This window comes from Schistocerca gregaria, chromosome 7 (assembly GCF_023897955.1).
Source record: "Schistocerca gregaria isolate iqSchGreg1 chromosome 7, iqSchGreg1.2, whole genome shotgun sequence".
Lineage (NCBI taxonomy): Eukaryota > Metazoa > Arthropoda > Insecta > Orthoptera > Acrididae > Schistocerca > Schistocerca gregaria.
The window spans coordinates 515,385,716-515,457,804 of NC_064926.1; the positions used below are offsets into that span (position 1 = coordinate 515,385,716).

General features: G+C 40.7%; 1 protein-coding gene across 1 annotated transcript; it reads left to right on the forward strand.

Annotated features, from left to right (window-relative positions):
• The first annotated feature begins 3,527 nt into the window (after window positions 1-3,527).
• LOC126282456 (uncharacterized) lies at window positions 3,528-29,459 on the forward strand. The gene is made up of 5 exons (XM_049982113.1): window positions 3,528-3,635; window positions 11,671-11,807; window positions 25,098-25,162; window positions 25,351-25,434; window positions 29,026-29,459. The coding sequence occupies exons 1-5, from the start codon at window positions 3,528-3,530 to the stop codon at window positions 29,145-29,147; spliced, it is 516 nt and encodes a 171-aa protein (XP_049838070.1). The 3' UTR covers window positions 29,148-29,459.
• Window positions 29,460-72,089: the final 42,630 nt, after the last annotated feature.

The window sequence follows — 72,089 nt, forward strand, 5'->3', positions numbered from 1 at the left end:
CGTTTGATTGGTGTTCAGTGCTTTTCAAATATCCAGAGTGCGGCCGTAGTTCCTTCATGTACTCCAAAGGCGGAGTTAACAAGTCTCGTGTAAACACTGCGACTACAGCTGCACCTGACTCCACAGTGCATAGGTGTGATTTGCAAGTGTTTACTTAATTGTCTTTACGACACGTCGGATCGTCGGCCTGCGCTATATAAAGTGAGGCACTGTCGGGGAAAGGCACATTTACTTATCCGACAGCCGTAAGTATCTCAATATCTCAATGTGCACGCGACCATTAACCAATTACCTCTGCAGCAAATCATTATGGGCTGAGTTGTGTACACACTGCTGTGCACCTACTTCTTTAAGTCTCATGTAACTTAAACCCTCGTAATAACTATCTGATGAAAAGCTTCCGGACACCTGTCAGTGGTCATCAATGTAGGGTGTGTCCGCCATCCGCGTTGACGGCTTAACTCTCCTGGGGGCTCTTTCAATGACATATCCGAGTGAAACTTCCTCGCAGGTTTAAACGGTGCGCCAGTCTTGGACTCTGACTTGCGACCTTTGCCTTTCCCTCATACTGACCAATCCAAACAGTACTCAGGACTCGTCCTCACAGTTCCAATTTTGCAAGTATCTCGCCTCCTACGTCCCGAACTTGACAGATGTTCTCCTATGTCCTTACGAGACCAGTACTAGTGCCAGAAAGGATCTTGCAGAGACACGGTTTACTCGCAACCTCGGTGATTGTTTCTAGATTGAATGTAAGAAAGTAGGAGATGAAGTACTGGGGGACGAGGAGCTGTGATGACAAATTATGAATCGTGCTTGTATAGCTCAGTCTGTAAAGCACATTCCAGCGGAAGGCAAGCGTGCAAGTGCTAGTCCCTGTCAGGTATATAGATTTCATCTGCCAGGGAGTTTCAAATCAGCACGCACTCAGCTGCAGAGTGAAAGCTGATTCACGTGGCTGAACGTCTGTGAAGCAACGCCACCACATTGATCCTCGACAGCCGAACTAGGGAAGGTAGTGATGGTGTATGCTGGACTTTGGAGGGATGTCGACGCGCTGAAACTCATCCCAAAGGTGTTCCTTTGGTTTGACCTTGGGAAACTGGGGAAGTCAGTTAATTTCAGGAATGATATTGTACACAAACCGTGGCCTCCCACTGTTTGTTTTATGACAGGTTGTGTTCCCTCTACTGTATGCAGTAGAAGAAGACTGTTGTTTGTTAATCGCAATGACTGGATCACACACTAAGCGCGGAAAACACCCCTATACCGTAACACAACATACTCCGTAACTCACTGTTGGCAGTACACCTGACGGCAGGTACCGTGGTACCATTCTTCAAGCATTCGCTAAACTGAAACACATCCATCGGCTGTCCACAGGGTATATCGTGATTCAGCGCACCAAACCACATCTTGTTTCCAGTCATCCACTGTTCAGTGCATCAGCCTTCACACCATCACAGGTGTCGCTTAGAACTGACTACAGATATATGCCGCTTCATTGAAGCTGTTTGGCTGTTATGCCCTATTCTTTTTAGCTCCATTCGCACAGAGATCTTGCTGGCTGGGCTGCAGGCAGCATTCTTCAACTCAGAATTCCTTCACATTCACCTTCTGTAATGCTTAGGGTTCCTGTCCATCTATAAGTGAAGTCTGCCTTTTCGTGCTTTAACTGTGGTTGTTCATCTTGAACAGCTTTACAAGGGCTGAAACGCTCTTGATGGATTTGTTATTCGGGTGATATTCAAAGACTGGTACACTCTGAAAGCCACTGAGCCCTCTCGACCGACCCATTCTGCTGTTGTTGTCTCTATACTGAGAAAGCAGTACTCCCCGCCTACTTTCACACTCGCGATTCCTTCTCTCATGACAACTAGTGGTAAATTCCGCATTACATAATGGCTTCCAGATACTATTGATCAGATAGTGTACATTCGGCTCTCGTAGCGGAACAACCTTTGAAATACACTACTGGCCATTAAAATTGCTACACCAGGAAGAAATGCAGATGATAAACGGGTATTTATTGGACAAATATATTATACTGGAACTGACATGTGATTATATTTTCACGCAATTTGGGTGCATAGATCCTACGAAATCAGTACTCAGAACAAACATATCAGCTTAAAATTTCAGTTATACTCAAAGCTAGAGAGGAAAAGGCCAATAAACACGCACAGTTACAAGTTAGTACCACTTAAGGAGTTCATATTGCCGCTTGTTCCAAATGTCGAAAATATTGCCCATGAGGAGGACACGGTAGGTGCCATAACCAGATTTCCCAGAAACTTCGCCCTGTGGAAGACGGGTCAGAATGAGTGAATACGTTTCTCGGCTAATCCGTAGATATTCGACTATTTCTGGGAACGCTACGGCCAAAGTTTTCGAGTTAACGTACGCGCGTTTTAGGGGGAAAATAGTCCACCCAGCGTGGTAGCCCATTGACTAGGGTCGCGACATCACACTTCTCGCTCCGATTTTGGAACCCTATTATTATTTTCATTTTTATGTTTGTTATTTTGTTACCTAACAATGACTGTGGAATAATACTATATGAATATTTTCCAAAGTATACTGAAATAAGGATTGCCTTGGTTGTCTTTTTCCTGTATGTCTGGTTAATGAATTCTAAATTGCATGAATAGCTTTTGATGGTAGTTTTTTGAGAATCGGTCTAGTATCTATAGATAGGTAGAGACCGTGTTCGCTTATTTTGGCCCCTCTTCCACTTAGGGAAGTATCTGGGAAACCGGGCTGTGGCGCTTCCGTGTGTTCCTCGTCAGCGTAGAAAGTCGTTACAACTAACGGATCACGTATTTCCTATTACGACAGAAGCTGAAGAAATGAATTAAAATTTGTGAAAGGGCTTGGACATGAACCAATGGACGCTGGTACTAGCCCGATTTGCTAATCATAAGACTACCATGGCAATGTTCCTAATACAACTGAATGTACTACCCTAAAGGAATGCCCTTCACAAACTTCAGTCCATGCCTTCCATCCGTTTTCCCCTTCTTAAAACATTTGTATTGTCAACGATCTCTGGTGTTGGAATGGTACCCCAGTCTTATACCTGTTAGGGAGCATATTGGGGTAGGATAATCCATTCAGTTGTTTTAGCCCTACTGGTACGTTGGTGTAATGGATAGCAAATCTGCGTAGTAACCAGGATCCCTGAGGTCAAGTCCTGCAATCGCACAAATTTTAATTCAGTTCTTCAGTAAGCAGGATCCCTGGGTTCAAGTCTTCGCCATAACACAAATTTTAAATCAGCTCTTCAGCTTCTATCATTGTCGAAGATGAGACTCACACTTATCAAGGTAAATTTAATTCCATCAGCTCACTCGACGAAGCACTGTTATCATAAATACGAGAATTAAGTTTTAGGGCTCCGTCCTACAAAATCGAGTACCAATAATCTCATCTGATAGGTCCAGGGACGAACTTGATACACAAGCCATTGATGTTTAAATGTGATTTGGCTATGAAGATCCTCAGCAGGTGGGACTCTCTCCTTGCAGATGCTGCTGTGGTCGCTTCTCGTCGTGCTGCCAGCGTTCTCGGAGGCCTCACCCGTATTTGGATGTTCCCTGCCGCCTCCCTCCACACAACAATTCAACGCGACAACAGTAAGTTGATGGGACGTGCATGCCTTTAGTGACACACAGAAATTACGTCTACATCTCGGAGCAACCAGTCACGTACGAAGTATCACATTCTCTTTATTAATTATCAAACAATCTGGATCTCGTCTTCAGGTGAGGCCTACTGAAGCTAGCATGGTGATTCTTAGAGCAGCACCTGGACGCAAGAGGTGTCAACATAGGCACCATCGGTGTCATAAGACCACTGACAGTTTCCGTTTCGTAAACCTCGAATTTCAATGAGTAATAAATCGCCTTTTTCTGTCACAGTTGGGAATTGTGTGAAATGCATGTCGCACAGTATCACTGCATCTGAAAATGCATAAAATAAATTTAAAAAATCCGTGAATCGTAAAGGAAATTTCACCTGACGATTCTTGGTAGAAACACTTGCTGTATTCAACAACTGAACTGCTCGGATCTTGTGCTTACCGTAAAATAAAAATTCATCATCGATGTAAAAGCCATGTCAGTTCCACAAATTTCATCCGACGTTATCTACATATATACACCGGGAAATGAAGTTATAAAGTCACTCATCTGAAACTGCGTCATTTTTCACCATTGTGAGACAGAAGTTTAATATTTAGACCAAAAATGCCAAGAATATTCTTCTGCAATCGAGTAAACTTGTGGCGCCCTGTAGTACCACTCTCGCTTTCATTGCGTTTCAAATAGGAAAACGCCAGAATATACGAAAAAAGGACACAGCTCAGAAATTAATGTGAGGTGCAAGATGGATTAATGGTGTCACATTGACACCAAATTTTACTTTATGCCCAATGCGACAGTGTGCGTGTCACACGACGGAAAGTTCCTCACACCTCCTGTTGTGTCTTCTCACCCCTCTGCGATGAAGGCCAGAACCGCGATGACTAGTGTTGAATTCACGCGATTTTCTAATTTGTGACCGAGGAAAACATTTCAGACATACCGCCACATTGTTTCGACCGTGAACAATAGTGGCCTAAAGGGAGTTAAAGACCTGCCACACCCCCCCCCCCCCCCTCCCATCTACTTAGGTCGTTGATGTACACATATTTTGTGTCCTAGAATGGCAATTTGCTGTGCGATGTGCAAAAGGGGACATTGTTTACAACCTGTGACACTGTTCACACAATCCAAACGAGTCAACGATTCTCTAAGCATATCGTGGGACTACAGCCTCATTTAGCGTAATCTTAATCCTTAGGATCGTGGTGCTACCACAATCTTTTCTCTGCTGTACAGCTGGAACCACTAAGGAAAATTCAGAATCAATCGGTGAAAATTAAATTTGCTCCTAAACAGCAAAGGGTATTTAGCCTTCCTCATCCTCTTGTTTTGTAGCCTCCTGTGCCGTGAACACATGTGGCTCACATTGAAGCGTGTGTGAATACGGCAAAGGGTGCCGCTAACGCCCCGAAGTTCGACAACACCCTCAGTGCGACTTCTGCACCTTTGTAGAATGCTTCGAGAAAGTACCACCCAGAGACATCAATTAACCGATACCGAGGCGCTTGCACCTAAGCCAACCTTCGATACCACTCAGATTCCGTATACCTGCAAGCAGGTGCTAGAGTGGCAGGATCGTCTCACTCAGCCGAAGAGTGTCGAGGGGTTGCGAGTCTCCGGGACTTAGTTGGTCAAGGGGTGTCCGCGTACAGGAATATTTTTAAATTGCTCAATAAAGGTTGAAAGGAGTACACTGGGACACACTTGTATGTGGCCTCAGAATAAGATAAGAATATTAATAAATTAAAATTAAACTAGTATACTATAAACCATGAATGTCTCTGATAGACTCGATAATGCGGATCGCTGACTGCGCGACCGCAGAGCCAAAGAAATTACTTTCTTCGAATCAGAGAGCGCTGAGCGCACATTTGTAGGTAGCTGTCTGTCAGCGGAAGACGATGGAGTAGGCAGTCTTCAGGGTGTGCTGTGTGAAGCCGCCAATTTTTTCTTTGTTGAGTTTCGATTCCCCCAGAAGGGGGCAGGCTAGTAGCAGCTTAGTACGCCGCTCTTCAGACCTACAGAATCTGTTTTAAAAAGATGAATATAATAAATAATAAAAGCAGGCCATAAAATCGGTGACATATATGGTAAAATGGCGGAAAACCATGGAACTTAAAACATAAAACAAAGCGTTGTTGATGCTAATAAAATGTAGATGAAGCAGACAGGTAAAATGATAGACAGTTAAAAAAAAAAAAAACATGGTGACGGTCTGGTTTCTGTTAGCAAGAGATATAAAATTCATGCCCAGCGACAGCATGGTTTCTGTTCGCAACACTTTTGAAAGAGGAATACGACTGAACATTCACTAGAACACTGCACGAAAAAATTCGCACAAATATGACATACGACAGCCGAGGGCGGACGGGGTGGGGGAGCAGAGGGGGGAGGGGGGAAAAGAGCCGGTGGAGGACGATGACCAACAAGAGGGGTGGGGGGGCGTGTGCTGGGTAGACGCGACAGGGAGTGGGGAAATGCAGAGGAGGGATATACAAAACGACCCAGGAGGGGGGGGGAGAGGGGAGGCAGAGAGAGGTTAGGTGGGGTTACTCAATAATTACAGATTACGAGACAGATCATATGCAGGGAGGACCATTGATATGAGCAGGCCAAATATCTCACGAAATAAGCGTAACAAAAAAAAAAAAAAATACAAAGAACGAAACTTGTCTAGCTTGTAGGGGTAAACCAAATGGCGCTATGGTTGGCCCGCTAGATGGCGCTGCCATGGATCAAACGGATATCAACTGCGTGTTTTTAAATAGGAACCGCCATTTTTATTACATATTCGTGTAGTACGTAAAGAAATATGAATGTTTTAGTTGGACCACTTTTTTCGATTTGTGATAGATGGCACTGAACTAGTCACAAACATATGGCTCACAATTTTAGACGAACAGTTGGTAACAGGTAGGTTTTTTAAATTAAAATACAGAACCTAGGTAGGTTTGAACATTTTATTTCGGTTGTTCCAATGTGATACATGTACCTTTCTGAACTTATCATCTCTGAAAACGCATGCTGTTACTGTGTGATTACCTGTAAATACCACATTAATGGAATAAATGCTCAAAATGATGTCCTTCAACCTCAATTCATTTGACAATACGTGTAACGACATTCCTCTCAACAACGAGTAGCTTTCCTTATGTAATGTTCGCACATGAATTGACAATGCGCTGATGCATGTTGTCAGGCGTTGCCGGTGGATCACGATAGCAAATATCCTTCTGCTTTCCCCACAGAAAGAAATCCGGGGACGTCAGATCCGGTGAACGTGCGGGCCATGGTATGGTGCTTCGACGACCAATCCACTTGTCATGAAATATGCTGTTCAATACCGTTTCAACCGCACGCGAGCTATGTGCCGGTCACCCATGATGTTGGAAGTACATCGCCATTCTGAAATGCCGTGAAATTTTGTACTAACATAGGTAGAACATTACGTAGGAAATGAGCAAACACTGAATCATTTAGGGTGCCATCGATAAAATGGGGACCATTTATCCTTCCTCCCATAATGCCGCACAATACATTAACCCGCCAAGGTCGCTGATGTTGCACTTGTGGCAGCCATCGTGGATTTTCCGTTGACCATTAGTGCATATTATGCCGGTTTACGTTACCGCTGTTGGTTCAAAATCAAAATGTTCAAATGTGTGTGAAATCTTGTGGGACTTAAGTGATAAGGTCATCATTCCCTACGCTTACACACTACTTAACCTAAATTATCCTAAGGACAAACACACACACGCATGCCCGAGGGAGGACTCGAACCTCCGCCGGGACCAGCCGCACAGTCCATGACTGCAGCGCCAAAGAGAGCTCGGCTAATCACGCGCGTCCCGCTATTGGTGAATGACGCTTCGTCGCTAAATATAACGCGTGCAAAAAATCTGTCATTGTTCCGTGATTTCTCTTGTTCCCGGTGCCGAACTGTGTACGACGTTCAAAGTCGCCGCCATGCAGATCCTGGTGCACAGAAATATGGTACGGGTGCAATCGATGTTGATGTAGCATTCTCAACACCGACGGTTTTGAGATTCCCTATTCTCGCGCAATTGATGTGCGGATCAGCCGCGACAGCAGCTAAAACACCTACTTTGGCATCATCATTTGTTGCAAGTCATGGCTGTCGTTCCACATGTTCCTGTTTCCTTAAATAACGTAAATATTCGGCGAACGGTGAGGACACTTGGATTATGTCGTCCAGGATACCGAGCAGCATACATATACACACCCTTTGGACATTTTGATCGCAATAGTCTTACATCAACACGTTATCGACCTGTTTCGCAGCTGGCAAACGGTTCATTTTAACACGGGTAATGTATCACGAAGCAACTGCCGTCCGCACTGGCGCAATGTTACGCGACACCACGTAGTTATACATTTGTGACTATTACAGCGCCATCTGTCACAAAGCGAAAAAAGTGGTCCAACTAAATCATTCATATTTCTTTACGTACTACACGAATATGTAAAAAAATGGTGGTTCCTGTTTAAAAACATGCATTTGATATCCGTTTGACCTATGGCAGCGCCATCTAGCGGGACAACCATAGCGCCATCTGGTTTCTCCCTTCAAGCTAGACGAGTTTCGTTTGACGCTTATTTCGTGAGATATTTGGCACGGTCAGTATCAATGGACCACCCTGTAAATGAGCTGCCTGATAATTTGTAGTTATTGAGTAACCCCAGAATGTAAGTGAACCGTTTTGATACAAAATCTAGTTAGATATTTCCTGTTTTTGATGTTTCTAAAATTTGTTAACAGAGCTATATTTAATTTAATGATTTGCATCTATGTTGTATTAATGAAATTAGAACATACTTGCTATTTAAATAACATTGTTTGTGAATCAATTGTGAGTAATGTAACTTCAATTGTTAGATGTTTTTGAAATGACAAACTTAAACTGCAATATAATTTTGAAAAAATCTCAGTGCTATTAATTCACCACAGTCAGTACCGCCTCCCTCTACAAGTCACATACTTTTCAAAAAATTTGGATTTGCATTTAGCAGCCAAAACAATTTCATCTTCATTTCAAAGCATTAGAGCCAGAATTGTATATCGCTGAGCCTGTAGCTAGCATATCTATATTTTCTGAGAGAGACCAGAATATAATGCGTTACTTCCTTGCTGCTTTAGAGGTAAAGCAATTTATTTGTTATGTGGACCGGGACCCAAGTTATCAGTTTTGAACAGGTCCAGATGATTCAGTTCCTAATGTTCAAATGTTAATTGTAGTGACTGTATTTCTTTATTGGTATTGGGAGTTGCATTGCCCAATCAATTCGTGTAAAGCTTTTCTAACAATAACGCAAAGTAGGTACACCACTTGCACTTCCAACACGCAACATGACAATTCGAGTTCAGTACTCATTTCACAGATCATACACTCATTCAACGTAATCGTCACTTTTTTAAAGACAGTTACAAGGTACATAGGTAGCACTGAGGAGGAAGTTATTGGAAAGTTTTGCAGTGACCCTTTTCGGTTTTAATTTATGCTCATTCAATGTGCCCTTACCCTCCCATGATCAAGCTGAAGGAGGACACGAGGCCGGATTAACGAAAGTTCATACAACTCCCTCGGTGTTTCACTTCACACTAAATCATCTTAGAATGGTTCTAAACAATCCCTACTGGTTCCACACTGTATACCAGAGCAAAAACTGCTGTAACGCTTCATTTACTGGGGTTTCAGCACCACGGTGTCTGTAGAGTAGGCCCAAGTAGTCCAGTGGGTGGTATCAGATTGTCAAGTATGTCCTTCCGTTGTTCATCGCAGTGTAAACTGTCGCTTTTTACTGTGGAATGTATGTAAATGAACGACCCAAGGAAAGAGGTGGTTACATTAACGCCCTTTGCGCTAGCTTTTGAGGCATTTCCTATACATTCTGAAGGGAGGTGTGTCTGAAATGTTTTCCTCAGCCACCGTTAGGAAAACCCTGAAATTTCAAGACTGGAAAGCGTGGCTCTTACCTCCACTGCAGCGGCATCATGAAAAGGTGTTACATATACGAGGACTATTCGGAAAGTGAAGATCGATCGGAAGCGAAAAGGAAACAACTGCGAAAATCCGACGAGGCTTTTCACAGACGTTTTGGGCAGTGTCTCTGGTATTCCCATTGATCGCATCAAGACACTCTTTTCAATCGCGAGCGCACTGCCAGCGAGTAAAGGTGCCTAGAACAACAATGTCTCCCACCAAGTAGGAGTGTTTTCTGAGAGCCTTCGCCTTTATGAATGCAGCCCACCTACCACGACTGCCACGCACTTTCTTCTTCATGGCAATCTCAGCCGCACTCTGCAGGGGCAGTGAAGACGCTCCTGCAGCCTATCCAATGGGAAGTGTTGGATCACCCACAACACAGCCCTAATTGGCTCGTCCTGAGTATCATCTCAGTACACATGAAACGCTGGATACGAAGACAACACTTGTGTGCTGGCTACGCTCTACAGACCAGCGGAGCGAATTATCGGAAAGCACAGGCGCCTATCTGCCTTCTATGACGATGGTGTTGGAAACTTGGTATAAGGCTCCGACAAATGTCTAAGTCATAGCAGCGACTGTGTAGAGGCGTACCTGGAAGGTGTAGCTAAACGTGCAGAGAAAACAGTTTTGATTTTCACTGTGGTTTCCATTTCGCGACCGATCGTTCCTTACTTTCCTAACAACGCTCGTATTTCTAAGGAGAGTCTGACGACCTTTACGTCGCGTGACAGATCCGCGGTGGAAATGGGGAGAAATGTGGTCAAACGTGTTCCAAATGTGACCTTACACCTCACATACAGTTATGAGCTCTAACTTTTTTCCGTGTTTCAAAACCTTTCTGTTTGAAGTTTCGCCGAGCGTGAGGTTTGATCGATAGAAGGGACAGAAAAAATGTTGTAGGCACCTTTGAGCCAAATTTCTGAGTTCTGCGTCGCTTTGGGGGTTTAATTATGAGGTTTAAAAAAAGTGACCCTTTAAAGCTTTTGCGCAGTATATTTATGTACATGGACCACCTATAGATTGGTAGTCAGCTTGTCTGATCGCCATGCAGATGACCTGCCTTCTTCTCCCACAAATGCCAGTGACCTCTCCTCATTGGCAGGTCTATAATTGGGTACACTCATCTTAGTGGTACTGATTAACTACGTGAGTGAGAAGCAGTCTCCCCAAAATCCCAGAAGAAAAGATACCTTAGGCTCAGAAAACCTCTAGCTCTGCTAGGGAGAGGTTAGTGTGGAGAGGGAGAAGAAATTTAGGGCGGAAATAGTACATACAATGCAGACCTCATGTGAACGACAAAGATGTGGCCCTTAAATGTGGGGTTTGTGCCTGAAGACTGCGACTAAAAAACTGAATGTACTGATGTCGTATACAGAACTTTCGGTATCGATAGACTGACTGGTGGCGTTAAACGCAGAGGTGTGAGAGATGGTTAGCAAAGGGTGACGTTTAAAGCGGGGGGCAATTGCAGCGTTTTCAGCCAAACTTGGCACAAGTATGAAAAAACGAACAGTCGCGCACTGATCAGCACTTCGTGACATACCATGAGACCTAATGTGCAAACCTCCCATGTTGCTGCAACAAAGTACGATTGTAAATGTCATTTTATCGCATCGAGCTCACTAGAGAAACTGTAGGTGTACTTACTTGGATTAACCGTAAAGATGCCGAGTCTTTAGTGACAGATTGTTACAAAAATGAGTAAAGTAAGTAACACCATTGTAACACCTGGGTACTCACCTGTGAGTTGTGCCTTTACTTTGGCAATCGTACCTCGGCACCAGTCGACAAAGTTAGACATCCACGCTGTCTACACACCATCCCGGAATACCGTCTGCTTTCCTGCTCCGTGCAACTTCTCAGTGAATTGAAAATGCTACTGTACCAATGACGTCCACGTAATAATTTATTGCAGTGTATCTGTAGTGAGAACATTTGAACAGTTTTGCTAATTTATTTTTTCCCAGTTACACAATTTTTAAAAGCGTTTACAACCAGCATCTTATTTGTTTGCGCAGGCAGAGAAATCTTGGTACCAGCAATACCAGTACCAGGTTCCTATCCTATCATGGATCGGCTGCGTTACGTACGAGCAGTCGCCTGGTGACAGCGACACCGAGATGTACCTGAATGGAAACTTCAGCAAGTTACCTCTGTAAGTCTACCCGGCTAACCGCTCTGCACCTACCTCCTTGATTAGAACTATCTGCCAGGGCTGCTCATAGAATAAAAAATTACACTATTTAAGGTAACAATCTTCAACTGTTCTGTGGGAAACTTCGTAAGATACTGATACAGGGAAAACCGTAAGAAAATAAAAACTGAAAAATAACAAAAAATAAATTAAATTTAAACTGCTGACGATTGAGAGACGAGGTAGGAATACACGCTAATAACATACAATGTGCTAGAAGTCAAGGTATAAACCAACAAAATACAACACAGGAAATAAAACTCGAGATATCATTCGAAAAGACACAGATGAAGCTGGCAGACCCACTGGTAATAAACCATATAAAAGTGAAGAACAAGAAATTTAAATTAATTTAATGATACGTGTATCTATGAGAAATTACAACATGCACAAATGTAGGAAATTCGTGCACAAAAAAAGGACTTTTTGTTTCAAGATATTATTCGCTAAACATAAAGATCCCAATGATACTCCTGGTAACCCACGTAACTTCTATTTTATGCACTGATTAATACGTATATCTCGTCTGTGTAATGAAACCTAAAATAATCGAAACCTCAAGATACGGATTGGGATAAGAAAAGTCCCATACGGAGGGGCGGGTCCACAATTCTTACATCATTTGTCATTTGAATGATCGAATTCACAGTGCACAGTGCACAGTACGAAATAAAATACTGGGTGATCAAAAAGTCAGTATAAATTTGAAAACTTAATAAACCACGGAATAACGTAGATAGAGAGGTAAAAATTGACACACGTGCTTGGAATGACATGGGGTTTTATTAGAACCACCCCATGTTGCTAGACGCGTGAAAGATCTCTTGCGCACGTCGTTTGGTGAGGATCGTGTGCTCAGTCGCCACTTTCGTCAAACTTGGCCTCCCAGGTCCCCAGACCTCAGTCTGTGCGATTATTGGCTTTAGGGTTACCTGAAGTCACAAGTGTATCATGATCGACCGTCATCTCTAAGGATGCTGAAAGACAACTTCCGACGCCAATACCTCACCATAGCTCCGGACATGCTTTACAGTGCTGTTCACAACATTATTCCTCGACTACAGCTATTGTTGAGGAATGATGGTGGACATATTGAGCATTTCCTGTAAAGAACATCATCTTTGCTTTGTCTTACATTGTTATGCTAATTATTGCTATTCTAATCAGATGAAGCGCCAGCTGTCGGACACTTTTTGAACTTTTGTATTTCTTGGTTCTAATAAAACCCTATGTCATTCCAAGCATGTGTGTCAATTTGTACCCCTCTATCTACATTATTCCGTGATTTATTCAGTTTTCAAATTTATACTGACTTTTTGATCACCCGTTACTATAAGCACCAAATATCTCTGAACATAAGAAGCTGTTAAATGAAAATAAGCCATTTTAAATTTTAACCATAGATCGACAAAATCAAACTTTCAATTCTTGCAACCCCCAGGAATCAGTGCCAACAAGAAATAAAAAAATAAATCGTAAAAAACCTCTCTCAAACAATAAACACGTAAACGGTAGCTCTTGTACAGTCTTTTTAAACAGTCACCGTCACTAATTTAAGAAATGGTAATTTAGAATAAACATCTTTCCATGGAAGATCTGACAAATTTTCTTGCCTCCATACAACGGATACACTAGCAATTTAAGCTCAACCAAAGAACAGGGTGCTATAATTAAAAATAGGAATCTAAGGAGATGGCAATTAGAACTGAAATTATATTAAAGCTTTACTCAGCACACCAAATAAATACCCGAATTCATGGACAGGCAAAGGAACTAACTCAAAATTTAATTGCAACATCGCTTACATATAGGCCTTTTGGCAGAATATTTATAAGTTAAAGGAAGTACATCAGATCCTTAAGAATTGAAAAGTGAAGCTTAACTTAAAGGAAGCAAGAGGCCAAGGTGAACAGATCCAGTGTAGAGATAGCGGACACGTGTCAAACACAGCGGGAAGGCACGTGCAGAAGCACTACAGCAACAGAACCTCGTGGCAGGCACCCGCAGAAATGTCGGGTTCATGCTTCACAAGGCTAAGAAGCACTTCTAACAAACAACACAAAGGTGGGATACAGGCTACAGAAATACGAAGTACATGAACAACATTCGCTACCTTCTTAAGCGATCACGACTATAAGCTCAAAAAAATCCATCATAAAATATGGTAGTAAATATCGCTACCAAAAAACTACCTAAAGCGAACGGGCCTTAAGTCAGTGGTAAGGGACTATAAAAATATGATAACTAACGTCTCTGCAAACAATTTACGTAAACTTAAGAGCAAAATTACACGCCCAGGCGCCTACTTGAATCACGCAAATAAATGATCAAGCTTACCCCTCCAAGGAAATACTTAATGTCTAAGCATTCCAAATAGCATTTCTTTGAATCGGTCCTCAGGCCTGACAACCATCTAGAACATAGTTTCAAAACACAAGTACCAGCTCTATAACTTTGCTTCTGCGGTTTTTTCTAGAAGTTCGGGGCTTTATTGTGAAACACTAATTAAGAAATTATTCGTAGTATTGCCCATCGCTGGCCACTACGTTCTCCCATCTTTCGGATAGCATACGAATCGCGTGGCGGAAGAACTGGGCGTCTTTTGTGGGGATCCATGAATCGATTCAATTTTGCACTTGTTCATATGATCCGAAGTGCTGGTTAGCCAGACTGTATGCCACTGATCGAAAAATGTGGTAGTCAGAGAAGGCAACGTATGGAGAATACAGTGGGAGGGATAGGACCTCTCATTTCAACGTTTCCATTTCTATTTTGACAGGTTTTGCGACATGGGGTCGAGAACTGACCTGGTGCAAAATTACATTTACGTGTCTATGGCTGTTTGTGGCCGTTTGTGTTTCAGTGCTGGGCTCAGACCCATCAATTGCTTTCGAGTATGATGTCCTGTGACTGACTTCATCTGTTTCAGTAGCTACGAAAACGTTCTGCCCTCCACCGCCATGCCGGTCTTCGACATCAAACTCATCGTTCTTAGGGCGTTAAAAACATTTTCACCACTTCTTCCACTAATAGTTCCCTTACGATTGGTCTTACCCAGCACTTTTAAGAGCCACAGTCGCAGATATCTTCAAATTAAAGCAGAAAATTAAAACTTCCTGCTAATGGCGTGAAATGGATACTCGCGCGTAAGTCGACGTACTTAATCGAGAATAACCTTATGATGCGATCAGAAATCGACTAACATTTTTATGGCATTATGTCTACAGATGCATAAGCTTATTGTATAACACCAATCACCAACCACCCGCACCCCGCTTGCAACTACTGGCGCCTATTGCAAAACGGCGGAAGAAAAGTTATAGATCTAATATAAAAAGAGGAAGTTCCCCTGCCTCAAATTCAGTGAACAGGAATAAAACCACAACGTTCAGCACCAAGTTAATAAAACTGAGTAAATAACTTCATTAAACACTACCAGCAAACTGTCATACACACGAGACGAAAGTTAAGTTTCACTAGTAAACCACTGAATTTGAATGTGCCACACCGCTTACAGCAAGTAATGGTCTCAGTGGTACCATATACGACCAGGGCAGGGACAGCCAAGAATTTTCACCTAAAATTTCCACCAACAAAGGAAACTAAAATGTACAAGACGGTTGAAAGTCTCTTTGGGTTAGCTGACGGATCCTAAAATCAATTTGACTCGATATTTCTGCGATCCAACTGGTCGCCATTTTCAAGAGAATGCTGCTTCTGCTGATGAGTCCCGCTGAGCACTACACAACCCTCTGCCGGCCTATTCCAAACTATGTGAGGCAGCATTCATCTGTGAAAGCTGCAAGCTAAATTCGTGGCGCCTGTCAGAGCCACAGTGGAAGAAGGAATTGGGAAGACAGAGATAAAATTAACTGGAGCCCCCACGGCTGAATAACATCTAACACTAACTGACATAATCAAGGATGAATAAACACATCTGATCATACATAACGTAATATTGGATGCGTAAATGTAGTGAGCATTACACTGATCCCAGAGGAATAACACTTCCATGGAAGCTATGTATATTTCGCTAGTTATGTTAAAGGTATTGTTTTCAATGTTTATCTTTTGGATAGATAATTTCTATTATATGTTCCTTAAGCACCTACGAATTAGCCAAACGGCTGCCTCTTTTCACAGTTCTTGAAAAACAGATTAAGTAAAGGCAGTGCAGGAAGGAGGCTGAGTAGCGGGTACACCTGATCAGAGAGTCCTACACACGGTTAGTTACTCCACAGCAAGCACAGTGGGACGCATAACTGTGCGAAGAATGACGTATGGATTTAACTAGGCAGCTAGAGAGGTAGGCAGCGTGGTAACAAATGTTGCTCTCTGTACTAGCATTAACCTTGTAACCTCCCCCCAGTTTCACACCGAACTATATTATCCGCATACGCTGTAGGTGAAGTTATATTTTAATTATTTTAGCATAATTTATATCTTTCCTCCTTGTCATGAGACTCATTGTTGTCCACTTCCCTTATTGTGAAAACTACTAAATGATAACATCTCCTTTTGTAAGTGCTGGAATTTATTAATCAAATCACTCAATTTATAAACATTTATGAACATCAAACACTGTGTGCCATTCTGTCACTCATCTCTGGCCTAGCTATCAAGCAACCTCTCTCTCTCTCTCTCTCTCTCTCTCTCTCTCTCTCTCTCTCTCTCTCTCTCTCTCTCTCTACCCTCTCACACCTGACTTCCACCAATGGACTCCAACACTCGACTACTGCTTACCCACTCGCACATTGTTGACTGCACTGCAGTCTTTGCTTAAACCATGTATGATCTCTGCATAGTGCAGAGATCATAATAATACTTTAATACTTTAATATGAAAAAAATATAATAGTGATATTAGATTTGAATATTAAAGTAGAAAAATATATAGAAAGACAGAAAAGAAAAAAGTGTAACATTACATTATTTAGTCAAAACTATATGCGTATTAGTGGAGAACCTCAAGTCATTAAGAATAATTCTCATTTGTGAAAGGAAAATGGTGTTTAAGAAATTCAAGTATCACTTAATCACAGTACATTAATCAAATTATATAATTAAATCACAACAAGATAAGTCAGGTTAATCGCAAATGCTTGTGCACACTGCATAATGTCATTGAATTAACATAGCAACATGAAGCACAACGCTGTAACGCTCCAAATAAATAATATGGCTAACTGTGATACACGAATAACAAGTGTCTATTAGCTTGTTCGTGATTTTTTTTTTTAATGAATTAAATACTAATGATCAGATAGTCACAGTATTAAATGAATGGAAACATAGGCGTAACTGAATGAATGTGATCAAAAAATAAACAGACAACTCTAACTACTACACAATATTCACAGGAAAATATTCTATTACTACCCCACATAAATTAACACTCCAAGTGGCAGCATATTTTGAAAATGAGATACTGTTGTATTTATGGCACACAGTTTACAGGGTTAGTAATACAAGAAATTTGACAAAAGGCACATACCTTGGAAGTAATCCATAAACAAATAGTCACCTTGGAAAACACTTTTTATTACGTAGCACTTCATATCTAATTACTCTGCTTTACGTCCTTGCCTATATGTTGAGTCATAAATCACACGTAAACACGCTGGTTCACTACGGATTGGGCTGTAGCATCGATGCCGCCGGGGATATACCACCACAATAACAACAACACATTCACTGTTTACTCTTCTTTTTCACTTCCCTATATAATGCGATGCAAAACACAATTATTCGTAGCTTTCGATGAATTATAGGGCTGTCGCATCGAAGGCGCCGGGGACGGTAGACTCGTTGTCGCTGCAAATTGGTGGAATTGTAGTAACAGTGTCATAAGAGCGACTACCGCGCCGTGAAGCTTGTTGTTGTTGTTGTTGTTGATCAGCTGGCCGCTGACATCAGCATCCCATGGTTCCACGTTCCACACAGCTCGCCAACCTGATGGAAGAGGCGACAGTCGCGCTGCGTGCTAGGTCCTCGTACGGGTTGGTATATCCCCTACTGCAGTTGTAACAAGTGACGACCGCGCTGCGCGCGCATGGCTTCACGTCGGTGGCTCCACATCGGCTCGCCAACGTACAAACACAAAACGGAATTACGGCAGTGGGGAAACAAAATACACTGCGCGTGCACGTCAATCAGTCTGTAGTAACCACAACACTCGCGCCACGCGTTCCTATTATTGTTTATAGACGTGTCTCTGGCTGAAGCACTGCACAGTGTTTACGTGGCGGCATAAAATGCTTAAAACTGATTGCATCTAGCTTACAATAGCCACCTACTACTGTCCCCTATAACTAACTCACAATAGCTACCGACTATTGTCCATTTATTTCCACACAGGCAAAATGATATGTACACAAATAACACAATGTTCATTTTTTTTACAGAGCATCTCTTGTCTTGCAACACTTTTTATAGATGATACGGTTTAATGTTTTCTACATGTTGTACGCTATGATACTGACCGGACTGCACCATTTCAGTTTCTACCGTATTAGGGTGAACAAGTTTTCTAATTTTGATTGGTCCTCTGTAGTAGCGATAAAACTTTTTTATCTCTTTATTTGCACTTGATGATTTCGTATGAGTTCGAATAAGTACTAAATTACCGAATTTGTACGTAATGGGCTTCACTATCTTGCCATGTGCCAGCTCCCGATGTTCTGCTCGTTTCTTCATCGTCTCCAACGCGATTTTAAAACGCTCCTCTCGCGTAATGTCCATTTCTTGCGGAAAGGAAATGTATTCATGAAAGATACTGTCAGAGTTCTTTCCAAAGAGAACTGTACATGGCGGCAATCCCGTTGAATCATGTGACAAACTATTCATTACTGTTTCAAAATCTGTCAATCGTTCTATCCATCTTTTATGTTTCTTCCCTCAATGTGCACGAAATAAACGTCCGAGTTCACGCATTTGATGTTCAGTCGGGTTGGACGCGGGTCTGAAAGACGAAATTGCACTGTGCCAGATACCTTCATCGTTAATAAAATCTTTCCGTAAGTGTGACCATTATCCGATAAAATGCACTCTGGCTTGACAGTATTAAGGAAGTATTCTGCCCTTAGTTTCTTGATTATGATATTACTGATGGCTTTCCTGAGTGGGTAAAGGCGTACAAATTTCGAAAAGACGTCCATCATAACTAAAATCTGAATAAAATTCCCTTTTGATCTGGGTAGCGGTCCATAGAGATCGAGACATGAAATTTCACCAGGATTTTGAGGTATAATGCTATGCATGAAACCTTTGTGCTGAATCGTAGACACTTTAGTTTTTTGACAGAGATCGCAAGATTTTAGAACTGATCGAACTTCTCGTGCCATGTTATCGAAGATGACGTTCTCTTGCAATTTTAGTATACATTTACGTGACCCAAAATGAGCATAGCTCACGTGATTTAAAAATGATGGTATCCTTTACCTGCGAAGCAACTTGAACTCTGATCATTGGAGGCTATGTATACCCAAACATGTAGTGGATGAATTAATAAAACTACGATAAAAATTACAGAAACTTAAGTTGCTTACGGCACTTAGTTGACGGAAAATTTCTTACTGTGTCCTTTTCTTTTATTTTTTATTTATTTATTAATTAATTAATTTTTTTTGTATCCGGTTCAATCCCTCGCTACGAAATAGTATGCCCAAGGAATTTAATTTGCGGCTTGGCGAATTCCATTTTTTCCAGGTTAACAATCACTCCGGCTTTCCTAAATGCTTCAAGTCTCCGATGAATAATTTCCAAATGCTCTTCCCATGAAGCTGTGCTAATCAAGATATCGTCAACATAAAGCGTTACACGTTTCAACAAATCTTCGCCTAAAACTTTATCCAGTGGTCTCATAAAAGCCGCTGAAGAAGTCGAGACACCAAAAAGGCATTCTCTGAAATTGGTAACTTCTACCATTATAAAGAAATGCAGTATACTTTCTACTATTTCCTTCTAGAATTAACTGCCAGTAACTACTAGTCAAATCAAGGCTAGTTAGATATTTGACTCCTTTGGATGTTTGTAACAAAAACTCCAGGTTTTCTGGATGATCACACTGTGGTAAAATTATGCGATTCATTCCACGGGCGTCAAGAACAATGCGAACTGTGCCATCCTTCTTTGCTACATCATGTATTGGATTCGAATATTCGCTATCTGAGCGCTAAATTATTTGATTATTCAACATCCTCTGTATTTCCTTGTTAACAGCTTCCCTTTTTGCCAATGCTATTGCGTATGACACTGCGAAATGGTTCATGGTCGTTTACTTTAATTTTACAAACATATCCTGTAATTAATCCTGGTATCTTTGAAAATACACTCCTGGAAATTGAAATAAGAACACCGTGAATTCATTGTCCCAGGAAGGGGAAACTTTATTGACACATTCCTGGGGTCAGATACATCACATGATCACACTGACAGAACCACAGGCACATAGACACAGGCAACAGAGCATGCACAATGTCGGCACTAGTACAGTGTATATCCACCTTTCGCAGCAATGCAGGCTGCTATTCTCCCATGGAGACGATCGTAGAGATGCTGGATGTAGTCCTGTGGAACGGCTTGCCATGCCATTTCCACCTGGCGCCTCAGTTGGACCAGCGTTCGTGCTGGACGTGCAGACCGCGTGAGACGACGCTTCATCCAGTCCCAAACATGCTCAATGGGGGACAGATCCGGAGATCTTGCTGGCTAGGGTAGTTGACTTACACCTTCTAGAGCACATTGGGTGGCACGGGATACATGCGGACGTGCATTGTCCTGTTGGAACAGCAAGTTCCCTTGCCGGTCTAGGAATGGTAGAACGATGGGTTCGATGAGGGTTTGGATGTACCGTGCACTATTCAGTGTCCCCTCGACGATCACCAGAGGTGTACGGCCAGTGTAGGAGATCACTCCCCACACCATGATGCCGGGTGTTGGCCCTGTGTGCCTCGGTCGTATGCAGTCCTGATTGTGGCGCTCACCTGCACGGCGCCAAACACGCATACGACCATCATTGGCACCAAGGCAGAAGCGACTCTCATCACTGAAGACGACACGTCTCCATTCGTCCCTCCATTCACGCCTGTCGCGACACCACTGGAGGCGGGCTGCACGATGTTGGGGCGTGAGCGGAAGACGGCCTAACGGTGTGCGGGACCGTAGCCCAGCTTCATGGAGACGGTTGCGAATGGTCCTCGCCGATACCCCAGGAGCAACAGTGTCCCTAATTTGCTGGGAAGTGGCGGTTCGGTACCCTACGGCACTGCGTAGGATCCTACTGTCTTGGCGTGCATCCGTGCGTCGCTGCGGTCCGGTCCCAGGTCGACGGGCACGTGAACCTTCCGCCGACCACTGGCGACAACATCGATGTACTGTGGAGACCTCACGCCCCACGTGTTGAGCAATTAGGCGGTACGTCCACCCGGCCTCCCGCATGCCCACTATGCGCCCTCGCTCAAAGTCCGTCAACTGCACATACGGTTCACGTCCACGCTGTCGCGGCATGCTACCAGTGTTAAAGACTGCGATGGAGCTCCGTATGCCACGGCAAACTGGCTGACACTGACGGCAGCGGTGCACAAATGCTGCGCAGCTAGCGCCATTCGACGGCCAACACCGCGGTTCCTGGTGTGTCCGCTGTGCTGTGCGTGTGATCATTGCTTGTACAGCCTTCTCGCAGTGTCCGGAGCAAGTATGGTGGGTCTGACACACCGGTGTCAATGTGTTCTTTTTTCCATTTCCAGGAGTGTATATCGATGTAGCATCTCAGTAGGTCCCGCAGTACTTCTCGATCTGCTTCAGTCAAGTCCACTAATGCTCGAATCTTGGTTTGAATACAATTTAGAGTATTCTCCTCGTTGCTCTCTTGCAGCTTAGCGCAGTTTTCTGAATTTTTTAAAGTGACAGCTTCATATTCTCCTCTATAGCGCATCATCCTTATTTTCAGGCCCACAGCGCCCTTATTATTCATAATAAACCCTTTGAATACAATTCTTCTTTCATCATTATCTCTCCACGTCCGCCGACAATTCTTCTCAAAATTAATACAGCATCTCATCTCTGACAACCAATCAACCCCGAGTACTAGCCCAACATTGAGAGAACCAACGATTAACACACTGTGCTCATATTCGTCCTCTTGAATGCGAAATCTTAATAAAGCTTGTCTTTTAATTGGTTTGCTTCGGTTTCCAGCTTCACTGACAATACGCCGTTAACAGAAAATGTGGGAATAGCGACAAGATTATTTAATTGCGAAAATAGATTTTCAGAAGTAGCACTTGCCTCGCTAGCTGAATCAATTAATGCATCCATAACAATACCTCATACTTCGACTTCCTCAAATGGCATCAGAATTTCTTTATTAGTTTCTTCATTTTCTCGACACAAATCTTCGTTGACATCATTTACATGTTCACACTTTACGGTATTTATCATAATATCCGACCCTTGTCCCTGTGACAGAGTTCCGGAGCGCGTCGTCTCCGAAACTTTACTTAGTTTAACTGTTCAGAATCTCGCTGACTGCGATCGCGGCTTCTTGCACGTTCTGGCGATCGATACTGTCCTCTGTCTCTGTCACTGTGTGGCCGGTTAGGCGGATGATTTGACCTGATTCCGGCTGGTACATTGTATTCATTTCTCCTGTGTCTGTCACCGTCTCGGCGATCAAATACTTTCAGTCGTTCGTAACTTGGGATTCCTTCCCGAACTGGGCCCTTATGACGATTCGGGTAAATGTTATTACTGAGTCGCCCACGTTGATCGCGTTCGGCATTGAGCAATTCCATTCGGTGAATTAGCAAACATACTCGGTCCATTGTTAACTGTGGTGTGAGTGCTAACTTCCACACACCAAAAATGGTAATTTCTGGATTAATACAAGCATTGGCTCCTCTTCCTCAACCTGATCGTCCTAGTATGCATTGTCGTTCCAGAACCTTTGCATAAACTCACACATTGTACCGTGATGTCTTGCATACTTTGGCGGTGTGAGAATTTTGTACTTTACGTCCCACTGTTTTTCTTTCGACCTAATTTTTTTAAAAAAAATGCTGTTTCAAATTCTTCAAAGTTGGTGTAATTGTCGGATACACTTATACCCAAAATATGTGCCTGACCTTTCATGTGAGTGACGCAAGTATCAATTTTAGCACGTTCCGTATAATGCCTCGGAAACGCATGTTTGAATTGTCTAATGAACGCAACTGCGTGGATGCCTTGTTTCGGTTCATATTCATGAAATTTTCGACCGCTCAGTCCATTGTCAACAATAATTTGCGGCAAACCAACAATATTGTTATCTGGTTCACGTAAGACTGAATTAATTTCATCGCGCAAAATTTCTTTTTTCATTCCATTTGACATTGTGTCGTTGTTCATTACCTTTTATCGTATCTCATCACTTAGTTCATCATATCGCGTTTGTACACCGTTAACCATCTTAATTATCGACTCTTTTTTGGCTTCACAAGAATTTTTAATTTTTGACGATTTCGTCATCTTGAGCCTTAACATTGTCATTAACTTTTGCAAATAAAATCTTCCGTTTGCCTACACTATCCGTTAACTTGAATTTTAAGATCTGTAATTTCACTGCCAATGGCCTCATGTTTGTCTTGACATTTTTTTCGGAGCTCATCATGCTTTTGTTCAAATGGGCTGGTGCTTTCCGTTCGAAAATTGCTAAACGCAATAGTTAGTGTCTGATAATCATTTTTTGATTTCCTCATGGAACTTTCTTGTTTCTTCATAAAATTTCGTTATTTCCTCACGCACCTTTTTATTTTTCTAATGAAACGCTCTTGTTTCTACACGCGCCTGTCTATTTTCTTCATGAAAGGCCTTTATTTCTACACGCGCCTGTCTATTTTCCTCATAAACATTTTTGATTGCTTCTAACAATTGAGATATACAATCTTGATTGACAATAGCAGTTTCTGTTTGCTGGATAACCTTCGGTGTTGAACTTCTGTTAGGCAAATCAAAACTATGAATACCACTGTCCTCTGTCGAATTAACTGTAGTGTTTTCAATCACATTTATTTGTTCTCCGTCAACCACGTTCAAAACTATGAATACCACTGTCCTCTGTCGAATTAACTGTAGTGTTTTCAATCACATTTATTTGTTCTCCGTCAACCACGTTATTAAATTGTCCTCCCTCGTCTTTAGTAACACTACCGTTTTGTTCTGAATTAGCCATATTAACACTGTTCACAACAATCACTGTTTGATAACTTATACTTGCTCTAAATTGAAAAGTTCACTTGCAACTTAGAAGTCAGTAAGACTATTGATTATTCCCATTCCTGTTCATTCCTACACAACGTTGAGTTCACTTAATTTCGAAGCGCTGGTGTGCTTAAATGCTGCAGACTCACCGTTTGCTGTGTTGTCTTCTCCGTCGGTTCCGAAGATTGCTGTGGAATTGAAGTCCGATACATGCGTCGCCATATGTAACCACCCCCAGCTTCGCGCCGAACTATATTATTCGCATACGCTGTAGGTGAAGTTATATTTTAATCATTTTAGCATAATTTATATCTTTCCTCCTTGTCATGAGACTCATTGCTGTCCACTTCCGTTATTGTGAAAACTACTAAATGATAACATCTTCTTTCTTAAATGCTGGAATTTATTAATTAAATCACTCAATTTATAAACATTTATGATCATCAAACACTGTGTGCCATTCTGCCACTCATCTCCGGCCTCGCTACCTAGCAACCTCCCTCTCTAGCCTCTCACACCCGACTTCCACCCACGGACTCCAACACACGACTACTGCTTACCCACTCGCACATTGTTGACTGCACTGCAGTCTTTGGTTAAACCATGATGATCTCTGCATAGTGCATAATCGATACTACATAAGGATACTGTACCTTGCATAGGTAGGTAGCGTGGTAACATCTGTTGCGTTCTGTACTAGCATTAACCGGTGAAGAATTTTTGCAGGCTCAGACAAAAAATTGTGGTCACAATGAAGGAACCGTCTTGGTATTAGTCTTGATGCTATTAGCTAAATCATTTTTTTTTAAGAAATTCTGTTTTGTATGCGAATTGTATTGATGCGAAGTACTATGCCACTGCTCAGGCAACTATACCAGGTCCGTCTATCGGACTAATGGACCCTCAGGGTACGTTTGAACAAATGCTTGTATTGAAAGTTGCTTGTGTGGCTAGTCTGGAAAGCATGAACCTCTAAACGTTTACAAATGACAGATATTTTAAATCTTTCTTTCAGTTTCCCCTTGTCGGCTAAAGCCACTTTCAACGGGAACCGATTGGACAAAGTCTACAAAGGCATATGTGAGTATAAAAGTGAACATATTTATTGGTTACTGCATTCCGTATGCTGATATGTGTGTTAAAAATGGCATTTCAAATTTTCCGTATTCCTTTTTTGGTTGTAGGAATGGATAAAGTTAATAACGAGTGTGTTTACCCTGCTTGCCAGGTACTGTTGCAACACAGTCAGGAATCGGTTTTTGTTTCAGGGTATCCCTTCCTGAGTGGGCCGTACAATGTCGTCTACACAGATGCGGATCTAATCATTGATCATTACTGCTTCTTAGGCAATGGTGAGTATCTTGCTCCACCTAACACATTCGAATAGAACCATATTGCTTGCGCTGGTATAGAATACTTTTGCTTCCTACAACAAGTTTCTTGAGCACTAAACATTTCTTGCTAAACAGAGCTAGACTTATGGAAAACCACAACTCTGTAACTGAATAACGGCAGTGAGGATATTTAACTGACCACCTTTCATTCTCGAAATCTGCATGTTACACTCTTGTTTCAAACAAAATTTGTTGGGATTTTGACTACGTGAAACGACGAATTCAAGCCCATGTTATGAGCAAGGCTGTTTGCTGTCTTCTTGTATGCAATGAAAAGGAGCGATGCATCACAGCACGTTATCTACCAGTAACTAAAGTTCGAAAGGAATTGCAGCTTTACGTCAGAATAGAACTGCACCTCTGATTGCGTCTAAAGTTGAAGCTGATGTTGTTTCAGCAGTATTTCGGTAATAATATCTTAAATTTCAATGAAAGACTAAGCTACCATTCTTCAGTTTCGCATTTGTTTCGGATACAGCTGCAAAACAGGCAGTATTCTTTCAGATGATGACCCGTTCTGTTTGTATGATTTTCGAGGTAAATGACTTTCATCTTTCGTACAACTCACGAATTTTATTCTTTATGGCTCGTATTCAGTGTATATGTCAGTCTTCTAAATGCAATATTTTACTACTGGCAGTATTTTAGATAATTTTTTCTCTGACATCCGTGTTAAAGATGCAAAGGCACAAAAATGTTAGCAGACATTATCAAATTAAATTGAAATAATTGTTTATTTGTAATTTGTGGCAAATAAGTTACAGCTCGGCTGTGAAAATACAGATGCATTAAGGTCATTTAAGGTTTTACCTTAATTTAGAACTAAATGTAGAAATAAATGTAATCAGGCCTGATATAGGTATTACCTGGTTAGAAATTCATAAATTGAGTAAAATGACATATGAGACACAAATTGCTGAGTTTATTTTTTTAAATTTTAATTACGCGTCACGACCCTTCACTTGCAAGGGTTTTGATTAAATTTTTTTGTCAGCATAATTTGTTCTTTGATGCCTACGAGAATGTTTACGTTGCGTACTTAAGAGTCAATTTTATTCTCAATTTGTAACTCATTCTTCAAAACAAATATATCAGCAGGATGAAACTACAGAGAGGTAAGGGTTACCATACCTTGATTATTTGTGGTTGTCTAAACAAGGTAATAATGCTCGAAGATGACCATCAGACATTGCAGTTAGAGCTCATTTCAATACAATGAGTACTTGTGCGGAAGTGTCACAAAAAATTATTTCTTACGAACTTAAGTATTGGAGGTATACAAATAAGCCAGTATTTGAAATTGAGCTATAGAAAAAGTTCCTAAATTCAAGTTTTTCTCAAGATATGTAATACATGATTTCGGGTAAAAATTCTGATCAGAGTGCAGACTCTGGAATTTTGAACGTTAGCTTTTACACATTTCCTTTCCCTCTGGCTCTGCTGTAACTGTCTTCTAATGTAACTGAATGGAGTGTCTTAATATGCAATCGCATGTAAGTATCTTTATGTCGAAAGTAAATATTAGATCACTTTTTAGAAACCAATTAATTGCCTTTCTGAATATTGAGTTTATTGTTATATTGAGTTTATTGTTAATCTCTTGTTACATCGATCTGGACTTAATTATGATGCCTACATGAACTGCAAAAGACAGTATTTCCGATTTGTCAGTGTGAAATGGTACGCACAGCTATCACTGTTGGAGACAATAGGATATCGCTAGTAATGTTTCGCCATTCAGAAGAACATTAATCATTAATTGCATAGTCTATAAGAAGATCCTTTGTTTGCACTCAGGTAAACGACAAGGGAACCGTTTGCTTACTGTAGCTAGAAAACCATGTCCTGCTAGTAAATAGCGAAGTCTCCAGAAATTACAGAAATTTGGTATCACATATGCCATATTTCCTCTCTCTTTATACGTTTGATTAACGAACTCTCCGTATCAGTTTTGTACCACATAGGCTTGAATCTCACGTACCTACTGTCACAACAGTGATTGTAATTTGAAAGCTACGGTCTTCGTAGCGTGACTGATAGTCATAAGTTTCACGTATCCCGATTTGCTAGAGATTTCATTCCAGAACTGAATTCATTTTTTTGGTCAAAATGCAGAAAATTATCTATAATGCACGCTACGGTTCCACACACTCTTCTTTACATAGAAAATACGGATACACTGCAAGCAACAGATCATACATCCAACCTTCGCCCACTCGTCGCAAATTTTAGTCTACACCAAGACAATAATCACGGCAGTGCAGGGTCAACCACATCAGTCAGTAATCCGTAGAACAGAAGTCCAAAGCTGAATCCAGGAAACAGCTTAGTCACGAAAGTACCGAATAAGAAAGGTAGATACTTTACCAAGCATGGTAAGAAGTGTCTCGCAATGGTCAAATGGACGGGTTTCATCTCCGGCTTCACTCAGCGGTCAGGCCAATGCGACGAATCGCGCAATGGGAGTTTAGAATACAGTGGGCTGAATGAAGTTAACTGTCCAAAAAATGTAGTGGACCCCATGCACATCTGCAAACACGTGTTAGTGTAGATTTAAAGAGAACGGATAGTGAAAGGATAAATCGTGTGGAACATTACACGTAACCTTTGCTGTGAAACAAAAGCCAATGAAACGCCAAAGTAAAGACAGTCTGAGCGGAAGTGCTCAGTGAAATCAAACATTCGTTCTGAGTAACGTTAAATACCATTTGCTCCATCCCATGATATCTAACAACCATGGATACTCCCCGCTACGCACTTGACGAGGAGTTCAAGACACTGCTGCTTAAGCAGTTCACCAGAGGTCATCGACGGTGTGAGGGGGGTTCCTGCTACAAAGCACTACAAGTCCTTACCTGTTCCGAGCATTCCCAGCCGCTTTCTTCTCAGGCACCCCATTTCATTCAGTTGATTCATGGAGAAATACAGGAAAGCTATCAGTACGGCAATAAGCAACGAACTTGTTGTGAATTACATGCAGCAGTAAGTTCTGAAACGAATGGTTTCCGAAATAGAATACATTTAATATCACTTTTGTGCATTTTCCTCTAATAACTCGCAAACAGCACACTCCAACGAAAACGTGCCTCAGTACACAATTAAACTAAATTAAATTTACTACAAAAATATTATATTTGCTTTTTGTGTAGGACTAGCAGTTCACGCGGAGAAATCGCCGGATGATTGAAAATTTCGTGCGACGTGCGTGCTCTGTAGCTTAGATACTTTTTGTAAGCCAGTTTGGGGTAGTTTTCCGACTTGATAGACCACAAGCGTCTAGTATCAAAATGTTCGTCTCAACTTCCTCTATGTTACTGTGGTACGATGTGAACAATGACTATGAATAACACAGAAAATAAAAAGAACTGTACATTAAAAGTGTTCTACCTCGGAAACCATTCGGAACAGGGCATATGTCCACATCAAGATTTTGTTCAGAATTATAATGCTATCACCCGTCAAAACACTTTCCTTTCCTCCTGACTCATCCCATAAAACATACTAGCTAAATGCGTGGTTTTCATCAAATTTTGTGCTATTTTGTTGTAGATGTCGTTCAAGTCTTCACGAATGTGAAGAATCCCAGTGCCGAAGTGCTGGAGCGAATGTGGAAAGTCGTTGCTGAGAGTCCAGAGGTGAACGAGTCTAAACTGAGGAGAGTCAACTGTTGATTATGTATAGTGCCAAATAAACCCTGATTTCAGAACACGAGTTTTTTACATTTTTAGAACTTGCCAGTTGTTGACAATAGAGGCATCTCACCTGCAGGAAACACCAAAATCTACTATTAGACTTCAACTAGAGTCTGCTCTAGGAAAATTAATGCAGCACATTTTGTACCAAATTATTACATGGCTGAGTCTGTATTAAGTATCAGAAAAAATGCTTAAATCACCAACACAGATTTGTAAGAGGAAGATCATAAAAGTGCTGTATTTAGTATGACGTAATTAAGTGAAAATATAAATAAATCAACAAACATATTTTAATGCTCATTATGGATTATGTGAATGTTTGGTCCAGTTTTCATCCATAAATAATGGAAAGAGATGAAGTCCCAGCGTGTTTGGCTGTTAGAATTTTTTTTATCGAGAAACAGATGTTGGAGCCGGCCGCTGTGGCCGGACGGCTCTAGGCCCTTCAGTCTGTAACCGCGCTGCTGTTACTGTCGCGGGTTCGAATCCTGCCTCGGGCGCGGATGTGTGTGATGTTGTAGTATAACGACGTAAGTTTTGTATAAATGAAAGAGATGAAGTCCCAGCGTGTTTGGCTGTTAGAATTTTTTTATCGAGAAACAGATGTTGGAGCCGGTCGCTGTGGCCGGACGGCTCTAGGCCCTTCAGTCTGGAACCGCGCTACTGCTACTGTCGTGGGTTCGAATCCTGCCTCGGGCACGGATGTGTGTGATGTTGTAGTATAACGACATAAGTTTTGTATAAATGAATTTCTTTTGACATATGACCATGTGTAGACTTTGTCACTAACGTCAGTTACAAAACACATCAAAATTACTTAAACTCTTTTTAAAGTTATCGCTGAATGGTTCTTGAACGAAACTTTCAAGACTCAAACTCGCGATGAACGTTGTCAAAAATTATTAATCTTGTCAAATAAATTAGTAATACTTCTCCCTTAACATAATTCTTCATAAATAAAGTCCCGGAACACGTATTTAAACTTTTGTTGTCTCCACTAGTTTATTATCTTCCTATATACCACAATTAGACGTGAACCTGATCCTTGACGATATAGGACTGAACATTTACAACATGATTAAACTTTCTATGACGTCATTGTTGTAGAAACATTACAAATTCATATTTTTTCAGTTTTTAGAAACACGACGCAAAAACTCGGTTTCAGGATCTTCTGTTGGTCTTTGGCTATCGACCCGCGACGTATAGTGGCCAGCAATTTTCTCTCTGGTCCCGGCAGTCTCCGTTCGTTGCGCCGCCTTCTCCGTACATGAAACATAAAAATAAATACAAAACCTTAGATAATTCACAACCATTACAAATATTACAAAATACATAAACAAAACACTAAATTAAACTTATATTCACCTGCAAACTGGGCTTACGCTGGTGGATGGGTGACGCCTCAATTTCGTGTCCCACTACATACGCTCCCCACAAGCTCAGTTTGTCAGGTTTTAACCGAAAATAAAACCTCTTCTATACACAATATTTAACTGTTTATATTATACATTTTTCTCACATTTTCGTAATCTAAATATTGTTGTGACTATTTGTCATTTACTTTTAATTATGCTTTTATGGAAATTCATAACTGAATATATTGAGATTACTCCTTTTCATTTAATAGTTGCTAGTAAATAACAATTTAGTACGTTCTTTTAACGTTGTTACATTAGGACAGAGCGTTCAAATTGTGATAGGTTAGTTTCAGTTTTACTCATTTACTAGAGTTATTCTTTCCAAAATATATATTAGTAATAAGTTTCGCACAATAACTAATAGTACTATTTACTTTTCGTCGTTCTTTTCCATAATACTTTATTTACGCATTAGGTCAAGAAGAAATCAAGCAAAACTTTCTTTAAAACCTGGACACGCCTTTCTTTACCTTCAGACCCTTTGTTGGGTAATGGCAATTTATTTAGGAGAAACAAGCGAGAGAGCCCCGTTTGGTGTGTTCTATATTAACACTATTACAAATCTTTATTAAAGGCACTCTGCTATGTTCTTGTGAGCCTTATAGCTCTGGACGCCCATGGTACCTAAAATTATTAACCATCCCTTGGGCTCCTACTATCCGAGTAAATATAAACTATACAAAATTCCTCCTCACCTAATAACGAAAATTTCTTCCATATAAATTACTTTTTACTTATCTTTCCCTTTTTGAAGTACCAATATGTTATTGTAGATCACTTGTTTAAACTTCCTCTCATTTCTTTAAAATAACACGTAACTATCACGGAAAACTTGACAGGAATAAACTATGAACACTCGTCCGTATGTAGCTTATACTAAATATTAATTTATTTATTTATTTATGCATTTATTTTACCTGGCAAGATTAGGGCCTTCAGGCCCTCTCTTACACCTAACCAAGCCTACTCAGATTGAACGAGTTACAGTTTCTACTTAACAATAAGGACATATAGCCTATTATGCAGTATTGATGTTAAAGAAAAAATAGATATTATAACAGTAGTACAATGATAATTATAACAATAAAAAATAATTATAACAATCAATAATAATGATAATAATAGTAATAGTAATAATAATAATAATAATAATAATAATAGTAATAATAATAACTATGTATATGAAAGTAAACATACTTTTCTTTTCTGAATGTCAGTCCCATTGTTAGTTGGGAATTTTCTCGTTATGTTCTTGCAGCTTGTGAGTTATTCTCATCGAGCAGAGACATAAGACGATAGAATGGGGTGAAAGAGATATATAAGAGGTAGATAGGTTAGAGGAAGAGAAATAGAACGGTAAAATTCGAAGCCGTGATGGAGAGGAGAAAGAAAGAGATGGGAGGGGCACAAGAATGGTGGCTATACCATCCCTAATATGTAAGTTTTGAGTTCCCTCTTGAATGTTGAGTAGTTCTGGATAAGACACAGATCACAGGGGAGCGCGTTCCATAGTCGTATGGCTGAGATGGAGAATGACACGGAGAAAGATTTTGTGTTATGTAAAGGTACAGCCAAGATGATAGACGTATCCGATCTGGTGTTGCGGTTATGGAATGATGATAGGTGATTAATGTGAGAAGATAAGTATTGGGGGCACCAGTGGCTAAGAAATCGATGAAGTAAGCACATCGTGTGCAGATCGGGTGCCGTATGTGGGCGTATCCAACCTAGCTGGGAGTATGAAGGACTGATATGATCATACAACCAAATATTGCACACGTATCTAACGCAAGCATTCATCACTAGTTAACTTATTTAGGAATGAAGGGTTTAATTTGATCGACACTATATAATCCTTTAATTACACCTGATGAAGGTTCCATGAGAAGTAACGCTTTGGGATGTACAATCTTATGAACAACATATGGACCTTCCTTTTGGTAGCTTAATGATAAATTGCAATTGGGTCTTGTATAATTTTAACTAAGTTCCCTTTAGTCGACCTATACTAAAGGACTTCACTAGTTTTCCGAACTTTCTGTGATAACGTCACCTACAATTTGACCTTCATTAATTACTTGAGGATGATTTATCTCATTATCATTATTGTGTAGTTTCCTCATTTTAGAGTTATTACCCCGATTTTGTTGGCTCTCTTTGTCTATAGATTGACGTTATATATAACAAAACCAGCTATGATTGTTGTTGTTAAATTTTCGTGGTTCTGAATTATTATTATTTCGAGAATTGTCATTTATACCAAATCTAAATTTCTCGTCTTCCCGTTCTCTATTAAGTATATCTAACTGTTCTAAATATCCTAATAATTCGCAAAATTGTGATCATTCCCTTTCTATCATTCTTTCCTGTACATAATACGGTAACCTAATAATTAGGACTCGTATTAGATGACTTTCAATAATTGTTTCTTCAATTAATTTAGCACGGTTTAAATGCCATTCGAAATAATTCCTATAACCTCCCCACCATTTCGAATAAGGAGGATGGTCTAACAACTCAAAAGTGAAGTGTTGCTGTTTTCTTCTTGACCAATAATTTCGTTTAAACTGCTTAACAAAATCATCCCAGTCCCTAAATTCAATTCTATGGAGTACTGCCCATTCCGCAGCTTCTGCTTCTAAATGTCCTATTACAAATGGAATCCATTTTTCATTACTCCATTTAGAAGATAATGAAGTTTCAAAAGCTTTTATAAAGATTATAGAGTAAAGCTCACCTCCTGGTTTGATTTCAGGAAATCGACTTGCTACATTTGAATGCGTCATTATATCAACCCAACATTCTGCGAGAGACGTAGTTGGATTTCGTTTAGATTGCAGAGACGGAGTTGCGTCGGATTTGCTTGCCGAGACTTCTTTATTTGTATTGTTGTCGTCTGAGCTAGCAAACACGATGCGACTGTTGTCTCTGATTACGTTATTACTTCTACTACTTGAAATGTTTTCATTATTATCTAATTCTGATAACTGTTTAGTAATTTCCTGTATTCGCATTTCTGTATTGCATACACGGTTAGCTAATATCGATTCTTCACTGCGTTCACGATGTGAGCGCTCTGTACCTTCGTCAATGTTATTATCTTTGGAAGTCTCAAGGTTACTACATATTTCAGTGATTAAAAATTTCATGTTTTCTATTTCAGTATGATCTTTTTCTATTTGATGAGTTAATGTCTCTAATTCTAGATTATCTATTGAATAAATCTCTACAGGTTTGGTAGAAACCTCTTTAATAGATTCTAATAATTCTCTACAAAGAGTTTCTGTTTGCATAGAAAATTCATCTTGTAACTTATCGTTATTTTTCTCTATTTCATTTACAACTATGACATTAACATTATCTAGTCTCTTGGTTAAGTCAGTAATATCATTTCGCATGTTAGCTTTTTCCTCCCACGATTCCTGGATGTTCTTCTAACCTATTACAATTATCAGCCATCTTATTACTAAGTTCTACTAGTTTTTCTTGCATTTTAACTTTTGACACCTCTATTTTATCATTTAATTCTCGACTGGTTCCATTAAGATGTTCCTGTAACCTATCTATAGATTTGGTTAGCTCCTCTTTAAGTTCCTCTTTCAATCTAGCCGTAGATTCTTCATTAGATTGTTTTAATTCCTGTTTTGGTTCCTCTTTTAATCTAGCAAAAGATTCTTCGTTATACTGTTTTAATTCCTGTTTTAGTTCCTCTTTTAATCCATCAGTAGATTCTTCGTTAGATCGTTTTAATTCCTGTTTTAGTCCTCTTTTAATCTAGCAGTAGATTCTTCGTTAGATTCTTTTAATTCAGCTAAAAGATACCCGATACATTATTTTAATTTAGCGATCGCCCTAAAAAGGGATCTCGTGCTCCTATCGGACATAGATTGCTCCTTGTCTGACATTTCACTTCCCGACATTATTGTAAGATATTAACTAGTTACACACGCAGACTTGTAATCAACAGTGCTACTAAAAGCACACTCCCTATATACAACACTCCACTTCCAACTTAAAACAGACTCACCGGACACTAATATTGTAGTTTGTAGTTCTTGGTGATCAGTGTGCTGCTATGGGCTGCAGAAGTAACAGCCGTCCATGCAGTCGCTGAGATGCTGCGACCCCGCTTCCGCAACCAGCAGGACGCTGAGTCGAACACCGGAGACGTCACTGGCTGCAATCACGCCAGGCCTCACAGTAGACAGGCGAAGCCCTCACCAACACCTCTAATACCAGCCGGAGGAACGCCCCCCAGCTGACGTACTGGGCCTGTTAGTTTAGGGAGAAAAATCTTGTCAGGGTTTGCAGCGTTCAGCTGCTGCCCAACAGATGCGCCTTCTCGTGCAATAACTGCATGATCGTACTGCTTGACTGCACTCCGTCAGATGCCCACACCCGCGAAGTCGCTGATGGCTGGTGAAGGCTGCATGAAGACTCGCGTTGACTTCCGAAGGACTCTTGATGTTTGTTTCGTACCTGTGTGTCTTAGTTGCACACAAGTCCTGTTTAGGTCGCCACTGTATAGTGTAACGACGTAAGTTTTGTATAAATGATTTTCTTTTGACGTATGACCATGTGCACACTTCGTCACCAACGTCAGTTACATAACACTTCAAAATTACTTAAACTCTTTTTAAAGTTGTTGCTGAATGGTTCTTGAACGAAACTGTAATTAAAACATAATCATTTGAGTCGTATGCGCGGAATTACGTCACTCAGTCCAATTGGTTTGCGCAAACTTTCTTCAAATTAGATGTCGTTTGTTTCTTCTCAGAAATTATACTAATGCAAGTTATTGGCTTTAATAAATATTAAAACCACATTGAATAAACTTTCAAGACTCAAACTCGCGATGAACGTTGTCAAAAATTAATAATCTTGTCAAATAAACTAGTAATATTTCTTCCTTAAGATGATTCTTCATAAATAAATTTTCGGAACACGTATTTAAACTTTTGTAGTATCCACTAGTTTATTATCTTCTCATATACTACAATTAGATGTGAACCTGAGCCTTGACAAGATGGGACTGAACATTTACATGATTAAACTTTCTATGACGTCATTGCTGTAGAAACATTACAAATTCATATTTTTTCAGTTTTTAGAAGCACGACGCAAAAACTCGGTTTCAGGATCTTCTGTTGCTCTTTGGCTGTCGACCCGTGACCTATAGTTCCAGCAATTATCTCTCTGGTACCGGCAGTGAAGATGCTGTCTCCATTCGTTGCGCCGCCCTCTCCATACATGAAACATAAAAATTAATACAGAACTTTAGATAATTCTCAACCATTACAAATATTACAAAATACATAAACAAAACACTAAATTAAACTTATATTCACCTGCAAACTGGGCTTACACTGGTGGATGGGTGACGCTTCAATTTCGCGTCCCACTACAATGTCCTTAGGTTAGTTAGGTTTAAGCAGTTCTAGGTCTAGGGAACTGATGACCTCCGATGTTGAGTCCCATAGTGCTGAGAGCCATTTCAAACGGACAAAGAAAAGGGAGTATGTCACTGCAAACAGACGTAAAACTTATCACTTGCATTATTTAACTTTGATGCAATTGACATTGTTCATAACAGAAAAAAATACTTAGCTATGAAATTCAGTATAAAGCCACGAAACATGACCTTATTTTTTACTAATAGAGAAGTAGTCACAGAATTATAAGATGCCTTGCGGTGGTCTTCCCCCGATTAAAACAGAAGTGTGTAGTCTTGTAACATGGTCAGATTGATTTCTGTTATGAAGTTAATAGCTGTGCTGGGACCAGACACAAAACACTATATCGGACGGCCGTGGGCGCATATGAAACGACGAACCCTAATCGACAAAGCACATAGCTCTTTGTTACAGCAGGTGGCAGTTCAGGGGTTGCGGAGTACTATGTTGGTACTGAACTGCCTACCAGTACTTCGTGCTTGCTGGCCAGCAACTCCCCATCCACATATCAGACTTATCTGTCGTTACGGCCAATGCAGTTACCAGTATGCTGCCCTTCGAAAACACGAATTCTGCCTAATGCTGCCTAATTAAGTTTTCAACACAGGTGCACTTGGGGAATTTGAATATATCTACGAATGAAGAGAAGCTTATTCTGCTAAAAAGAGAACTGTATGATGGGGGACCAGTGTCCTGAAAGTAAGTGGCTTTTCACTCGTAATTAGAATGAAACGAAAGATAGCGCTTTTCAGAATTCACTTAGCTGGCTCAAATGTGTGCCGACGCCAGAGGTATAAAGACACCCAGAGAACTTCACTCATGTAACAGTTACGTTTTATTTAGCTAATCAACCAGTGACCTAAAAGTCAATTAATATTTGAAAAATGCACTAACCCACAAATAATGTAGGTTGAGAGATAACACTCGACACATGTGTTTTAACTGGCATTAGGTTTTATTGAAACAGAAAACAACTGGAAAAAACGGCCAGCAGATGGCACTGGACACGAAGGTTTCTTACGTCGCATGAGACTCGTCAACGTGATGGGTGCGATGTACGCCGATGTGTTACAGAATCGCATCATCGCTATATGGGTTGGTAAACACATACTGGAAGGTAGAACTTTTATGCGGATGATGCTCCGCTTCATATTGCTTGCTGCACATGTGAAAGATATGCACTCATCGTTTGGTGGAGGATGACGTACTGAACCGCCACTTTCGTTACGTTTGGTCTGTCAGGTGCACAGACCGCAATCCATGTCACTACTGGTTAGAGTCCTACTTGAAGTCTCAAGTCTACCGCGATCGACGGGCTCATTACGTATGCTAAAAGAAAACATCCGACGGCCATTGCTCAATGTACCTATACTCGTACGCTGTACCGTGCTGCTCTCAACCTGGTCCTTCGAATATAGGTACCGTTAATGAATGACGGCCGACATGTTGAACATTATTACAAGGAACATCGTCTTTGCTTTCGTATTGTATGAAGCTTCACTTTTCGTCCCCCAGTTTTGGATTCAATGAAACCCAAACTCATTTCAGTCATGTATATCAGTCAATTTCCAAATACTAATAGGTTTATGGGTTACATCGTATATTGGGGCACATGCAACTTCTCGCAACTCGCCAGAGTAATTTGGAAAGTCGAAATGATTAATGAGATATTCTACGAAGCAACAAATGACGAAACTTATGAATGCGACCAAAGGGTCATCAACAATGACAATATTATAACAATAGGCAGGTAACAATTTGCCAGTAGGCCGCACACCACCAACTTTGCAGCCTGGTGTCTCGCACATGCAATAAGCATTGGTCATTAAATACCTGCGTCCTAGTCTGGGCAGTTTGTTATCAACAGAAAGATACTTAAAACAGCGCCATAAAGGTCAATGCATGCGACACTTAAAAACACTTGACATTTTTCGATTACAGCGCCATCTAGTACGAATGTAAAATAATTGTTTGACTAAACCGAACGTACTTTTTGGCAGTAGAATCCGAATATCTAATAAACATGGGGGGGGGGGGGAGGGGAGGGGCCCAATTGACAATACAAACTTAATCCTGCCCACGCAGGATGGGTGGTTAGGGGAGGCCAGTTGTGGCACAAACAACACAAATGTCCCATGTCATCTTTGCTCATATGAAATTTTCACCAAATACATTTTTCGTGCAACGCAACATGTTCAAAGTATTCAGGTGCCTCAAGGTAAAACAAACAACCTGTATGAACTCCGATTATCAAGCTGTTTTCACCATTCTTAGTGCAATAAAGTACTGTCACGGTTATCAACATTTCCAGGTAAGTAATTTAGTTAGTTATGCTTCATTGTTTAATGTGTTTAATTACTAACTTGAGCGTTTGCAGTGCTGTGACAGCACTCTGTCACGTCTCAAAAAGTAAAACAACCTTAGTTGGAAAAACCAGTGCTGCGAAAGTGACGAAGTTTTATACAATCATGGCACTTCCTACAATCCCTATGGTTAAGAGTTCTGTATCCAGACATGAAATTCTAAATGTAGAATCCAGGGGGCGGAAATGTGGTTCCTGCGCTCTGATTCATGATCCGCAAAAAAAAAAAAAAAAAAAAAAAAACAAATCGCATCCTAAATGGATTTTGCGATGCCACCACCCGAATTTACTGTATTATTGTTAGACCGTGGGGCATAGAACTTTCGGAAAGCGGCCCTCGCGTGTAATAAGTTTGAATAGACCCCCTTTGGTGATCCAACTACTACACGAAAGTTTTGGAATAAATAATGATAATGACGTGTAACAAACTTATTTTTACGTCTATATGTGATTATTATAGTTCAATTCTTTTACCTTGGCGGCTCGCGCATGCCCGCCCAGACGCGGGAAATTGCTGCGTTGCCAGCTGCAAACGACGCACGCGCCAAGAGAAGCAGCGCCATAGTATAGTATAGTTCGCAAACTTACATTTAAGGGGGACCGCGCAGTTTATGAAGTAAAGCCACCACGGCCACATTAACTCTTCCGCTGCTACAGAGACGTGCTCCCCGCATTCCGCGCTGTGCACGATTTTTGTCATCAGTGCACTGCTCGCTTGTGCTGACACAGTGTGTTCCGACTGCTTTGACACACTTGTCATTCGATTTCACAAAAACTATTTAGTCCAAAAATTTTATTTTTACACATCTTCTTGACTAATACCTTCCCACCATAAATGACTTAATTTTGTTTCGATGTTCAACGCAGTTATTGTGCAGCATTAAATGTAGTAGACCATTGCACGAAACTTTGAAGAGATTGCAGAGGTAAAATTCCATAGCGTATACTTTCTGTGTGGTCGATATTAGTTGCCACGATGTTGAGAATGAAATGTGGACAAGATACCTAAATTTCATATAAAATTTACTTTGTAACAATGTCTCATTTAATTCAAGTACTATATAGGTGTCGTATGTAATTTTGTGAAATATTCCGTCTTTCGCGACTGTAATAAAAGTTTTATTTATTCCAGAGTCATTCCTCTATTTTCTAAAAGTTCTGATTAAAACAAAATTGCAGGCCAGAGTGGCCGTGCGGTTCAGGGCGCTGCAGTCTGACGCCGAGCGACCGCTACGGTCGCAGGTTAGAATCCTGTCTCGGGCATGGACGTGTGTGATGTCGTTAGGTTAGTTATGTTTAATTAGTTCTAAGTTCTAGGCGACTGAAGTTAAGTCGGATAGTGCTCAGAGCCATTTGAACCATTTAAAACAAAATTGAATTGAATTGTGGACGTAATAAAACATGCACACTAAAATATATTGTCAGTGAGGTACAGTGCGCAAACACTTTGTGTTTGTCACAACGGACATCAAATACTTGCCGAAACATAGATCAGTCGATGAAAACATTGAATAGAGTGATGTTGCCAAAGAAGCGAAGCAAAGAATTGCGTCACGCAATCAAGTAACTCGGTCACGTACGAGCCGAAATTCTGCTCTAAATAATACTTATAATACTGTCGGAAAAGAATATATCTCAATATGAATAGTAAAACAGAGACTGCAGAAGAGATGGTATACAAACAAAACAGATAACATGGTTATTGTATGTCTGCTTTTTCATTGTTTGTAATTGCTGAGAAAAGAAATATTGGAGGAGAAAATTAGAAAAACCGAAAACTTATTATGATTATAATGAAAAGACAAAGCACTAGAAATTTCAAAAATTACAATCAGACGAATAAAATTCGAGAAGTAAGACACTTTGATATTGTTTTTAAATAAAGGAAATATTTAGAACCGATCAAGTTTTCAACTCAGAATGTTTTGCTTAGCAGCCAAACACGTCCACCATCATGATAACGCTGCTAGTCGTTCACCAGAGTTCCTGGAGGTATCTTAAAATATCACGCAAAATACCGACAAACACTGTTGGTATGACTATGAATTACTCATGTTTCGTCGAAGTAGGAAATAAACAATTACCACTGTTTCTTATTGCAAAAAAGCTGTTTGTGAGAATGATACAAACACCTTTCCTTGCTATCGCCTGAATTAGGAGGCTTATTGCTTGCTTGGTTTAATTAATTAATAGAATATGAAGCAAATAGTATAAAGAATGCTTTTCCAAAGTTTCGATAAAAGAAAGTCTGCTATCAAGACATTGCTTTTGTTTAATTAATTTATTTATGACTGAACGTTTCTAAAACTGAAGCCACTCGTTGATGCTCTGCACTTCAGTCGAGCTCTGGTAATGTCGTTCTCTGTTCATTGGCTGACTGTGTTTTGTGACGACAGATGTGCAGAACGAACCTAAACTCGGACGAATTCGTAAATGACGCGTTCTATAGTAGCACTGATAATCTCTTTGCAATGACTGTACAGGGAGCACTTAATTCTGTATGTTTGATATTGACTAGCAATACCATTACATGAACGCACATGATAAACACTTACACTTGTTTTAGGTCAATGTAAACTACACAAATTGTAATTACAGAATTTAATGTTATTGAGCTTGCATTGTGCTGAAGGCACAATATGTACTGTGGAGGCAGCAATTTTCTTGAACGCTTAATTAAAGAACAATATAGATCTGCTTGTTAATATAGTTACTGAAAACACTAATTGAGAATCATGTTCCTCGGACGGAACCGAGTAATTTTTGACTATGGCAATGTACTGAAAAGCCACCACATCGAGCTGGATAGTAATTAAGGTGGCATAGTACTTGGCATCTTCCATCCATTGCATGAAGCGGCGTCTGCAAGCAATTTCGGCGTTAATTCAGACTACTTTCTCTTGTAATATAGTTACACTGATCCTCGCACACCGTAACTTTTTACTGATGTTGCAACTCATAGAAATCACTGGATATGGGCTAATAATAAGCTATTACCTTTATATAAGTGATTACACTCAGGGAATCCAATTTAAACCACAATATTATTATTGGCTCCAAACTTTACACACTGCAGAGAACTTGGTTTGACTATTACACAAACTGAATCACAAAACATCAATGTACTGGTAATGGCGTCGGTGTAACACCCACAGTTCATGATAATAATACTCTTGTAAGATAACTTCTAGTTCGTTGCTACTGAAGTGAGCTCACCAATGGACCTCATCATTTATTGAGTTCACAATACGTCGTTGGATGCAGCTACTGGTCCCTTCACATCTCGATTTGGCACAAGCAACTCGTAGCCATACGATAAACGAAGTCCATATATGTTTTCAGCTCACTTGTAAATGGTCTGTTAGCAACGTTACCGCAGCACACACCGGCAGTCACTTTTACGTCACTTAACACTTGTTTAGCCTCAGAGATACGCCAACTTACTTCTACCCCCAATATTACGCGCCAACCTGTACACTGTTCTAATTCTCGGGGATTCCCCCAATCCTAAACATTACTTTACATTACGCCAACTTCTCTATTTACAATTAAACATGCCATAGCATTACAATATTCAATTACAGTAATTTTCATATATTAAAGTAATATTACATTTATATTTTTACTACACATAACAATATTATTTTATTTTATTCTATTGTTATGTCGCTCTCAATGTTCAGCACAAGCCAGACACAGTCTCCCGCATATCGTTCTTTAATTTAGCTGCCACCAGGCGGAAGCACTTCCGCTTTGCCTTCGATTCTGGCCTACAGATGGCATAAGCGTCCACTTTCTCTACAGTTGCACCTTGACTATGCCTGGCATTCACTAGATGGCACGTTGTCAAATTACAACTTATAGAATTCAGACTGTACTGGATGGCACTGCAGGACGTCAGACGAAATGGAAAAATCTTGTAGAAAGACTGGCCCATCGGTGAGCTAGTTCTTGCCTTTAATCTTCCTTTATTTTCTTGTCATAAAGATCACAAGGTATTCTAAAATGCCATAACGACTTTCGACCAGCCGAAGGGTTTCCTCAGACAGTTTGTAGAAAGAGTAGAGAAGACAAAAGTAATACAATAATCATTCTCATTAAAGTCAACATACACGTCTTGAGACATTCAGATACTATATTCATATGGACGATAATTCTCATTTATGGTTGCGTCTCATTTGCACTTTTTTCGTTAGGTTCACATTTATATAGCTCAGGATCTTCAGATGTAGGTAGTTGCATCAGCAACCCATCTTATATACTCAAAACCACATGTCAGAATACTGATCAGTACTCTGACAATTGTTTCTGGCTAGACAATAACGGTTACTAACGCAACTACTTAGATCTGCAGATAACCTGAGTGATTGAAACACGTAATCTAATTAAAAATGTGTATTTGAGACGGAGCTATAAATGAGTATTGTCGTAAAGATTCGTTTCCTTCTTTCTTCTTTCATTAATCTTCGGTGTGATGTTATGTGGGCTGCCACGAATTCCTCTTCTGTGCTAACCCCTCCATCTCAGACTAGCAGTTGCACCCTTAACCCTCATTTATTTGCTGGATGTATTCAAATCTCTGTCATACATTTTCCACCCTCTCTAACTTCCTTTAGTACCATGGAGGTTAATTCCCTGTTCTTAACACATCCCATACAGTCCAACTTGTTCTTCTTGTCAGTGTTTTCTGTCTGTTTCTTTCTACTGTTTATTTTATCAGTTCACCTAATTTTCAACACTCTTTTGTAGCACCACATCTCAGACGCTTCGATTCTCCTCTGTTCTGCTTTTTCCACTATCCGTGATACACTACCATACAGTACTGTACTCCCAACGTAGATTCTCAGAAAAATCTACGCCCAATTTAAGTCCTATATTTTATTCTCGTAATCTTCTCCTGGCCAGGAATACATTGTTTGCCTCTGTTGGTCCGCTTTTTACGTACTAATTGCTTTGTCCGTCATGGATTATTTTGCTTCCAAGATAGAAATCCTTAACTTCGCCTGCTTCGTGATCATCTGTTTTGATAATCTCATTGCTGCTACTTCCCATAAGTTTTGTTGTTTTGGGGTTTATTCTCAATCCAAATTCTGTACTCATTAGACTGTTCATGCCATTCAACAAACCCTGTAATTCTATTTCAGGATGGTACCTTTTCATTCATATCCATTCACACTGAATTTTAATCCCAATCACGAACGTTTCTTTCATTTGTGTCCTTGCTTCTTCAATGTTTGGATTGAACAGTAGTGATGAAAGACTGGATCCTTCCCTCAGACCCTTTACAGCCCGAGCATTTCGTTGTTAGTCATCCAGTCTTACTGTTCCCTCTTCGTTCTCATGTATATTGGACTCTACCCGTTTACCCATGTAGTTTATTTCTATTTTTTCTCAGGATTTCGAACAACTTTCACCATCTTACACTGCGAATGTATTTTCTAAGTCGACATACCTTCAGACTTCTGACATTTCAACCTCTGACTCGTAGAATATTTGTTTCTTTCTCTCGTGGTCACCTCCCCCTTAGCAGTCTTCTCCAGGAGATACGAATTGTGGCATAATGGGGAGACCGTCATGAAACTTGGTCAATAACAAGACACATGTCCTGTAGATGTATATCACGTCTCCTTCATGCAATGGTTTCCATTACCATCTACAGACCTATGCCATTTACCATTACAGATTCATCCTCCCTTTAGGGGCAATTTCTCACCCAAAGGCAAGAGAGTGCTCTGATCTTCCGTCCGTTCCTCTACCCTCTCTCACACGGCCGTCCACCGGACGAGGTGACCTCTTATGCCGAAGTTTCGGCCACCAACGCTGATGACATTCATTCAGAACTTAAATAATGCTTGGGTTCGCACCTTGGAGGTACTATGACACGCAAATTACATCCACGTTCACGCAGCCACCGGCCGTACTACGACATCCAGAAAGGCACACAGTAAGTTACATATCACAATTTTACGTGAGACATGAGGCAGTTTCTCTAGTGAATCGCAAGCGCAAATGACTTAACAAAATTTGAAGAGGCGATAAACGGGCAATAGAAAAAAGTCTACAATGTAATAATTACACCGATAAAAGTAAACAGTAGAGCTTAAAACTGCATGATAAAAAAGAATGAAATAGTAATCTGCTGTTTTGGAATGATCCAAGACCGTTTTGAAAGTCGTAAGAAAGTTTACTCTAAAGTCATAATAATTAGCTAGCAAAGATTCTCAGAATTCAGAAGTTTAATGATAACAATAGTCTTAATGCCTTGGGTCGGGATCCAACACGCTTAGTCACATGAACTGACAATATAACACGGAATTACTTAAATGGAAACTTTGAACTTCAGTGCTGATATTTGTGATGCATCGATCCGCATCTAAACTTGCTGAAACAAGGAGGCCAAGATACTCGCGTAGTCAAAGCCGTGCTTCCCAGAACATACAAATGTCGTGGGCAATACTCGCCAATACTCATCAAATTCCTTCTTATATAGATCATGGTTAAACGAGGGGGGGGGGGGGGGGGGGGCACAGCACGTTTCCACAGCCAGAGCACCAGTGCGGCCAATGGCGGCTTGCGACTGATCGTGCACTGCACATTAAAATCGAAAAGCCTCAGGCCGACACGCTTATTTCCTCTTGTGGTTCGCCATTGCCACAGTCCGCCGCGCACTTCCACCTGTCATCCTGGGTTGACTCTTCAAAACCGCTCCAATGCGAGACAGAAAACTGACCCAGTCGAACCGGCACGGCAAGCACGTTCAACTCACAAAAGCGGACAGGGTGGGCACTCTCAGGGGACGCTCCACAACACGTTGCTCGGCAACCGGCGTAGATAACTTATTTAGAAAGACTACCGATATGACAGGCTGGACTCACTCACTTTGGTTGTCGTTCTGGTAACTGAGTATCTACCATTAGGCCATAGTACCTGTATTTACAATTGGGTCGCTAATCAGCAGAGACTCACTTCGAGTATGTTCCTCCAGAAGATAAATAGTACTACCTTTCGTAATTGGTAATCCTAAAGAGACATATTTTGAAAATATTCCTTTTAATTGAAATAGAAATCGTTATTGAAATTGACCTTCAATTACTTCAGCATTTCTTGTAGTAATCAGGAAGGAAGACTTTCGCTTTCGCAATCAAATTAACAATTTTTTGGAAAAGAGATGAAGTTACCCATCACATCTTATTAGCTTTTCTTTGAGTTTGAGGAATTAAGTAAGTCAAAATGACAAATGAGTTTTACAATGCCACCTCTCACAGTTGCACTCCAACAATAAGGTATTAAAATTTCCATATAAATCTTTATGCTAACAGACGTACCTTCTTTAGTTTCTACACTACATCTTAAAAGGATTTAGAGAAACTGATGTAAGGTAGGGGCGAGTGTCATAAATAAAATATAGTGTACTGAGAACATATGATATTTCCTAGTCTGTATTTCAATCTACCGACCGGTTTTACATTACATGAAGGACTGTGCTCTAGAGAATTCTATAAGCTTATTCCAGTAGTTCATACTTTTTTGTGTTGTGAGAGCCTCTAGGTGCAAAGCGTATATTGAAGGCCTCCATAACAGAATTGAAAACCTGGCAGATGACGCTAAATATGGATTTAGGAAAGGTGAAGGCACCTCAGGGTTGCGCTTGATAATGGAATCAAGACTGAAGAACAATCAAGACACACTCATAAGATTCGTCGACTCAGAAAAAGTAGTCGGAAATGTAACATAGTGCAAGATTCCGACAAAAATAGGTGTAAGCTTTAGGGAAAGACAGGTAATATAGAACATGTATAAGAAATTAGAGGGAACAGTAAGAATGGAAGACCGAGAACGAGGTTATCGGATTATAATGGGCTTAAGACAGGATGGAAGTTTTCGCCTCTATTGCTCAGTTAGAACATCGAAGAATCAATTACGTTAATAAAAGGGAAACTCAAGCATTCGATTAAGATTCAGCACGTAAAGCTATCACTAATAAGTTTCGCTGATGAGACTGTTATTCTCAGTGAAACTGATGAATAATTACAACACCTGTTCAACGGAGTGAACAGTGTGATGAGTAAAGACTATGGATTGAGAGTTAATCAAAGAAAGACAAAAGTAATGACAAGTAGGAGAAATGGAAACAACCAGAAACTTAACATCAGAATTGGGGATCACGAAGTAGACCAAGTTAAGGAATTCTGCAACTTTGGAATCAGAATAACCCGTGATAAACGAAGAAAGGAGGACACAGCAAGCACACTAGCACCGCCTAATTTGATAAGAGGTGAGGAGGTTCTCCGCAAAATCAGCGAAGAAAGAATCATAATGATAATACTAGCAAGAAGAAGGGGCACGGTTACAGGACATCACGGTGTAGCCTCCTTGGTACTATAGGGAGCTACAGAAGGCAAAAACTGCAGAGGAAGACAGAGCCTGGAACTTATCCAACAGTTAACTGAGGACGTAGAGTGCAAGTGCTTCTCTGAGATGAAGAGGTTAACAAAGGAAAAGAATTCGTGGCGGGCCGCGTCAAATTATTAAGAAGATTGGTGATTCAAAGAAGAAAAAAAAATGTAGAGTAACAACGTCACACAATGACTGTGAAATACGCTGTTCGAAAGATATTCTCGAACGCAACACTTTTGAATATGAAATACTCTTTTGTTCCCAGCTACGTGACCTAGTTTAACGTTTAAGGCGCTGCAGTCATGGACTGTGCGGCTGGTCCCGGCGGAGGTTCGAGTCCTCCCCCGGGCATGGGTGTGTGTATTTGTCTTTGGATAATTTGGGTTAAGTGGTGTCTAAGTTAAGGGACTGATGACCTTAGCAGTTAAGTCTCGCAAGATTTCACACAGATTTGAACATTTTTTTGAACCAAGTTTAACGTTGGAATCGTTTATAACGTTAGGAACCAACTTACTTATCCAGAGTATCTTTTGCGCTTTCGGAAAGTGAGTAACATCGTTTCAAAAGAAATAATAAAAGACATTGGATGTCTGTTACAGGACTGTTTACAAGTGGAAGTGCTACACATTTCATACGTCTAAAACAACTCTTCTACAACTACATCTACACCTACATCCATACTCCGCAAGCCACCTGACGGTGTGTGGCGGAGCGTACCTTGAGTACCTCTATCGGTTATCCCTTCTATTCCAGTCTCGTATTGTTCGTGGAAAGAAGGAATGTCGGTATGCCTCTGTGTGGGCTTCAATCTCTCTGATTTTATCCTCATGGTCTGTTCACGAAATATACGTACGGGGGAGCAATATGCTGCTAGACTCCACGGTGAAGGTATGTTCTCGAAACTTCAACAAAAGCCCGTACCGAGATACTGAGCGTCTCTCCTGCACAGTCTTCCACTGGAGTTTATCTATCATCTCCGTAACGCTTTCGCGATTACCAAATGATCCTGTAACGAAGCGCGCTGCTCTCCGTTGGATCTTCTCTATCTCTTCTATCAACCCTATCTGGTACGTATCCCACACTGCTGAGCAGTATTCAAGCAGTGGGCGAACAAGCGTACTGTAACCTACTTACTTTCTTTTCAGATTGAATTTCCTTAGGACTCTTCCAATGAATCTCAGTCTGGCATTTGCTTTACCGACGATCAACTGTATATGATTATTCCATTTTAAATCACTCCTAATGCGTACTCCCAGATAATTTATGGAATTAACTGCTTCCATTTGCTGACCTGCTATATTGTAGCTAAATGATAACGGATCTTTCTATCGATGTATTCGCAGCACGTTACACTTGTCTACATTGAGATTCAATTGCCATTCCCTGTACCAAACGTCAATTCGCCGCAGATCCTCCTGCATTTCAGTACAATTTTCCATTGTTAAAACTTCTCGATATACCACAGCATCATCCGCAAAAAGCCTCAGTGAACTTCCGATATCACCCACAACTCTTCCAGTATACTGTAACTGCATTGTTGTCCAAACAGACATCACACTCTCGGTAACATGCGAGTCACTACTGTAACAATTGTAGATACAAAAATGAAAGTCGACAATTTGCCTTTAAGTCGCAGTGCACCTGTGAGTATTGTATAGATTTGTTTCCACTGTATCTTCAAGACATACTAGCTACCTCTTTAAACAAGTCTTAATGTACATGTGCTTTAACTCCTGCACAGTAGAATTTTCCGTGGAAGCATCTTGCATCGAAGAGTAGTATCTATACGAAACGACTAATCACTGCATAACGTCCTACATAGCCGACTTCCTACACAAGTTACACCATATTTATCTACAGATCACCTTTACGTCGCCTATGCTCAGACGTGACCTTGTAGTTATTGTTTGCTGTATTATGCCTCCCGTTCACCTCGCTCTGAGAAAATGGCGTTCAGACACCGAAAAGTGAAATAAAGGCGTAGCCATCAAACAAATGGTTCAAATGGCTCTGAGGACTATGAGACGTAACATCTGTGGTCATTAGTCCCCTACAACTTAGAACTACTTAAACCTAACTAACCTAAGGATATCATACACATCCAGTCCCGAGGCAGGATTCCAACCTACGACCGTAGCGTTCAAGCGGTTCCAGACTGAAGCGTAATAAACGGCGATGGGGATTGAATGATCAACGAAAGGATAATGTTCTACGAGCCTGGGCGTGGGATGTCAGAAGCTTGAACGTGGTAGGGAAACTAGAAAATCTGAAAAGGGAAATGCAAAGGCTCAATCTAGATATAGTAGGGGTCAGTGAAGTGAAGTGGAAGGAAGACAAGGATTTCTGATCAGATGAGTATCGGGTAATATCAACAGCAGCAGAAAATGGTATGACAGGTGTAGGATTCGTTATGAATAGGAAGGTAGGGCAGAGGGTGTGTTATTGTGAACAGTTCCGTGACCGGGTTGTTCTAATCAGAATCGACAGCAGACCAACACCGACAACGATAGTTCAGGTATACATGCCGACGTCGCAAGCTGAAGACGAACAGATAGAGAAGGTGTGTGAGGATATTGAAAGGGTAATGCAGTATGTAAAGGGGGACGAAAATCTAATAGTGATTGGCGACTGGAATGCAGTTGTAGGGGAAGGAGTAGAAGAAAAGGTTACAGGAGAATATGGGCTTAGGACAAGGAATGAAAGAGGAGAAAGACTAATTAAGCTCTGTAACAAATTTCAGCTAGTAATAGCGAATACCCTGTTCAAGAATCACAAGAGGAGGAGGAATACTTGGAAAAGGCCGGGAGATACGGGAAGATTTCAATTAGATTACATTATGGTCAGACAGAGATTCCGAAATCAGATACTGGATTGTAAGGCGTACCCAGGAGCAGATATAGACTCAGATCACAATATAGTAGTGATGAAGAGTAGGCTGAAGTTCAAGACATTTGTCAGGAAGGATCAATACGCTAAGAAGTGGGATACGGAAGTTCTAAGGAATGACGAGATACGTTTGAAGTTCTCTAACGCTATAGATACAGCAATAAGGAATAGCGCAGTAGGCAACACAGTTGAAGAGGAATGGACGTCTTTAAAAAGGGCCATCACAGAAGTTGGGAAGGAAAACATAGATACAAAGAAGGTAGCTGCGAAGAAACCATGGGTAACAGAAGAATTACTTCAGTTGATTGATAAAAGGAGGAAGTACAAACATGTTCCGGGAAAATCAGGAGTACAGAAATACAAGTCGCTGAGGAATGAAATAAATAGGAAGTGCAGGGAAGCTAAGACGAAATGGCTGCAGGAAAAATGTGAAGACATCGAAAAAGATATGATTGTTGGAAGGACAGACTCAGCATACAGGAAAGTCAAAACAACCTTTGGTGACATTAAAAGCAACGGTGGTAACATTAAGAGTGCAACGGGAATTCCACTGTTAAATGCAGAGGACAGAGCAGATAGGTGGAAAGAATACATTGAAAGCCTCTACGAGGGTGAAGATTTGTCTGATGTGATAGAAGAAGAAACAGGAGTCGATTTAGAAGAAATAGGGGATCCAGTATTAGAATCGGAATTTAAAAGAGTTTTGGAGGACTTACGGTCAAATAAGGCAGAAGGGATAGATAATATTCCATCAGAATTTCTAAAATCATTAGGGGAATTAGCAACAAAACGACTATTCACGTTGGTGTGTAGAATATATGAGTCTGGCGACATAGCATCTGACTTTCGGAAAAGCATCATCCACACAATTCCGAAGACTGCAAAAGCTGACAAGTGCGAGAATTATCGCACAATCAGCTTAACAGCTCATGCATCGAAGCTGCTTACAAGAATAATATACAAAAGAATGGGAGAGAAAATTGAGAATGCGGTAGGTGACGATCAGATTGGCTTTAGGAAAAGTAAAGGTACGAGAGAGGCAATTCTGACGTTACGGCTAATAATGGTAGCAAGGCTAAACAAAAATCAAGACACGTTCATAGGATTTGTCGACCTGGAAAAAGCGTTCGACAATATAAAATGGTGCAAGCTGTTCGAGATTCTGAAAAAAGTAGGGGTAAGCAATAGGGAGAGACGGGTCATATATAATATGTACAACAACCAAGAGGGAATAATAAGAGTGGACGACCAAGAACGAAGTGCTCGTATGAAGAAGGGTGTAAGACAAGGCTGTACATCGAGGAAGCAATGGTGGAAATAAAAGAAAGGTTCAGGAGTGGAATTAAAATACAAGGTGAAAGCATATCAATGATACCATTCGCTGATGACATTGCTATCCTGAGTGAAAGTGAAGAAGAATTTAAATGATCTGCTGAACGGAATGAACAGTCTAATGAGTACACAGTATGGTTTAAGAGTAAATCGGAGAAAGACAAAGGTAATGAGAAGTAGTAGAAATGAGAACAGCGAGAAACTTAACTTCAGAATTGATGGTCACGAAGTCAATGAAGTTAAGGAATTCTGCTACCTAGGCAGTAAAATAACCATTGACGGACGGAGCAAGGAGGACATCAAAAGCAGACTAGCTATGGCAAAAAAGGCATTTCTGGCCAAGAGAAGTCTACTAATATCAAATACCGGCCTTAATTTGAGGAAGAAATTTCTGAGGATGTACGTCTGGAGTACAGCATTGTAGGGTAGTGAAACATGGACTGTGGGAAAACCGGAACAGAAGAGAATCGAAGCATTTGAGATGTGGTGCTATAGACGAATGAGGAAAATTGGGTGGACTGATAAGGTAAGGAATGAGGAGGTTCTACGCAGAATCGGAGAGGAAAGGAATATGTGGAAAACACTGATAAGGAGAAGGGACAGGATGATAGGACATCTGCTAAGACATGAGGGAATGACTTCCATGGTACTAGAGGGAGCTGTAGAGGGCAAAAACTGTAGAGGAAGACAGAGATTGGTATACGTCAAGCAAATAACTGAGGACGTAGGTTGCAAGTGCTACTCTGAGATGAAGAGGTTAGCACAGGAAAGGAATTCGTGGCGGGCCGTATCAAACCAGTCAGTAGACTGATGACCAAAAAAAAGGAGTGTCACCCCTGATAGTACACAATGTGTCACACTGTCCCTCAGTTGGGCCAGAGCCGAGGAGGACGCTGAGCTGTCCTGCAGTGCCATTCGGATGAGGTGTCGATCGTCTCAGTGGGTAGTCTGGGTGGTTGCGACCACATCCATCCCGCCGTCTTCTGCTCCCTTCCCTGGACCATTCTGCACACACACGTTGCACTGCCGAAACATTTCGTCCCACACGAGTAGCAGTTTCCCGGATGAATGCATCGGATTCTCTCACGTCAATATGCACTCTCTTTCAAACTCACTAATTTGACGGTACGATTTACACATACGTCTACGAGGCATTCTGCACGTCACACTGATTCATTTCCTCCAGCTAATGGCGATAACGAGAGCCGTAAACACATTTTACCGGTGGATGATGTTGGCCAGCGATATCGATGTTGACCTTGAACCTACAGGACAACATATTTCAAGTGCTAACCATTTCTGCAGGCTGTGCTAATGTACATTTCCTGTGAACATGAACGACCTATCTCTAGTCGTTCAAGGTGTTCTGTTTTTATCTGAACATGAGTAAACATATACAGCCTTCTGAAGATGCACTTGTGAGTTCGAAACTGTAACAACGCTGTTTGTTCTTAATAAATAGCGCTTTAGCAGTGACTAGATACTGTTTCTCTTAATTGTAAGATTGGAAAGAGCCCATGTCCCTCTGTAGGCATAGTTTCAGTACATCATAACTTCAACTGATGTAATTATATCTGCTGGGGTTCTAATGATAGCAATTACAGTACTTCGAATTGTTCGACCGATGTAAGGATTACTGTATCTTGCTGTGGTGTGAGTAACGTTGTTGAATGTGGTCCATGTTTACTGCACAGAAGGAGGCATATCACGGTGATCTTGATCTCTAAGGTGTGGAATTTGCTTAATATTTGAGCAAACTTTAGCACAAGGATAAATTAAGAAGTTAAGGGCCACGAAAAAAATACACACTGGTTTCTTGAACAAAATTTCATTTATTTACTTTCAGAGACGTGTGTCATTAACATTTAACTTTGTCGAATTTAGATCTATCGATTTCAGGGCGAGCGTCGACCTCTTTCCATATCTGGTTGACCAGCTGTTTACTCGGCTTCTTGGCGGTAGCAAAGATGAATGTCATCTCATCTGAAAAGATTTAACAAAGTAATATGGTAGATGCAACAGTTAATCCCATGAATGTGTTCTGAAATAAAGTTAGACGAGATGTAATAGAAGAAAACGAGATGAAGGAAATCGAACGAAGTGACCAAAAACTACGGAAGGAATGACAGAGATATTCGTCTTATGCAAATTTCTCTGTGGTATTTTGATAGTGAATTAGTTACTTAGTTTCATATTCCGCTGACCATTTGCACGATCTATTGTCATCATGTGGGACGATTCGTTGACATTACAAATCAATGTGCAAATACGGCTACATGCTTAGTATATATAAGTTTTTTAAATTTTTCAGTGAAGTATATACATGCGAGATATAATAAATTCCTAACCGTCACATTTTTATACATTACAGTAATAGCAATTGCTCTACGGAACAGAATATGTTGTCAAGGAGAAACTTTTTCAGTTGGTTTTCCGCTATGCCAGGTATTTTATATCACTTGGAAAGTTATCAAACATTTTAGCTGCGGCATTGTGCACGAATTTTTGTGCTAAAGGCAACCCTGATGAGGCGTAACGAATCTCGTTTTTCTTTCTCGTATTGTCGTCTTGTGCATCACGTGTTTGTGCAATGAAGACTTCCTTCCTCAAAGACGAGCCACCCCAGAATATTGTCCCATATGTCGTTACTCAATGGAAATATGATTCAAATGGTTCAAAAGGCTCTGAGCACTATGGGACTTAACATCTATGGTCATCAGTCCCCTAGAACATAGAACTACTGAAACCTAAGGACATCACACAACACCCAGACATCACGAGGCAGAGAAAATCCCTGACCCCGTAGGGAATCGAACCCGGGAACTCGGGCGTGAGAAGCGAGAACGCTACCGCACGACCACGAGATGCGGGCATGGAAATATGCAAACCATGTCTACTTCTTTTTTTCTCCCCAAGAGTTTTAGTAGTTCTACGTTGAAATATAGTAAGTTGTTGCAGGAGTTCAGAAATTTGCTTTTTTTAAGTTCTCATCAGTAAAGACACCTAAGAATTTTTAAGTTTGCACCCCACTTACTACACCACTGGCTATTAAAATTGCTACACCAAGAAGAAATGCAGATGATAAACGGGAATTTATTGGACAAATATACTAGAAATGACATTTCATTACATTTTCACGCAATTTTGGTGCATAGATCCTGAGAAATCAGTACCCAGAACAACCACCTCTAGCCGTAATAACGGCCTTGATTCGCCTGGGCATTGAGTCAAACAGAGCTTGGATGGCGTGTAAAGGTACAGCTGCCCATGCAGATTCAACACGATACCACAGTTCATCAAGAGTAGTGACTGGCGTATTATGACGAGCCAGTTGCTCGGCCACCATTGACCAGACGTTTCCAATTGGCGAGAGATCTGGATAATGTGTTGGCCAAGGCAACAGTCGAACATTTTCTGTATACAGAAAGGCCCGTACAGGACCTGCAACATGCGGTCGTGCATTATCCTCCTGAAATGTAGGGTTTCGCAGGGATCGAATGTAGGGTAGAGCTACGGGTCGTTCAATTCTGAAATGTAACGTCCACTATTCAAAGTTCCGTCAGTGCGAACAAGAAGTGAGCGAGACGTGTAACCAATGGCACCCCATACCATTACGCCGAGTGATACGGCAGTATGGCGATGACGAATACACGCTTCCAATGTGCGCTCATCGCGATGTCGCCAAACACGGATGCGACCATCATGATGCTGCAAACAGATCCTGGATTCATCCGACAAAAGTGACATTTCGCCGTTCGTGCACCCACGTTCGTCGTTGAGTACACCATCGCAGGCGCTCCTGTCTGTGTTGCAGCGTGAAGGGTAACCGCAGCCATGCTGACAGTCCATGCTGCTGCAAAAGTCGTCGAACTGTTCTCGCAGATGGTTTTTGTCTTGTAAACGTCCCCATCTGTTGACTCAGGGATGGAGACGTGGATGCACGATCCGTTACAGCCACGCGGATAAGATGCCTGTCATCTCGACTGCTAGTGATACGAGGCCGTTGGCTTCCAGCAAGGCGTTGCGTATTACCCTCCTGAACCAACCGATTCCATATTCTGCTAACAGTCATTGGATCTCAACCAACGCGAGCAGCAATGTTGCGATACGATAAACCGCAATCGCGACAGGCTACAATCCGAACTTTATCAATGTCGGTAACGAGATGGTACGCATTGCTCCTCCTTACACGAGGCATCACAACAACGTTTCACCAGGCAACGCCCACACTGGCGTTGGCAAATCAAAGAATTGCATAACGAAATAGGAGTACTTAAAAGGGCTAACATTGCGTGAGCTTGGAGAAGTACAGCCAACGAGACATCTGCATTAATGTATGCGTTTCCCTCATTCTTGCAACGAGAAGCCGTCCGAGGGGAACATAACTGCGGCGGCATTTCGTTGGTTTACAGCAAATTCCGCTTTACTTCATTTTTGTATGTACGTAAACGAACAAATTTCTTCTGTTACCTGGCTTGAATTTGTTAATCTATCGAATCCTATATTTATGCACCCTATCGAGTAAATAAGTAAACGAAATTAACTTATATCGAAACATCAACTCATATCTTATATTACGAGCATTTTCTCTCTCCAATAACGTAAATATGGCAAGCGTATTCAGGTAGTATGTATGTTAATAAGATATATTTATAACGTTGAAAAAGTCTACGATATGAAAGCTGAAGAAATTCGAGCACATACGGAGCCACATCAAATAATTCGGAACAGGAAAAGAAGGAAACTGATAGTACTCAAAGTACCACCCACTATATATCAAAAAGTGATTACTTAGTGGAAATGTAGATCTAAACTTAAGTACACTGGCAATTTTTCTTATTTACAGAAAGCTCCTGTGCTGTACAAAATTATCCTAAATGCTATACTTTTGCTGTGTCGTAATTAATACCTAACGAAGTAGTTAATAGACGCATGAAAGAAATTGGGATGTGAACCCCAGCATCACTGTATACTCTCTGCAGTATTGATTACGTGTTCAGTATTTGTTGCACTGCATATGCGTATATAATACAGAGGTTTCTACCAAAATGTGAGTTTACTGTGCAGCTTTTTGTGCAACTTACCTCCAGTTTCCATGCAGAAGAGTTTAATGAAGATGTCTGCGCTTCCAAGACCTCCTCCACCTGTACAATTCGCAGTTTGCGCAGTGTCATATTTCAACATGAAGTCAGAGCGAAATGCACGCCTTAAAAGATGCATATGGGAAAGCAGTGATTTGTAACAATAACGTTGACTGGTGAGTGGTCAGTACGTCCATGCAGCATTATGCCTTCCCATGCTATAATTCGTGGGCCATCGAAACGATCCCGTAAAACGATGTGGACCTACCTCACATGGCGAGAAGGAGGAAGACGTAATGCACTCAGGAACATTGCCGAAAATGAACGTTATGGTGCAGAAGTAGTCACCGATCAACATTATTGTATCTTCACAGAAGAGCTTTTGTGAAGTTTGGGAGCTAGGAGACGAGGTAGTGAAAGAACTGAAGCTGTGAGGAGGTGTCGCGAGTCCTGCTTCGGTAGCTCAGTCGGTAGAGCACTTACCGGCAAAAAAAAAAAAAAAAAAAAAAAAAAAAAAAAAAAAAAAAAAAAAAAAAAAGGTTCAAATGGCTCTGAGCACTATGGGATTCAACTGCTATGGTCATCAGTCCCCTAGAACTTAGAACTACTTAAACCTAACTAACTTAAGGACATCACACACATCCAGGATTCGAACCTGCGATCGTAGCAGTCGCACGGTTCCGGACTGCGCTCCTAGAACCGCGAGACCACCGCGGCCACTTACCGGCAAAAGGCGAAGGTTTGGAGTTCGACTCTCTGTCTGGTACGCAGTTTTAATCTGCGAGGAAGTTCCACATCAGCGCACACTTCGCTGAAGAGTGAAAAACTCATTCGGCAAACATCGCCCAGACTGTGGTTAAGCCATGTCTTTCTTCCAAGAGTGCTGGTTCTGGAAGGTTCACAGAGGTAATTTTGTGAAGCTGGGAAGGTAGGAGACCCGGTACTGTCAGAATTGAAGCTGCGAGGACGTGTCGCGAGTCGTCCTAGGGGAGCTCAATCGGAACAGCACTTGCTCTTGGAAGGCAAAAGTCTCGAGTTCGAGTCTTGGTCCGGCAAACAGTTTTAATCTGCCAGGAACTTTCACTTTAAAATTATTGTAACACTGTAGTCCGTCACCATCTGTGTCTTTTCAGGGATGCATACGTTTTTGTCCTCATTTTGTTGGTGACAATACGCGATCACATCGAACAGCGCAGGTGGATGAGCTCTCGAAACGAGAGGGTACTCGGCTGACAGACTGCCGTGCGCGTAGCCCCGACGTAAATACTACTGAGAACTTGTGTGAGACGTGTTGTAGCATGTCAACGTGCACCAACTATCACCCTTCATTTGTCAACCGCGCTAGTGGAGGAATGGAGCACCCTACCAAGAGAAAGTCTTACCAACCTTGTAACCATAACGGGAGGACGTTGCAGATATGCACTGTGGTTCGTAGTGATCACATGACCATAGTAAGAACCATGTACTGCCATCTGTAATGTCCAACAGACCATCATGAATAGCTGTGACTGTGTTATTATTTCCATCGAATATAAATGTCATTTCTGTTCGTCTCATTGTGTGTTTCTCCCATTTACCTCCTGTAGCAAGTTGTAGTAGTGTTACGATTCAAATTTCATTGGCCTGTTTTACTTGTCATGACACATCATGCGGAAGTTGCTTTCGTCTTTAAGTTTATAACAGCGTATATTACACTGAATGAACTCAAGTACACCGAAATCAATTCGAATGTGGTTCAGCGGTATTTTCTGAGTAATTTGATATTAGTTGCTCGTTACAGATAAATTGCAGTTCTTGAGATTTCTTATCCATCTAAATTTCACTGAAAATAAAAGCAACAGTGCAGATGACGACAGTTCTTGGTGTTTGTCTTATTTGAAAAATTAAAAAAAAAATCCGGTTGCTCATAGTACTTTCAGCTGGCCATTTTGCTCTTCACCCTCAAGCCTGCATTCAGCAGTGCTCGTTTCAGACTGGTATCTGTTTTACCATCAGTCTTGCTAATCCGTTGTCAGTGAACCATGGACCGTGCCGTTGGTGGGGAGGATTGCATGCCTCAGCGATACAGATAGCCGTACCGTAGGTGCAACCACAACGGAGGGGTATCTGTTGAGAGGCCAGACAAACGTGGGGTTCCTGAAGAGGGGCAGCAGCCTTTTCAGTCGTTGCAGGGGCAACAGTCTGGATGATTGACTGATCTGGCCTTGCACCACTTCAAAAACGGCCTTGCTGTGCTGGTACTGCGAACGGTTGAAAGCAAGGGGAAACTACAGCTGTAATTTTTCCCAAGGGCATGCTACGTTACTCTATGGTTAATCATGATGGCGTCCTCTTGGGTAAAATATTCCGGAGGTAAAATATTCCCCATTCGGATGTCCGGGCGAGGACTACTCAAGAAGACGTCGTTATTAGGAGAAAGAAAACTGCCGTTCTATGGATCGGAGCGTGGAATCTCAGATCCCTTAATCGGGTAGGTAGGTTAGAAAATTTAAAAACGGGAATGGATAGGTTAAAGTTATATATAGTTTGAATTAGTGAAGTTAGGTGGCAGGAGGAAAAAGACTTTTGGTCAGGCGAATACAGGGTTATAGATACAGAGTCAAATAGGGGTAATGCAGAAGTAGGTTTAATAATGAATAAAAAAATAGGTACGCGGGTAATCCACTACACACAGCATAGTGAACGCATTATTGTGGCCAAGATAGACACGAAGCCCACGCCTACTACAGGAGTACAAATTTATCTGCCAACTAGCTCTGCAGATGACGAATAAATTGAAGAAATATACGACGAAATAAAAGAAATTATTCAGATAGTGAAGGGAGACGAAAATTTAATAGTCATTCGGTAGTAGGAAAAAGGAGAGAAGGAAACGTAGTAGGTGAATATGGATTGGGGCTAAGAAATGAAAGAGGAATCCGCCTGGTAAAATTTTGCACAGAGCACAACTTAATATCATAGCTACCCCTTGGTTCAAGAATCAAAAAAGAAAGTTGTGTACATGTAAGAAGCCTGGATATACTGACAGATTTCAGATAGTTTATATATTGGTAAGACAGAGATTTAGGAACCAGGTTTTAAATTGTAATACATTTCCTTGGGCAGATGTGGACTCTGACCACAATCTATTGGTTATGAACTGTAGATTAAAACTAAAGAAACTGCAAAAAGGTGGGAATTTAAGGAGATGGGACCTGGATAAACTGACTAAACAAGAGGTTGTACAGAGTTTCAGGGAGAGCGTAAGGGAACAAATGGCAGGAATGGGGGAAAGAAATACAGTAGGAGAAGAATGGGTAACTTTGCGGGGTGAAGTAGTGAAGGGAGCAGAGTATCAAGTAGGTAACAAGACGAGGGCTAGTAGAAATCCTTGGGTAACAGAAGAAATATTGAATTTAATTGATGAAAGGAGAAAATATAAAAACGCAGTAAATGAAGCAGGCAAAAAGGAATACAAACGTCTCAAAAATGAGATCGACAGGAAGTGCAAAATGGCTAAGCAGGGATGGCTAGAGGACAAATGTAAGGATGTAGAGGCTTATCTCACTAGGGGTAATAATAGATACTGCCTACAGGAAAATTAAAGAGACCTCTGGAGAAAAGAGAACCACTAGTATGAATATTAAGAGCTCGTATGGAAACCCAGTTCTAAGCAAAGAAGGGAAAGCAGAAAGGTGGAGGGAGTATATAGAGGATCTATACAAGGGCAATGTATTTGAGGACAATATTATGGAATGGAAGAGGAAGTAGATGAAGATGAAATGGGAGATATGATACTGCGTGAAGAATCTGACAGAGCACTGAAGTACCTCAGTGGAAACAAGGCCCCAGCAGTAGGCAACATTCCATTAGAACTACTGACAGCCTTGGGAGAGCCAATCCTGACACAACTCTACCATCTGGTGAGCAAGATGTATGAGACAAGCGAAATACCCTCAGACTTCAAAAAGAATATAATAATTCCAATCCCAAAGAAAGCAGGTGTTGACAGATGTGAAAATTACCGAACTATCAGTTTAATAAGTCACGGCTGCAAACTACTAACGCGAATTCTCTACAGACGAATGGAAGAACTGATAGAAGCCGACCTCGGAGAAGATCAGTTTGGATTTCGTAGTAATGTTGGAACACGTGAGGCACTACTGACCCTACGATTTACCTTAGGAGAAAGATTTAGGAAAAGCAAGCCTACGTTTCCAGCATTTATAGACTTAGAGAAGGCTTTTGACAATGTTGAGTGGAATACTCTCTTTCAAATTGTAAAGGTGGCAGGGGTAAAATACAGGGAGCGAAAGGCTATTTTCAATTTGTACAGAAACCAGATGGCAGTTATAAGAGTTGAGGGGCATTAAAGGGAAGCAGTGGTTGGGAAGGGAGTGAGACAGGATTGTAGCGATTCCCCGATTTTATTCAATCTGTATATTGAGCAAGCAGTAAAGGAAACAAAAGAAAAATTCGGAGTAGATATTAAGATCCATGTGGAAGAAATAAAAACTTTGAGCTTCGCTAGTGACATTGTAATTCTGTCAGAGACAGCAAAGGACTTGGAAGAGCATTTGAACGGAATGGACAGTGTCTTGAAAGGAGGATATAAGATGAACATCAAGAAAAGAAAATGAGGATAATGGAATGTATTCGAATTAAGTCGGGTGATGCTGAGGGAATTAGATTAGGAAATGAGACACATAAAGAAGTAAAGGAGTTTTGCTATTTGGGGAGAAAAATAGCTGATGATGGTCGTAGTGGAGAGGTTATAAAATGTAGACTGGCAATGGGAATGAAAGCGTGTCTGAAGAAGAGAAATTTGTTAACATCGAGTATAGATTTAAGTGTCAGGAAACCGTTTCTGAAAGTATTTGTGTGGATTGTAGCCATGTATGGAAATGAAACATGGACAATAAATAGTTTAAACAAGAAGAGAATAGAAGCTTTCGAAATGTGGTGCTAAAGAAGAATGCTGAAGATTAGATGGATAGATCACATAACTAATGGGGAAGTGTTGAATAGGATTGGGGAGAAGAGAAGTTTATGGTACAACTTGACTAGAAGAAGGGATCGGTTGGTAGGGCATGTGCTGAGGCATTAAGTGATCACCAACTTAGTATTGGAGCGCAGCGTGGAGGGTAAAAATCGTAGAGGGAGCCCAAGAGATGAATACACCAAGCAGATTCAAAAGGATGTAGGTTGCAGTAGGTACTGGAAGATGAAGAAGCTTGCACAGGATAGAGTAACATGGAGAGCTGCATCAGACCAGTCTCAGGACTGAAGACCACAACAACAACAACATCAGTGCTACATAGCAGTATGAATACCTTTACCACTGATGAGTTGGCGGAAGTGCATGAGTTTTAGGATTCACAGATTGGATTAAACAGATTGGCCACACTGTGGTAAAAGTGTATGTTTTTCGTCTGAGCATTGTTGCATTATTCTCTGTTGTCACACATTTTGGTGATAATGTATTATATGCTTCCTCATTTATGCGCAGATAGTACTTCATAAACAAATGTGGGTCGGGTAATAAAACCGAATGAATGAAGCCTGCATTACTACTCCTAAAGCAATCAGCGCAGGATACAAATCGAAAATGCTTCTAAATAATATTTCATATCTCATTGGTCGTGTTTTGGTTCACTCAGTGAATTGTTTGACTCTCCTTGAATTACTCGAGTGGCTGCAGACGTGATATAGTCGAATGGTATTCCGGAGGTGCAGAGTTCCCACTTTTATTGGAATGTCCTCATTAACGTTTTACTTGATGACGTCTACATCACGGGTGACTGTAATATTCCATCTTCAGCGAAAGAGTGTTTTTTCTAAGTATTCGCAGTCATTTATCCAACTACGAAACTGATACTTTTCTTTGCAATTGGGGCAGGAAAAGACTTGCTTCAGCGTATGACAGAAAGTTAGCTTTGACCACGTATCTGCAGCTAATGTACACTGGATGTGTTCATCAGCTTAAGTAATACTGTTGCACCATGATTTATTCGCTAACAGAAGGCCGAGAGAAGTGACTCTTGCACAACATAACAAGAATCTGGCGGCGAGCATCAGGTGTCTCATTGTCAATGTGGTAGGAAGCCCGAAGTTTTAGTTCTGGTTGTAGCGCCATTGCTAGTTGACATGTCTGCGAGATGCTGCAGCTTCGCCTCGTACGCGTCTAGAACGTATGGGGGCACTCACGGCGGGTCTCTGTTGAAGGCACCACTGAGAGTCATCTGGTTAGCAGCCTCGCCAGGGTCCTGTGTGAGGATGAGGCAGCCCAGGCGGTTCAGCTCTTTCGAGTGGTAACGGTACTGCTAGTACCATGCCTTGTGGGCCTGCAGACAACACACGCAGCACGTCTGCACTTGTTGCACAGTCTCGCTAGAGCTTCTAGTACACTTAACAAAACTTTAACCTAATGTTACACACTGGCAGAGTTTTACATAGGTGATACAGTCTGGAGGATGTACAAAACACATATTGCTCTACTCTGGTTGTCGTGAGGGCAGCACGAGGAGTAGCTTATACTGCCGTGCATTGTGTCGCACGGCGTCTGGCCACAAGCAGACAGCCAGGTGTCCGGTACTCACTGTGGTGACGTTGAAAGTCTCTGTGGAGGCGTCCGCAAGGGTGCAGGACTTAGCCAGGGCGTGCCCAGCCAACAGCAGCGGCACCAGCATCAACAGAGAGGAAGCACAGGAACAGGTAGTAGCTAGAGGGTCCCAAGGTCAGACTTCGTATTTGGTAGAGAGGTACAACCTTTACATTCACCGTACGAATACTCTTGTGTTAAAAGTGACTTTGTAACTAGGCTGTTTACGTTTTTTTTTTATTGGTAACGCCGCCGCCAAGTAGCGCTCTGTATAAAATCACTGGCTGTGCCGTGTGCAGTCTGTGGCTGGTTTGCATTGTTGTCTGCCATTGTAGTGTTGGGCAGCTGGATGTTAACAGCGCGTAGCGTTGGGCAGTTGGAGTTGAGCCACCAGCAGTGGTGGACGTGGGGAGAGAGATGGAGGAGTTTTGAAATTTTTAAGAATTGGTGTCACGAACTGATATATATATTATGACTATTAAGGTAAATACATTGTTTGTTCTGTATTGAAATCTTTCATTTGCTAACTATGCCTATCAGTAGTTAGTGCCTTCAGTAGTTTGAATCTTTTATTTAGCTGGCAGTAGTGGCGCTCGCTGTATTGCAGTAGCTCGAGTAACGAAGATTTTTGTGAGGTAAGTGATTTGTGAAACATATAGGTTAATGTTAGTCAGGGCCATTCTCTTGTAGGGATTATTGAAAGTCAGATTGCGTTGCGCTAAAAATATTGTGTGTCAGCTTAAGCACACTCGTGTATAAATTGTTTTAAGGGGACGTTTCACATGTCGACCCTTAGCCAAGGATACCTTACTGGAATCTTCTGATTTTTTCTTGTAGTTTGTGTAGTTAGTGTAGCCTTTGTTTATTGCTAGTGCGTAATCATAGAGAGAATTTCCTTTGTAGTTGCAGTCTTTCATTGTTGTACAGTAAAACAGTTGTGGCATGCATGTAGATTTGCACCAAGTATTTCGCAGCTTCGCTTGCAATTAACTAGATATTATTTTCAGTGCTATGTTAATGTGTTCTCTTATTTTTGCTCTTCAAATTGTGCTTTTATGTGTTATCGTGTGAAACATTGTGACAATAGTGGCGTGTGAAAAACGTAACACTAGGCTCCAAAGTAAATTGAGAAATAATAGTGACGACGAGCGTCGCTTATCAGCACCACTGTGTAGTGAATTGACAGACATTCGAAGTAGTAATTTGGTAATTGTGCATAGGGAAATGGAGCGGGCGGCAAATAATGGTGTAGACAATAAAACAAGTAGTGAACAGGGAACAATTATCGATCGATCAGTCGGCAACAGCTCGCCTCAGGAATCCGAAATGACAGAACACAATATTGCAAATACTGTAGACTAAGGTTATGGGTCCTCACTGTTTTCTCAAATGAGTGAATACACATTTTCTGCCTGTCAAAATGTAAATGTTGCCGTTGAAAATGCACTGCCAGAAAGCATAGAAAAACAGATTCGACAGACTAATACATTGTTATTGCAATTAAAGCAACAAATGGAACAAAATCAGAAACAAATGGGACAAAAGCTTCAAAAATTAGACACAATGGAACAAAATCCTCAAAAGTTAGACACAATGGAACAAAATCAGAGACAACACAGCAAAAGCTTCAAAAGTTAGACACAATGGAACAAAATCTGAGACAAACACAGAAAAAGTTAGACGCAATGGAGCAAAAGCTTCAAAAGTTAGACTCAGTGGAACATACGCTTGAACAAACACGTGAAGATTTAACTACTGAATTACATAAAATCGAATCGAAATGTCAAAAAGTCTGTAATGACGTAAAAACACAAATTTGTGAGCATTTCCAACCTATTTTTTCGCGGCATGAAAATGCATTACAGAATCACGAAGCAGCCATAAAAGAACTGCAAACAATTGTTCATGAAAATCATGAGACCTTGCAAGCTAAAATTGACTCAGTTGCATCTACCGATTCGGTTACGCAACTTGCAAAAACTCAAGAAAACTTAAAGGACACATTAGATACTCTGAAAATTGGTTCAGAAAGACACATGGAGGACATTAGTTCATTATCAGAGAAAGTAGTTGAACTTTCGGATCAGCTAAATAGTTTATCTACGAAGGTAGATGATAATCTGAATGACACAAAACCGGTAGTCTTTAATGACACAGAAGAGTTCGAACAAATTAGGAAATTCAAACAAAATCAAAATCAAATTAATACGCAACACCAAAGAGAAATCCGGGAAGTACAAAATCAGCTGACACAGGTGATACAAGACTCACGTATGTCAGAGGACTCTCGTACACCAATAAGGGAAGAGGGACATAAAAATACGGAACTGCCACAAAATAATAACACAGGGCACTTTGGAAATTATGAAAGAAAGTGGCAAGGTGCACCGAATTTTGAGATGGAACCGACGACACGACGTAACAATGACCGATATGCTACCCGCCGACACGATGATTTTGACTATAAGCTGTTCATTACTACACGTAAATTCAAAACATTTAAGAATTCTGGCAATGACATTCATCCACAAGCGTGGCTTCATCAATTCTCTCATTGTTCCCCCCCCCCCCCCCCCCCGAACTGGTCATTAGAGCACAGATTAGAATTTATGTGTGGCTATATAGAGAATGAACCAGCTGTAAGAATGCGATCGGTCATTCACGATTGCCACAGTGAAGGAGAATTTTACCATGCCTTCCTCTCAGCATATCGGTCTCAAGCCATACAAGACAGAGTAAAACATGGCATCATAATGATGAAAAATTTAGAACAATCTGAATTTTCAAGTCTTGTGAAATATGTTGAAGACATCTTGCATAAGAATCAATATCTTTCAAACCCATACAGCCCTTCAGAACTGATCCGCATTTGCATAATGAAATTGCCGAAACATTTAAGGAATATTATTTTGGCAGGGCGTTGCAAAGACGACATTGAAGCTTTTCAGGGACTCTTACAAGAATTAGAAATTGACACAGACAGTCGCGGGATGCGAAAACAGGAAAACAATCACTACAGGTCACATCCGTCGCAATTCCGCGATGAACGAAATAATAACTGGACACGACAAGGCTATTCTTACAACGCAAATCGTGACCAAAACAGACACCACCCGTATGACAACCGTTGGCAGGTTAGTAATAATTACAGAGAAAGATTGCATTTCCGTGGTAATGAATATGACAGAGACAATCATAGAAACAGACAATATGGCAACCAGAACTATTATCATCACGGGAGACGGAATAACTTCAGACGCAACGGTCCAGCGCGCAGTTACGATTCAGGGAGAAATTCTCCACCACGTGACCGACAAGAAATTAATTACAGAAATTACCGACATGACGACAGACGAAATGATCGTAACGACAGACCTGAATTGCATCAGAACTGGCGGGATTCAAACAGAGCAGGGCCCTCTCGGCAAGGTGAATTTGTAGAAGTTAGGTTTCCTTATCCCAATAACGACGCGCGCCAACAAAGAAACAGACAATGACTCGCATCGCAGGCAGCCGCATGCGCCGGCTGGCTCAGAGAAAAATAACATAAGCTAACCTTGAGCAAAATTCCAGTGTCGTTTACTGCCGTATAACACATGATGATTGACTTCAGGTTGATTTGCTGCATACTGAGGAAGAGTAAAGGTTTACACCACATTTCACATGTAAAACCGTTTATTGAAATATAAACTGCTTTTTAACTTTGTCTTTGCCATATAACCTTTCACTTCACATTTCAAGTATGCTTTGTCAGACTTAAGAAATTGTTAACATGCAACAATGTTTTGAAGTTAACTATCCAGTCTAGAACCTAGGGAACATTTTTAAACAGAAATTACGAATGCATTGTTACAGTGAACAGACGACACAGTGGTGTTATTTGTACATTCTTGCTTGTTAGTTGCACGATTACTTAACGACTATAAGGCTTACATACTTAAAACGTATACTGCCAATGAGATTTTAATGCAACATTTTGGTTTACTTGAAAAAATACATTCGGTGAGATTAAAGATGACTTAGCATTTGGTTTATTTGACAGCTACACGATTTTATCACGACGCTACTAATGAGTGACAATTTACAGCGTTGCTTTTGCGGTGTATCTGTTTTATATCTGCACAGTTTTTCTGTATTATTCTGGAAAGTAAAACATGTTTTAGTAGTAACTTTTGTAGTATAGCTACAATGAGACAGCCTTTATCGTAGCACAATAATACGTTACATTATAGTACTTTCTTGATCACGGTACGGTACGTAATAACTACGATATCTATACGGAAAGCATTTCACTTTCGCTTATGATGAGGTAAGTACATTGACTTCAGCAGAACTCTGCTTACAGAGGACGATAACTACGACATTTCCACAGAATTATCTTACAGCAAAACGCACATTTAGCATTACAGGGCAAGCATTTGAGTGATTAATTTGGTACTTAAACCATTTATTTATCAAGATTGTTGAATTAAAAAGAATGTTTTTCGTGATACATTTCATTCCATTGCTGTAATCTGTAACACCTGAGGGTATAATTACATTAGTCCTCAGGGGGGTACACGCTTACTTTGGGTACCATGTGTATGGCAAGCACAAGGAGCCCTAGCTAATATGGTATTTGCTTATACAACTTTACACATCGGTACCATATTTCTCTAGCACAAAATTACACAGCTATCTGATCATTTAACTGAGAGAGACAAATATTTATTTTACTACATCAGTGACAGATGTTTACGTAATCACACAGTTGGATAACGTCACACTTATGAAACTGTATCTTGTCTGTACTTTGTGAACTGTTCATATTTTTTTGGAACCATTTTGATACTATGAGAGCTTTGAATGATGTATTTGGTATGGAATCATGATTTTTTTAGTACGTTTGAGGCAGATGACACTTTTGACATGAGCAGAGAGTTTTTTTTTAGGTTTTGAAATTATTGGAGGAAGCTACGACGATTTTGAGAATTTGACTGAGGTGTTATGATGTTGTTATTACGATGATTGTGTATTATGCTGTTGCGGTATGCTTATGATCAATAGGCTGATGCTATGTGAGGAATTTGATTATGCTACATATTTATTATGATGAAGTATTGTAGAAGTGAATACGAATATGTATATGTATAATAAGGTAAGGAATAATGAGTAGTGGTTAGGGACTCTGATTTGTGGAAAAGGTTGTTGGAAACCAAGAATCGTACTTTAAGAGTTATGAAATGTATGTAAATGCGTGAATGTATTACAATGCCGACGAAAGTTTTTTGGACACTGTTATATCAATAGGATTTTGTTTCTACAGATGAATAACGCAAATTCTTGACCTGTGAATTCTTTTATATGTGGCAGCCACTGTAGCGGAAACTGGTGTCGTAAATATTTCGGTAAGAAACTTAAGTGACCACCTGCATGTAATGCGTCTTGGGCGCCCAACTGGGCGACAGCCACCAGGAAACAAGCCATTAGTGTGTGCCTTTCAGAGGCCAAGAAAAAAAAGGGAGGCCATTATCCTCGCTATTGACATTCCTTTGTAGAAAGCGTCGCAAAAACGACAAGCTCATTACTTGGAAAAGATACTTATTTACTTCTGCAAACCTGATAATGACAATCGTCTTTCTACGAAAGTTGAGAGAATTTGTACTAAGTTATGAAATGTCACATGACTATTGAATGATATTTTTATGCCTTGCCTTTAATAGTTGCTTATTTCATTTGATATCTGGTTTCCAGCTGTGTTGCAGCATTGGTTTTATAAAATAAAATTAAATACATTTGCTAATGTGAACACTTTCTGTCAACAGATCTATTAAATATCATTTTATGATCCACGATCTTCGAAAAAGGAGCACTTCAAAAGGAAAGAACAATAAGAAGGGATTAATAACAGTCACTGCATACTTAATTTTCTTTTCAACTACTTGATAATATTTTGTAGAATTAGCTTTTGTGGTGCACCACTTTAATGACATAGACATTAAGATGTGAATATACATTTCCCTTATCTGCATTGTTGTCTTTACTGTAATATTTTTTCTGCTTGATATTTGTCATGTTTAGATATAAGTTATTGCATTTGCTGCTGCTGTTTGCCAGGCATAGTGCTACTAATTTTCACTTTGTATTACTCTGTTAAGCTAGTTTTACTACTGATTTATTTTTCTTGTTTGCTGCTCATTGCCTTATATTAGTTGTAATATTGCTGCTTGCTTTGACAATTTCCATTTTTTTCATTGCTGTTTGTATTACATGTTTTGTGCTGCTGCATTACGTCGTCCCTTAGTTTAGCATCTGAGCTCAGTAGATTTAAGTTAGCTTAAGAGGGGGTATACTATATAAGAATCTAACTATGATGAATTGGAAGAAAAGCATTGAGAAGCTATAAGAAAATGGTTTGGCCAAAAAAGTAGTGTACAGTGGAGAAAAACTATTTTTGAAAAAGGATGTGAACAGAATACAGAAAGCATGCTTGGATAGGATTTTTTTGGAGGAAACAAATGTTGAGATACGACGAAAGATCTACAGAATGAAGTTTTGGGTTGAACTGCAGTACCAAATGTTACCCTGAAAACAAATCCTGTCCTTTCCTTTTGTGTATCCCACTATATGTTTGTGTACCCTTGTGTATTTGTTTTCTTCCTGTCTCTGTGTACTGTTTCATAGAATTTTTTCTCTTCTAATACTAAGCTACATTCACTATGATGAGGAATACTGTTATCCTCAAATATAATTTGCATTAATAACATGTTATTTACTTTGTAAAGATGTTTACACATTATTTATTCTGTTTTGTTCTAATGCTCATGTGTGAAGTTGATGATTCAAAAGTTATTCTGATCTTTTATATATGTACTTATAATTTTTGTAACACTGATGTATTTGCTGTTTCGATTCTTTTGTAAAGCCTGTACTACTGCAAATGTTATCTGTATTGTTATGTTCTTTAAAGATGTATTTTGTACCTTTGTTATTGTATTCTCGTGTTATAAAATTGTAATTGACACCTGTTCATCAAATTAAGTAACTTGTAAGTTATATTTCACTGCACACATTTCTGTTGGTCATAGTATATGAACAATATGTGAGAAATAGGGACTGATAGTGTTTGCACATGCGTTAATAATTGAGTAAGGGACTGGATAACAGCATTGCTGGTTCTAAGGACATTTCAAAAACAATTTTTGTGAGTGCACAAGTGGTGGTTATGGACTTGCTATATTATCCGCAAGACTCTTCAATGGTGATTGTGCGCCTGCACAGTCAAACAGATGGCTGCTGGCCATCTCTACAAGGACTACAGTGGGTCTACACCTTTAATGACCCACCAATACCATTATTTCTATAAGGTCTACAGTTGGTCTGAATCTCTGGTGGCCCACCAATACCGTAATCTCTACCAGGACTACAATGGGTCTACTCTGTGTTGACCTACCTACCAATATTCTTCAAAACTTCGACTGACTCTGCTGTGGGTTTCCTCTGTTGTGGCCCATTACCTGTCTGCATGTCAAGAGTCAGCACTGTCTTTCCGTTGGAAGGACAACACTACTTCTTCAAGACTGCATGGAAATCCACTACTTCCAAGTGCAATTTCTTTTATTCCTCAGACTTTGAGAAAAACACTGCAATTTTACTGTGATGAACAATCGGGACTGTCTTTACTGACTGTGAGAAAATTTTAGCTTTTGACCAACATTGTATCAATAAGTGTGTGCATTTGATATCTTTGTTATTGTAATGATGAAAAATTTTATCAAATCATTATTGGCCAGTGCCCAAAACAATTTGTAAAATTTTTTGTGGGGAGCATGGGGGCTATATAAGTAGGCTGTTTAGGTTCTTTTATTGGTAGCGCTCTGTATAAAAATCACTGGCTGTGCCGTGTGCAGTCTGTGGCTGGTTTGCATTGTTGTCTGCCATTGTAGTGTTGGGCAGCTGGATGCTAACAGCGCGTAGCGTTGGGCAGTTGGAGTTGAGCCGCCAGCAGTGGTGGACATGGGGAGAGAGATGGCGGAGTTTTGAAATTTGTAAGAATTGGTGTCACGAACTGATATATATATATATAATGACTATTAAGGAAAATACATTGTTTGTTCTGTATTAAAATCTTTCATTTGGTAACTATGCCTATCAGTAGTTAGTGCCTTCAGTAGCTTGAATCTTTTAGTTAGCTGGCAGTAGTGGCACTCGCTGTATTGCAGTAGCTCGAGTAACGAAGATTTTTGTGAGATAAGTGATTTGTGAAACATGTAGGTTGATGTTAGTCAGGGCCATTCTCTTGTAGGGATTATTGAAAGTCAGATTGCGTTGCGCTAAAAACTATTGTGTGTCAGTTTAAGCACAGTCTCATATAATTTTTCTAAGGGGACGTTTCAAATTTACAACGTGTCCATGAACGTAGATAAGTTCAGCTTCAGTAGACTTACCGTATCAAATAGAATAAAGACATGCATTAGAAAAACTGTAGTATTTCGTGATTCGCTGTAAACCAATGAATGGAAATTGGTATATGAGCCGTGTATGGACTCGTCCTACACCTTATGTTTAGATTGCATTGGTTTTCCTTTTCTTCCCCTGACATGTTTGTTTGATATGTTGTCTGTCATTAAAAAGCTGCTTGGTTGTCTTTATCCTCTGCTGTCGATATCTGCGTTTTGCTTCCGAGAACCTGCTATGGAGGAAGTGAGATCTTTGACCGATTGTAACCACGGGTGGTGGCACGGAAGTAGGGGCGTTGCACACAGAGAGTTTGGTGAACGCGGGAGAGCAGTGTGGCTCTCCAGCGCAAAGCAGGCGTGGTCGGTTGTACCGAGTCGCCACGTGATTTATGTCGGTAGTGTGAAACGAGCGGGTCGAGTTGACGGAAGAGCTCCCCGCGTGTTTGTTGTATACAGAATCGCCCGACGAGTAGTTGCTGTTCATTTCGCCTCGGTGGGACGTTACCAAACTTCTTTAAATCCTCCGTTTCAACACTGGAGTTCAAAAGGAGACGCCTAACATAAAGAAGCAGTCACTACCCCTCAACGTTGCAGAGAAGACGTGAACTCCAGTGACAGAGCGTGTTGTCGCGTGACCGTGTTGGGTATGCTGGCGACGCGTGTGCGGTCGGATGTGTGGATCCTTGCCATCGGAGGTCGTGTACTGCCTGTTCGAACGTAATTGCAAGTGAAGTTAGTGGAAGGTTTAATCATTAAGTAATAATTTTGTGTAACCAGTGTCTCTTCTGCCTTGTGGCCTCCGGCGACCGGGCTTCCTGTCCCTGGCACCGGTGTAATTGAAGACAGTGATCTCTCCTCCTCCTCTCGTTACTGTCCGATGGGAGGTGTAGTTTTGGGAAGTTCGCTGTTCTGTTGTGGGGTATGAGTAAAATCATGCTTCTTTTTGGTTGATCATGTGGCCGCTCATT

What these genes read in the sequence shown, in the direction of transcription:
- LOC126282456 (XM_049982113.1), top strand. Translation starts at nt 3,528, where the DNA reads ATGCTGCTGTGGTCGCTTCTCGTCGTGCTGCCAGCGTTCTCGGAGGCC. An exon ending in CAAAGTCTACAAAGGCATAT is followed by an intron (nt 25,163 to 25,350) that starts GTGAGTATAAAA and finishes TTTTTGTTTCAG; the next exon opens with GGTATCCCTTCCTGAGTGGG. An exon ending in TTACTGCTTCTTAGGCAATG is followed by an intron (nt 25,435 to 29,025) that starts GTGAGTATCTTG and finishes ATTTTGTTGTAG; the next exon opens with ATGTCGTTCAAGTCTTCACG.